The sequence below is a fragment of the Manihot esculenta genome, chromosome 12 (assembly GCF_001659605.2).
Source record: "Manihot esculenta cultivar AM560-2 chromosome 12, M.esculenta_v8, whole genome shotgun sequence".
Lineage (NCBI taxonomy): Eukaryota > Viridiplantae > Streptophyta > Magnoliopsida > Malpighiales > Euphorbiaceae > Manihot > Manihot esculenta.
In genome coordinates, this window is record NC_035172.2 from 35,688,990 (window position 1) to 35,761,078 (window position 72,089).

At 37.9% G+C, this 72,089-nt stretch overlaps 4 protein-coding genes across 4 annotated transcripts; 3 read left to right on the forward strand and 1 right to left on the reverse strand.

Moving 5' to 3' along the window:
* The first annotated feature begins 15,328 nt into the window (after positions 1-15,328).
* LOC110627890 (terpene synthase 10) lies at positions 15,329-17,840 on the forward strand. The gene is made up of 7 exons (XM_021774267.2): positions 15,329-15,557; positions 15,633-15,891; positions 15,983-16,358; positions 16,483-16,701; positions 16,821-16,959; positions 17,089-17,337; positions 17,422-17,840. The coding sequence occupies exons 1-7, from the start codon at positions 15,336-15,338 to the stop codon at positions 17,728-17,730; spliced, it is 1,773 nt and encodes a 590-aa protein (XP_021629959.1). The 5' UTR covers positions 15,329-15,335; the 3' UTR covers positions 17,731-17,840.
* Positions 17,841-24,087: 6,247 nt separating this feature from the next.
* On the forward strand, positions 24,088-50,471 carry LOC110627667 (ice-structuring glycoprotein-like). Its single transcript, XM_043948509.1, has 4 exons — positions 24,088-24,122; positions 26,544-26,902; positions 49,522-50,096; positions 50,202-50,471. The coding sequence occupies exons 1-4, from the start codon at positions 24,088-24,090 to the stop codon at positions 50,469-50,471; spliced, it is 1,239 nt and encodes a 412-aa protein (XP_043804444.1).
* A 9,420-nt stretch (positions 50,472-59,891) lies between these two features.
* LOC110627421 (terpene synthase 10) lies at positions 59,892-62,826 on the forward strand. Its single transcript, XM_021773721.2, has 7 exons — positions 59,892-60,147; positions 60,223-60,481; positions 60,558-60,933; positions 61,069-61,287; positions 61,749-61,887; positions 61,999-62,247; positions 62,344-62,826. The coding sequence occupies exons 1-7, from the start codon at positions 59,926-59,928 to the stop codon at positions 62,650-62,652; spliced, it is 1,773 nt and encodes a 590-aa protein (XP_021629413.1). The 5' UTR covers positions 59,892-59,925; the 3' UTR covers positions 62,653-62,826.
* A 42-nt stretch (positions 62,827-62,868) lies between these two features.
* LOC110627422 (WAT1-related protein At5g64700) lies at positions 62,869-65,530 on the reverse strand. The gene is made up of 7 exons (XM_021773722.2): positions 65,290-65,530; positions 65,139-65,201; positions 64,938-65,054; positions 64,058-64,310; positions 63,731-63,889; positions 63,465-63,616; positions 62,869-63,267 (listed from the first exon to the last, which is right to left on the reverse strand). Exons 1-7 carry the CDS (start codon positions 65,460-65,462, stop codon positions 63,099-63,101), a joined length of 1,086 nt encoding a protein of 361 aa, XP_021629414.1. The 5' UTR covers positions 65,463-65,530; the 3' UTR covers positions 62,869-63,098.
* Between the last annotated feature and the right edge of the window lie 6,559 nt (positions 65,531-72,089).

Below are 72,089 nucleotides of genomic sequence, written 5' to 3' on the forward strand. Positions count from 1 at the left end.
GGCCTAATCGCCCCTGGCATAGTTGGACATATTATGATATGAGCTATGTAAGAAAAGACCAGGCGAGGCCTTATCGCCCCTGGCACAGTTGGACATGTTACGATAGGTAGAGGGCTATTGGTGACAAGTTCATCCTTGATGTGATATGTTTGTGATGTGATGCATTTCATGAAAGCATATGTTTAAATGATTTTATTATTGTTCTGCTCACTGGGCTTTATAGCTCACCCCTCTCCCCTAACCCCAGATTTGCAGGGTCAGAGATAGTTCAGGAAGTCAACAGGATATGGCTATGGTTATGATATGTAATAGAATAGTAGTGGATATGATGTAATGTAAGGTTATGTAATGATGTAAAAGAGTTGTATTATAAAATGATATTATGTAATGTGTTCAGAGTTATAGTATTGTGCTTGGCCCGAGTTGGATAATCACTTTGTACATGAGTTTTACGTTATGTTGATATATGTGTTGGACCGAGTTTGACATAGGGTATGCTGACCCTAGGGGTTCTATGAGTTCAGTCATAGTGCATACACAGGTCAAGCTTGGTAAAGGTAAAGTTTTAAATGTTTTATGGAAATGTTTGATCATGTATGGGATTATACCAGCTGTACAGGATGCATAGTAGGCTTGCTACGGGTCCCGGCGGCCTTAAGCCGATCTGGATCCTAGCGCTGGTAGCAGTCCGGTTTTCGGGTCGTTACAGCTATTATAGGATTGTTTGGTAATGGAAGAATTTCGTAAACTTCCTGAACAACCTCCCAAAGATTATTCGCATCTAGGTAAGCCTCCATTATTATAGCCCAAACGTGATAATTTTCACCATCAAACACAGGTGGTGCAATGGCAGTGAAAGATGTAACGACCCGAAAATCGGACCGCTACCGGCGCTAGGATCCGGGTCGACTTAAGGCCGCCGGGACCCGTAGTAAGCCTGACATATAACCTGTAAACCTGTATAATCCCATACATGATCAACAACATGCATAAAAATTTAAACTTTCCTTTCAAACATCCAACTCAACCTGAACATATACTGTGCATAGTCATAATCATAAACATGATCCCTCTGTGGGATCTCATCAATGCCCCAATGGGCAATACATCATGAGATGAGTTGGCTTTCATAAACATTATAAAACATAACTACAGATCATGTATCAAAAGGGATAACAATACTCATAGGGTCAAGCACATCTATAACCTCAAAATATCTCATTACATACATACTGTAATCTCTTACATCACATCATAGTACAAATGTCATGTCCACAATCTAACTATTACATAAACATACTTCAAAACTCTGGCTAACCTCCTGGTCTACCCTGTACCTGCACATCTGGGGTTAGGGGAGAGGGGTGAGCTACAAAGCCCAGTGAGCAGAATAGTGAAATCATATATTTAAAAATCTCATGCCATTATGTAATGCAACACATCACAACTAATCACATCTCGGATGATATTGTCACCAATAGTCCTCTACATAGTCCAACTGTGCCGGGACGTAGAATGGGTACAACCGGTCTTTCTCTTACATAACATATCATAACATACCAATGTGCCAGGGACGTAGAATGGGTACAACCTGGACTTTCTCTTACATCGTGCCAGGGACGTAGAATGGGTACAACCTGGACTTCCATACCATCTCATGCCATAACATCATCATGCCATATGAGGACTAAAGGATCATCCAATAACCAATCCACATCAACATTATAATGCAATGCAACATATTCGTGAATACTAATGCAAACAACCTACTACATCTCATGGCATTCATGATGCATGGATCATGCTCAAAATTCATACTTCAATCATTTTAAAACTTAAGGTTTATTCCACTCACCTCTGGCTAGCTCTGACAAACTCTGTAGCAGCTGGCTCACTGCTGGGGTCCTCGGTTCCTCGGGTCCGAACCTACACAGGTGGACTCCAATGAGGGACCAAATATACATAAACATAACTCTAATATACTCCCCAAAAACCCCTTAAAACATTATAAAACAACTACATAAAAACATGCAAGAAATGGCTGGACAGGGCACTTTCGGCGGCAGGTTCGGCGGCCGAAAGTCCCTCCAGAGCCGAAAGTCAGGCAGGTTCGGCGGCACCTTCGGCGGCCGAAACTCCCAGACAGAGGCGAAACTCATGCATGTTCGGCGGCACCTTCGGCGTCCGAAAGTCCCAGACAGAGACGAAAGTCTCTTTTCGGGGGCAACTTCGGCAGCCGAAAGGCCTGCCTCCCCAGCCACGTTCGGCGGCCGAAAGTGCCTTCGGCTGCCGAACCTGGTTTCTGCCAAAGGGCAGAAACTTGGCTCCTTTATGCACATTTGCCTCCTAACTCTCAAATCATGCATAAACTTGTTCTAAAACATGCAAAAATACATACAATGGTTCCTAGGGGCCTCAAACTAACTTAAACCCCAACTACAACACACAACAACAACACAATCCAACATACTTTGTTCATCAAAACATCAAAACCCATAAACTCATCAACAATCCTAAACATGCATCTATACCCATAAAACGACTTAATGCTTGTTTAAAACACATAACAAGGGTGGATCCGAGCTTACCTCTTGAAGAAACGAGAGGAAAGGCGATCCTAGCTTGGAGATGGAGAGATTGAGCTCTTTGAACCTCCAAGTACTCAAAACTTGCTCTTTACTCACAGATCTTCAAAACAGAAGTTAAAACCAGTGAAAAACATAGAAGATCGAAGGAAAACACTCAAGATCGAGGGAGGGGTGGCGGAGACTCACCTTGGCCGACAACGGGGGAGAAAAAGCTCGCCCGTGCGGACCTAAGGGACCCTTTTTATAGTGGCTGGCCAGGCCATGTTAGGGGGCCGAATGTGCCTCCGCATGCATGCCATGTTCGGCGGCCGAACTTGACTTTCGGCGGCCGAACCTGGACTGCCCTCACTCATGCTTTCGGGGGCCTAACGTGCCTCCAAAACGCATGCATGTTCGGCGGCCGAACTTGACTTTCTGCGGCCGAACCTGGGCTTTCCTCCAAAGACTTTTCATGCAAAAACTCATTAAATTTTCATACTTAAAACCATGAAATACCTTAAAACATTTTATGAAAACATGTTTCTACCCTATTAGAGGCTTTCGACATCCGAGATTCCACCGGACGGTAGGAATTCCGATACCGGAGTCTAGCCGGGTATTACATTCTCCCCCCCTTAAGAACATTCGTCCCCGAATGTACCTCAACTAGCACACATAGCATGGCATAAAACATAACATACCTAGCACATAAACACAAAGAGATCTAACCTTAAAAGAGATGAGGGTACTGCTGGAGCATAGACTCCCGTGTCTCCCAAGTGCACTCTTCCATATTGTGGTGGTTCCATAGGACTTTCACCATCGGGATTTCCTTGTTTCTTAGCTTTCTGATCTGGGTGTCTATGATCCGTACTGGCTGTTCATCATAGGTGAGATCCTCTTGGATCTCCACATCAGGCTCACTAAGAACCTTGCTCGGATCTGACACAAATTTCCTCAACATTGAAACATGTAAAACCGGATGGATTCTTTCCATTGAAGCAGGTAAATCCAGCTTGTACGACACATTCCCAATCTTTTGCAAGATTTCGAAGGGTCCGATGTATCGTGGGGCTAGTCTACCTTTCTTCCCGAAGCGAACCACTCCCTTCATTGGAGACACCTTGAGCAATACCAGATCCCCCTCCTGAAATTCTAACTGTCTTCTGCGGACGTCTGCATAGCTCTTCTGCCTGCTTGCAGCAGTCTTGATCCTTTCTCTGATTATGGGTACCACCCTGCTGGTGATCTCTACTAACTCAGGCCCTGCTAAGGCCTTTTCTCCAACTTCCTCCCAGCAAACAGGTGATCTGCACTTCCTTCCGTACAAAGCTTCATATGGAGCCATCCCGATGCTAGCATGATGGCTGTTGTTGTAGGCAAACTCCACCAAAGGTAGATGCTGCCTCCAAGAACCGCCAAAGTCCAGCACACACATTCTAAGCATATCCTCGATAGTCTGGATGGTCCTTTCTGATTGTCCGTCCGTCTGTGGGTGGAAGGCAGTACTGAAATCCAACCTGGTACCCATGGCATTCTGCAGACTCCGCCAAAACCTGGAGGTGAACTGGGGCCCTCTATCTGACACTATCGAAACAGGAACCCCATACAGCCTGACGATCTCATCTACATACACCTGCGCCAACTTGTCCACAGAGTAGCCACTCCTGACAGGGATGAAGTGAGCAGATTTGGTGAGTCTGTCCACAATCACCCATATGGAGTCCACTCTGTTGGACGCCGCCGGTAACCCCACTACGAAGTCCATAGCTATATTCTCCCATTTCCACTCTGGAATAGGTAGCGGGTTAAGCATTCCAGCCGGCTTCTGATGTTCCAGCTTCACCCTCTGACACACTTCGCAGGCTGACACGAACTGTGCCACTTCTTTCTTCATAGCTGGCCACCAATAAACCTTCTTTAGATCTTGATACATCTTGGTGGCTCCGGGGTGAATGTTGTATCTTGCATTATGAGCCTCTCTCATAATGTCTCCTTTTAGCCCAATGTCATCTGGTACACATAGTCTGCTCCCATAGCGGAGGATCCCCTTGCTGTCGAATATGAACTCGCTATCATTGCCTGACTGAACAGTCCTGGCAATCTTCACTAACTCCGGGTCCTCATGCTGTTTCTGAGCCACCTGCTCCAGAAACACAGGTGTCACTTTCATCTGGGCCACCAAGGCACCTGTACCAGATAACTCCATCTGTAGACCTTCCTCAATAAGCTTGTAGAACTCCTTCACCACTGGCCTCCTCTCTGCCGATATGTGGGATAAACTGCCTAGTGACTTCCGGCTTAGGGCGTCTGCCACGACATTCGCCTTACCCGGATGATACTGAATCTTGCAATCATAGTCACTCAGCAGCTCCACCCATCTCCTCTGTCTCAAGTTCAAATCTCTTTGACTCAGGATGTACTGCAGGCTTTTATGATCTGTGAAGATCTCACATTTTACCCCGTAGAGGTAGTGCCTCCACATCTTGAGTGCAAAGATTACTGCTGCCATCTCTAGGTCATGTGTGGGGTAATTCAACTCGTGCTTCTTCAGCTGCCTAGAAGCATAAGCGATGACCCTCTCCTTCTGCATCAGTACACAACCCAGTCCCACACGGGATGCATCACAAAAGACCGTAAAGTCCTCATCACTAGATGGCAGAGCTAAAACTGGTGCTGAAGTCAACCTCTTCTTAAGCTCTTCAAAACTCTCCTCGCACTGGTCGGTCCACAGAAACTTCTGATTCTTCCTGGTTAACCTGGTCAGAGGAGCTGCTATCTTTGAGAAGTCCTGAACGAACCTCCTGTAGTAACCTGCCATACCCAAGAAACTTCTAATCTCTGTCACTGAAGTGGGTCTAGGCCAGTTAACCACAGTTTCTGTCTTCTTGGGGTCTACCTCTATCCCATTCTCTGACACTACATGCCCCAAGAACGAAATGCTCCTCAGCCAGAACTCACACTTAGAGAACTTGGCATACAAGCCATGTTCCCTCAAAGTCTGCAAGACCAACCGCAGATGATGGGCATGCTCCTCTGCATTCCTGGAATACACTAAGATATCATCTATGAAGACAATAACGAAGTGATCTAGGTATTGGCTAAACACTCTGTTCATGAGATCCATGAATGCTGCAGGGGCGTTGGTCAACCCGAACGGCATTACAAGGAACTCAAAATGCCCATATCTGGTCCTGAAAGCTGTCTTTGGCACGTCTTCTTCTCTTATCCTTAGCTGATGGTACCCCGATCTCAGATCTATTTTGGAGAAACAACCTGCTCCGGCTAGCTGGTCGAATAGATCATCGATCCTTGGCAAAGGGTACCTATTCTTGGTAGTGACTTTGTTCAACTGCCTGTAGTCGATACAAAGTCTAAGGGATCCATCCTTCTTTCTGACAAACAAGACTGGAGCACCCCAGGGTGAGGTACTCGGTCGGATGAAACCCTTGTCTACCAGCTCTTGCAACTGTTCTTTCAACTCTTTCAACTCCGCTAGAGCCATCCTGTAGGGAGGGATAGAGATCGGTCTAGTTCCAGGCACCAACTCTAACTCGAACTCTATCTCCCTAACAGGTGGTAAACCTGGAAGCTCATCCGAAAAAACATCCTGAAACTCTCTGACAACTGGCACCGAGGCCGGCTCCCTGACCTGACTGTCTAGCTCTCTCACATGAGCTAAGTACCCCTGACATCTCTTCCTAAGCAACCTACGAGCCTGAAGAGCTGATATCAGACCTCTAGGCGTGCCCCTCTTGTCTCCTCTGAAGACGACCTCTGACCCGTTCTGATCTCTGAACCTGACTACCTTGTCCCTGCAGTCCAAGGTAGCACCATGGGTAGATAGCCAATCCATCCCTAGAATGACGTCAAAGTCTGTCAAATCTAGAACCACAAGGTTGGCGGAGAGGCATCTTCCCTCAACAAAAACTGGACTGTACTGGCAGACTGACACTGCCACTGACGGGTCACACTTGGGTCCACTGACCCATAGGGGACACTCTAACCCAGAGACTATCAGACCCAACCTCTCAACGGCTCTCGGAGCAATAAAAGAATGAGATGCACCCGGGTCCATTAATGCATACACATCAGAACACCCAATGACGAGATTACCTGACACCACGGTGTTGGATGTGTTAGCCTCCTGCTGAGTCATGGTGAAGATCCTGGCTAGAGCTGATGGACCTTCACCTCGGGAACCAGAAGAAGAGGCTGCCCCTCTCCCTCTACCTCTGCCACTGCCCTGAGTTGTGGCTGGAACTGCTGGCTGTGCCACACTACCAGAAGCTGTCTGCTGGGGCTGGCCCATAAAAGGCGCTCTAGGACACTCCCGAGCTATGTGTCCCTCCTGTCCACATCTGAAACATGTATTAGTCCCAGCTCGACACACTCCCCTGTGCGGTCTTCCACATCTCTGGCATTCTGTACCATCTGAGCCTGAGCTCGAGCCACCGCCAAATCCCAGACCGGATTTCAACTTGTTCCAAAACTTATTCTTCTTCGGCTTCCTGGTGGTGTTATCCCACCTCTTCTTACCTGAGCTCTGAGAAGAGAACCCTGGTCCTCCTCTGCCTGGGGTCTTAACCCCTGAAGACTGGGTCACTGACTGCTTCACTGACCCCTCAACTATAACACTTGCTTCCATTCTTCGAGCCATATCCACCACAGTGTGGAAACTTTCTCTCTCCGCTGACTGAATCAACGAGGAGTACCTGGAATGCAGCTTCATAACATACCTCTTGGCTTTCTTCGTATCTGTATCTAGAGCTTGCCCTGAAAAAGGCAATAGCTCTAAGAATTTATCCGTGAACTCCTCTACACCATGTACTCTGACTGCCTCAGTTGCTCAAACTCAATCATCTTCAGTTCTCTGGAACTGTCTGGAAAAGCCCATCCAGCGAACTCATTCGCAAATTCTTCCCATGTCATACCGTCTAGTCTCGGGTCCACATAACACTTGAACCATTCACGTGCCTTCTTGCACTTTAAAGTGAACCCTGCCATCTGAATGGCCCTGCTGTCACTTGCCCCTAGCTCATCAGTTATTGTCTTCACCACTCTCAGATACTCAAAGGGGTCATCCCCTGACTTGTATTTGGGAGCATCTAGCTTGAGGTAATATGTCATCTTTACCTTGCTCCCATCAGCTGAGCTAGGTCTAGGAGGTTGAGTAACTGGGGCTGCTGGTTCTGTAGGTGGTGGAGGTGGAGGTGCAGCATTCCCCGAGGTGGGGTTTGCCGGGTTTGGATAGAAGGGTGAGGGTGGATAAGCTGGGTACTGTGTGTAAGGTGGATAGAAAGGTGGATAAGGCATGTAGGTAGGGTAGGGGTTAAAGCTGGAGTAATCCGACGTGCCCCCCTTCGGGTACCCTGAACCCTGTGGGAAGGGTGGATAGTGGGGTGGAAAACCATACCCCGAGGCCTGAACGCCTCCCTGAGACTCCCCTGTCCCTTCTTCCTCCATGCTCATATCCAGGTTCCCATCCCTCCTCTGATCCTCTTCCATAACCTCCCTCACATCTGAAGAACTTTCTCCTCTATCTGTCCCCCTTCTGCTAGCATCAAAAGACCTTCTAGGGTCCCTTGACACTCTCTCTCTGTTGGCTCTACAAGACATTGCCCTAGGCAATGTAGGAGGACGGGCGCTCGTGCCCTCATCCTCAGGTGGCACTCCAGTCAATCGTGCAGATCGACGAGTTCCTCTCATCCTGTTTTCTGAAAAACAGTACACATCATACAAACATTAGCATCATATGGTTCATGTGGGCACACATGAACCCTCATCACATACATCACATAGCATAGCATATCATTAATGCACATGCACAAAGTCATGGCATTTCACATCATCATGCAAGACAGGACTCCACATCCTATCCTAGTGGACATGATCTTCCTATTGTGCTTGACCTTCTATAACATCTATGAGCCCGACACTCTAGGTCCGACCATATGAACCTAGGGCTCTGATACCATTCTGTAACGACCCGAAAATCGGACCGCTACCGGCGCTAGGATCCGGGTCGACTTAAGGCCGCCGGGACCCGTAGCAAGCCTGACATATAACCTGTAAACCTGTATAATCCCATACATGATCAACAACATGCATAAAAATTTAAACTTTCCTTTCAAACATCCAACTCAACCTGAACATATACTGTGCATAGTCATAATCATAAACATGATCCCTCTGTGGGATCTCATCAATGCCCCAATGGGCAATACATCATGAGATGAGTTGGCTTTCATAAACATTATAAAACATAACTACAGATCATGTATCAAAAGGGATAACAATACTCATAGGGTCAAGCACATCTATAACCTCAAAATATCTCATTACATACATACTGTAATCTCTTACATCACATCATAGTACAAATGTCATGTCCACAATCTAACTATTACATAAACATACTTCAAAACTCTGGCTAACCTCCTGGTCTACCCTGTACCTGCACATCTGGGGTTAGGGGAGAGGGGTGAGCTACAAAGCCCAGTGAGCAGAATAGTGAAATCATATATTTAAAAATCTCATGCCATTATGTAATGCAACACATCACAACTAATCACATCTCGGATGGTATTGTCACCAATAGTCCTCTACATAGTCCAACTGTGTCGGAACGTAGAATGGGTACAACCGGTCTTTCTCTTACATAACATATCATAACATACCAATGTGCCAGGGACGTAGAATGGGTACAACCTGGACTTTCTCTTACATCGTGCCAGGGACGTAGAATGGGTACAACCTGGACTTCCATACCATCTCATGCCATAACATCATCATGCCATATGAGGACTAAAGGATCATCCAATAACCAATCCACATCAACATTATAATGCAATGCAACATATTCGTGAATACTAATGCAAACAACCTACTACATCTCATGGTATACATGATGCATGGATCATGCTCAAAATTCATACTTCAATCATTTTAAAACTTAAGGTTTATTCCACTCACCTCTGGCTAGCTCTGACAAACTCTGTAGCAGCTGGCTCACTGCTGGGGTCCTCGGTTCCTCGGGTCTGAACCTACACAGGTGGACTCCAATGAGGGACCAAACATACATAAACATAACTCTAATATACTCCCCAAAAACCCCCTAAAACATTATAAAACAACTACATAAAAACATGCAAGAAATGGCTGGACAGGGCACTTTCGGCGGCAGGTTCGGCGGCCGAAAGTCCCTCCAGAGCCGTAAGTCAGGCAGGTTCGGCGGCACCTTCGGCGGCCGAAACTCCCAGACAGAGGCGAAACTCATGCATGTTTGGCGGCACCTTCAGCGGCCGAAAGTCCCAGACAGAGACGAAAGTCTCTTTTCGGGGGCAACTTCGGTAGCCGAAAGGCCTGCCTCCCCAGCCACGTTCGGCGGCCGAAAGTGCCTTCGGCTGCCGAACCTGGTTTCTGCCAAAGGGCAGAAACTTGGCTCCTTTATGCACATTTGCCTCCTAACTCTCAAATCATGCATAAACTTGTTCTAAAACATGCAAAAATACATACAATGGTTCCTAGGGGCCTCAAACTAACTTAAACCCCAACTACAACACACAACAACAACACAATCCAACATACTTTGTTCATCAAAACATCAAAACCCATAAACTCATCAACAATCCTAAACATGCATCTCTACCCATAAAACGACTTAATGCTTGTTTAAAACACATAACAATGGTGGATCCGAGCTTACCTCTTGAAGAAACGAGAGGAAAGGCGATCCTAGCTTGGAGATGGAGAGATTGAGCTCTTTGAACCTCCAAGTACTCAAAACTTGCTCTTTACTCACAGATCTTCAAAACAGAAGTTAAAACCCGTGAAAAACATAGAAGATCGAAGGAAAACACTCAAGATCGAGGGAGGGGTGGCGGAGACTCACCTTGGCCGACAACGGGGGAGAAAAAGCTCGCCCGTGCGGACCTAAGGGACCCTTTTTATAGTGGCTGGCCAGGCCACGTTCGGGGGCCGAATGTGCCTCTGCATGCATGCCATGTTCGGCGGCCGAACTTGACTTTCGGCGGCCGAACCTGGACTGCCCTCACTCATGCTTTCGGGGGCCTAACGTGCATCCAAAACGCATGCATGTTCGGCGGCCGAACTTGACTTTCGGCGGCCGAACCTGGGCTTTCCTCCAAAGGCTTTTCATGCAAAAACTCATTAAATTTTCATACTTAAAACCATGAAATACCTTAAAACATTTTATGAAAACATGTTTCTACCCTATTAGAGGCTTCCGACATCCGAGATTCCACCGGACGGTAGGAATTCCGATACCGGAGTCTAGCCGGGTATTACAAAAGAAGTTTCTAAACTTGGTAATCCAGTTTCCATCTCTTTTAGTGAGTTCTCACAAATTTCTCACAAGTCCCTTTAGAAGAAATTTCTGATACCAATTGTTAGAACTCTCAAAGTCTAATTTATGCTTGAAGAACAATAAACAAATAGAGATGAAAAGTAAAAATAGCAAAAACAAATCTGCGGTGGAAATTCATATTTTTATTAAATTGAATGCTGCTTATATACATAAAAAATTTAGTTAATACATCAAGAAATTAAACAACATAATGGAGCATGTTTACATGATTAATAAATTTCTAAAACCCAGCCACTAACAGTATGAATCTATAATCAGCTAAAAAACTGAAACAAACAAAAAAAAAATTCCAGTAGAAATATTTGATCAGGTCCTATTTCAACAATTAAGTAATTCTTCAACGGCCTGTCTTGTGCCCATTAATCAGGATGGAATACGAAATTGAAGTTATACACAACATAACCCATATGATTCAATGTTTATCGAAACCAAAACATCTCATCATATATTCTAAAAGGTCTCATTCTACACATTTATATGCGTCACTAATGTTCAAATTAAGAGCAACCATGAAATTTTTCTCCTGCTTTCACAATTTCATAATATGCTTACCTCATGGTTTAAGAGAATATTGTTCAATATCAACCTATATTTGGTAAAAACATTGTTGCCAATAATATCATCCATGTAAGGTTATAGACACCCAATAAAAATTTTTAAAATGATTTTATACACAACATTGTGTGTAGCCAATCGGTATAAAATTCTTCATGCTCTGCACTCTGAGATCAAGGAGATTTAGCCATAATCCCTATAAGAAAGAAGTTTTGAGTTTTTTATTACCAAGAATATAAGAATAATTTAGTATAAATTAATTATTTATTTTCTGAAGAGAAATGAAATAGTATAAATTTTTTTCTTTTTAATTAGAGATTTCGAATTAGAAATATTTTTAAAACTTAAAAGTGATCATTTTATTCTTTTAATAGATTTATGTGAATTTAAATTAATAAAGACGATAAATTGAGAAACACCTATTGTTTTGATGATTTAAAATTAATTTTTATCCATAATTTTGATGATTTAAATTTAAATATATATATAAAAACTTTAATGTGATCTCAATAGAATCAGTGTTTTCAATTAATTTATTGTTGAAAAATCTTAATTGAATTATTGTTTGCTTTATAGAAAAATAATTAACAAGTGAAAAGAATCATAAGCAATCTTTGGTTAAATAAAAATTGCGGAGCCGGCCGGGGCTATTGGGAAAACAATGGCAAAGAAGCAAACAGTACCCACGATTCTTAATTAGTTTGGCCTCAGAATTTTTAATGAATCCTGTTTTGACATGTCTTTGCTTCAGCAATAATGAAGCCTGATACTGAAGTCGGTGGATATCCTTTACTTAAGGGTGTGTGATTGAAAATTAGCCACTTTCTTGCAATTTTGTACATTAAATTTTTAAGGTAAATTATATTGGAATCTCTAAATTTAAAATAATTAATAAATTGATATTGTATTTTTAAAAGTGAATATTTAAATTTTTTTATAATCCGTATGTTCAAATTTCAATTCTTCCATTTACTTTTCCTTGTTAAAAGTATGGACATGTCTTTATTACTCCTTTCTAAATTATAAATGTTAAAACATTAGAAGGTCATTCATTTTTTGTTATCTATTAAAATTTCAACACTTGATATTTCACTTTTCATTTAAAAAAATACTTAAATTCCTAATAATTTCAATTAATTTTTAGTATTTTTATTTTTTAATTTCAATTCACTAAAATATTTCAATATTTGATAATTTAAAAACTTCGAGAAATAGCTTTTTATTCAATTTTTAAAAATAAATTTCCACGTTAGTTATTTTTAAGCGGTATCAAATAGTTTTAAATATGTTATGTACTGCAATACAATTTAAAAAAAAAAAAAACTATAGAGTATTTTAAAAAAAAATTATATTTTTTTATTAACTTTTTAATTATATTTATTTTAAATACATTAAAATTTATTAAATATTAAAAAATATTTTGAAAAATTTTTAAAAATAAAATAAAATTATAATTGTTAATTTATATATTATTATAATCTAAAAAAATAAATAATAAAAATTATGCAACTATGAGAATACCGTATAATTTACACTTATCATTATGCTTCTTCTTTACATGCAGGGCCCTCTAGACTGTCCTTATATCTATATAATCTTCCGTGTCTCATGGTAGTAGTAGAAGAAAATTATTGAATTTCATTTTCATTGATGAGATATTTCATTTTTCTTTTGAATTTGACCTGAAATTAAATTAGAGTGCTCCTTTTGGACCACTGGGATGACATTCGAGCCATAATTCAGCTTTCGTAGGACAATGTCGACAAAGGTCAATTTACTAATAACAGTAATTGACGATGTATATGATGTGTATGGCACCTTGGATGAGCTTCATTTGTGGTTGGTTGTGCTGACATCACATCCTACAAATTTTTTTTATATGGACTTACTGTATCAATTAACTCTTAAATATTTATTAATTAATATCTTATAAATCTGTATGATAAAGCTTTTAAATCAATAATTGACATGCATAATTTAGCGTCGTAGTATTTCGTTCACTTAATTAATTGATTTGAACACTCAATTAATTGATTTGTATATATTTAAATTAATTAAATTAATAAATTTTAGATATATCGATTGTTTTAATAAATTTTATTAATTATTTATACAACTTAAATGTAAATATAAAGAGATTTAATTTGATGTGAATCGAATCAGGGTTTTTAAATGTGTTGTTGGAAATTTTATTGAATTACTGTTTGCTTGATAGAGAAATAATTAACACGTGAAAGAAATTATAAGGAATTTGTGGTCGACAAAAATTGCAGGTAGGGAAAACAAATGGCAAACAAACAACTTGTACCCACAAATCTCGATGAATTCTGTTACTTGTCTTTGCTTCAACAATAATAGTCTGATTGAAGTCGGTTGTGGACATTGCAATGTGTGCCATTTTAATTATTATTATTTTTACAAAATAAAAAATGGAATGGAATTAAATTATTTTTTTATTTAATTTAATTTTTTAATAAATTTAATTTTATTAAATTTAATATTTTTAATTTTTAATTTTTTCTATTTGATTCAATTTTAAATAGAATTGATCAAATACTCAACTTTAATTATATAGCCTAAAATAAAATTATAAATGATGATAAAATAAAAAAAAAAATTATGTTCAGAAAATAAAATTTACGGTGTGTAAATTTCTCATCTTTCTCCTACAGTGTGGTCGAACAAAAATTGCGGGTAGGGAAAACAAATGACAAACAAACAACTTGTACCCACAAATCTTGATGAAAAATTAGCCACTTTGTTGTTATTTGGTAAATTTCATTATCATTATGTGCTGTCGTTGTATCATCTCATGGACAAGAACTGAAGAAAATTTGTAATTTCATTTTGATTGTGGCCTCATAATTAATTGACACGTGCCTATAAAAATGTAAAGGCAATTCCTATTTTAAATAATATTAAAACATATTTAATTAGATCAAAAATTTAATATTGTTTTCAAAATAGTGGTTTATAATAATTAACAGTATTAAAAAATATTTTTTGCATAATTATTACCATTTAATTAATATTTAATTTTTAAATTAAATAAAAATACGTGGATAATATGAAGTAATTATACTTGAACTTTACAATAAATTTAGACCGGACCTAACTTTTACTGTCGACGTCCAATAGAGATACACAATAATTTTTCGGAAAGAAAATTTCAAGATATACGACTTTCAAAAGTATGATGAGGGCCACAGATCTGGTCACAAAGTTCAATATGAAAATCCTATCATTTAGGACTCAATTTTACATTTTAATTACTTTTTTAGATATTTTGAATATTTTCATAATTTTACTTATTAAGATTTTGTTTTTATTATAAATAACCTTTCTTATCTATTAGAAACTCACTTTTTAATTTTTCAGGAATTTCATTCAGACTTTTAGCTTTTTAACCTATTTTTTCTCGTATTTCGTTTTAACCAAATGGTATTGATTAAAATTTCTGACGAATTCTAAATAGTACTTTATCAATAAATACTAAAAAAAATAATAAATTAATAATTAAAGTTTTTAATATATACAATAATTAAAATATAAATAACAAAAAAGAAATTTATATTAAAAGGATGAGGAGGATAAAAATATTTTTTTTTCATTTATATTTATTTAAAACATGACTACTTTAATGACCCTCGAATTAAAATTGAAGTAATTTTAATTTCAAAAAAAAAAAAAAACTTAAGTGGTCAAATTATTAATTTACTAAAATCAAGAATTTTTAAGGGTAATATCCTCTTTGGAGTTTGCACATCTATATAAGGACTTGAAGTTTTTGGAAAACTAAGCACACACACCAAATAGATCCTCTAATGGCCCTTCATTTATTTGCTTCATATCCTATTTGCTCTTTCACTAAACAGCCATCAAGAACTTGTTCCTTTAGATTACTCAAAATTGGCAATATTTTCAGTCCTCTTGGATGCTTGGTGTCTCCAAAACTTGCCAAGAAAACTATTGTGAGAAGATCTGCAAATTACCAACCTCCCATTTGGGATTTTAATTTTGTGCAGTCACTGAAGAGTGAATATGGGGTACATATATGTTTATAATTATTCCAAATTACTTGTTTTCCTTTTATTTTTATGCTCATGATTACTGTGATATAGGGAGAGGTTTACACTAACCGAATCAGTAAGCTGAAGGAAGAGGTGAGGCTGATATTGCTTAAGCAAGCTGTGGATCCTCTGGATCAGCTCCAACTAATTGACACCTTGCAAAGACTTGGATTAGCTTATCACTTTGAAGATGAAATAAAGAGTATCTTGATGAGCATTTACAGCCATAATAATGCAAGAAGGGAGGATTTATATGCTACAGCTCTTGAATTTAGACTCCTAAGAGAACATGGATATAAAATACCTCAAGGTAAAATCCTAACACTTTTCACCCTTTTTCAGACATGCAATTCTTTATCAAAAGTTGGTAATAATATTTAACTAGAAAAAGTGAAATGCAGAGATCTTCAATAGTTTCCAAGATGAGGTGGGAAACTTCAAAAAGTGCCTATGTGAGGATTGGGAGGGAATGCTATCCTTGTACGAGGCATCATTCCTTTCAGACGAAAATGAAGATATCTTGCAAAATGCAAGAGATTTTACAACCACTTGTCTAAGGAAGTTTGTTCAACAGAGCCAAGACCAAAACCTATCCAATTTAGTAAGTCATGCACTGGAGATCCCACTGCATTGGAGGATGCTGAGGTTGGAGACCAGATGGTTTATTGATGTATATGAAAGAAAACAGGGCATGAATCCTCTTCTGCTAGAACTTGCTAAATTGGACTTCAACAACGTGCAGATGATACACCAAAACGATCTAAAACACGTGTCAAGGTATGTATAATTTATGGTTGAGTGAGCAAATAATTTCTCATTCATGTCAATAGTTTACAGCTTCTGTTTAATTATCTTCAAGTATGAGGCTGCTCCTTATTAGCTTGTTTTGGTCTGAATAAAGGTGGTGGAGGAGTACAGGTTTAGGGGAAAAGTTGAGCTTTGCGAGAGATAGGCTAATGGAGAACTTCTTTTGGAGCATTGGGGTGATATTCAAGCCACAGTTCAGCTATTGTAGGAGAATGTTGACAAAGGTTGGAGCACTACTAACAACCATTGATGATATATATGATGTGTATGGAACATTGGATGAGCTTGAGCTTTTCACTGATGCTGTTCAAAGGTTGGTGTTGGTGATATCTTATCCTCAAATTTTTATATGGACATACTACGTATCAATTCTTAAATGTATTTTATTTGATATAGGAATAAATTGCATCATTTTTTTTTTTTCAATTTTAGATGGGATGTCAATGCAGTGGAGCAACTTCCAGACTACATGAAGATATGTTACCTTTCTCTCCATAACACCATAAATGAAATAGCTTTTGATTTCCTTAGGGAACAAGGAATTCACATCGTCCCCTACTTGAAAAGAGCTGTAAGTTTCAATGATGGTTTTGAATTTTTCATAATATCAATTTGTCTATTCACTTACATGTTAATTAAAAATGAAATTATATTAATAACAATTCATATAATTTGCTGATTCTATTTTAAATTATTCCAGTGGGCAGATCAGTGCAAATCATATTTATTGGAAGCGAGATGGTATTACAATGGATATACACCAAGTTTGCAAGAATATATTGATAATGCATGGATCTCTATAGCAGGTCCTGTGATCCTAGTCCATGCTTTCTTTCTCGTAAATTCTCCAATTTCAAATGATGCCTTAAAATGCTTGGAAGAGTATTCCAGCATAATTCGATGTTCATCGATGATTTTTAGATTTGCAGATGATCTTGGAACATCATCGGTATGCTATCCTTTATCTTTACCCTAAAATGTCTCATTCACTTATTTATGGATCTTTATTTTTTTTTATCTCATTCTTATGTAGGATGAATTAAAGAGAGGTGATGTTCCAAAATCAATTCAATGCTACATGCATGAAACTGGAGCTTCAGAAAAAGAAGCTCGTGATCACATACGATTTCTAATTAGCGAGACATGGAAGGAAATGAATGAAGAAAAATCCACATATTCTCCATTTTCAGAAACTTTTATTAGTATAGCATTTAACTTAGCTAGAATGGCGCAATGCATGTACCAACATGGAGACGGTCATGGAATCGAAGACCGTGAGACTAAGGACCGAGTTGTATCACTACTTGTTCAACCTATTCCCTGTCTAAACAAGGTTGTCTAGATGGAAATGTTTTCTTTCTTGTAACTTTAACTACAATGTATTTGTCACTGTCATAAAGGAATTGGCTGTTGTTCTTTAGTTATCTCTATTTCTATTTGGGAATTTTTGTTTTTTGCTAGAAGGGTAAATCATAATTGTATATTATTCTCATAAATTCTTAATTAATGGATTTAATAGCAAGAAAAATACTTATGATTCAAATAGAGAAAAAATAATTAAAAATAGTCTCTTTTATTTGATCAAAAAATATTTATAATGTAAATCACTAATTATTATTTGGTGATTAAATTTACAATGAATGGAGAAATTTTAAGATTTAATATCATTTTAATAGCAATTGGGGCAGGACTTGAGCCACAAATTTTTTTTACTATAAGTATCACTTTTTAAATGAGTAGGCAGAAACTGGTTTTGCTTCATTTGATAAATCATTGCCATACAGCGCACCAATGAAAATTGAAAGCCGAGAATTACCAAGATGTTTTGTCCTCCCAAGATTTAAAGGAATTGCCAAGATGTTTTTAATCTCCTTCTCTTGAAAATTTTTTTTAGAACACAAATATGTTTTAATCTCCTTCTCATGGTTTTTTTTTTTTTTCAGAACATGAAACATTTCAGGAACTACACAAACATCTATAAGCTAAGAAATACAATAAATATTGGCCCATGATATCTGTTGGTGGCCTTCACCAATCACGTCTTCAAATGGGTAATTCGGTTCTGGTCCTCCAAAATTTAATGGAAGTAATTATCTAATTATCATGTATGGGCTTTCAAGATGCAAGCCTATCTCGAAGCTCTAGGTTTGTGGGAAGTAACTGAGGAAAATATGGATCCTCCTCCTCTACCTGCAAATCCTACACTCAATCAAATTAAAATTCATCAAGAAGCAAAGCAAAAGAAGCCTAAAGCCTTAACCTCTATTCACCAAGTTGTCACGAAAGCTGTCTTCTCCAGGATTATCAATATCAAGTCTCCAAAAGAGGTGTGGGACAAATTAAAGCTGGAATTTGAAGGCAACAATAAGGTCAAGTCAGTAAATTTAAGAACTCTAAAAAGAGAGTTTGATCTCATGAAGATGAAGGATGGATAAAGTGTCAAAGACTACACTTCGAGACTTCTAGATGTGGATAATAAGAATTTTCTGATGAAAATATTATTGAGAAGCTCTTTACTAGTCTACCTTCAAAGTATGAATAAAAAATTTCAGCCATTGAAGAGTCTGTTGATCTCAAGACTCTTGAAATTTCAGAATTGACTAGTAGGCTTTATTCATTGAAAAAAAGGCTCAACATTAGAGATGAAGAAGATATTGAAGGAGCATTTCATGCAAGACATAAGAATAAGAAGAACAACAGAGGTGGAAAGAAGGCTACAAAGGAAGACTCGACCAAAGGAAAAGTTGTGCAATTTTTTAAAAATTCTGGACAGAAATAAACTTTTTCACCCTGCAAACATTGCACCAGAACAAACCACAAGGAAGATGATTGTAGATATAAAAATAAGCCTCCCATTTAATGCAGATTCTGTAAAAATATGGGCCATTTTGAAAGAAATTACAGGCAGAAAAATGCTCAAGAGAACGGTAAAAATATTCAACAAGCAAATATCATTGAAGAAGAGAAAGAAGAGGATCCCGAAGAAAGAGTATTTCTTGCCTATCATTTGCCTGAAAATGATTCACATTTGTGGCTGATTGATAGTAGATGCACTTGTCATATAGCTAAGGAAATTCATATTTCATGTATGATAATAGAAGAAATTTAACAACAAAGGTACCTATGCATAATAACTCCTTTGTGTTAAAGGTTAATCTAAAAATGAAAATGTTTTTGTTGCAACTCTTAATGAATCTAAATTGTGACATTTTATATTTGGTCATTATCACTCTAATGCCTTGTCTAAACTATGTAAGAAAGATATGGCAAGAAATATGCCCGAAATGATGATTCCAAATGAAGTATGTGGGGTATGTCAAATCGGGAAGCAACACTGACTTTCATTTCCTTCTAAAGCATCATGGAGAGCTAAAAGCAGGCTTGATCTCATTCATAGTGATTTATGTGGACCTATGAAGGAAGAATCTTTAAACAAGAATAAATATTTTGTTGTGTTTGTAGATGATCATACAAGAATGATTTGGATCTATTTCATCAAAAGTAAGTCATAAGTTTTCTCTATTTTTAAGAGTTTTAAAAATATGATTGAAGCTCAAACAAGAAGCAGAATCAAGAGTCTTAGGACGGATAATGGTTTGAGTTCAATTCTATAGAATTCAAAGTTTTTTGTGACAAGCATGAAATTTTTCATTGTTACAGGTTATATATGAAGTAAATATGTTAATATAGGAAATAAATATTGATAGATAGATTAGTTAATCTTAGGGATTGTATAATCATAGACTTGATTTTCCTTCCTGTTTAGATACCGTCTCTCATATATAAATAGATTGTAATCTCTATTGTGAACGAAAACAAAATTTTATATTTCTACATGGTATTAGAACCATTCTCGTACTTTTTTTTTCTCTCGTCAAGTTCTAAAATTTTTGGAGACTTAGGACTTCTATTTTTTTGTGTTACCCATCTAGGGTAATATTTGTCTCTCATTGTCTACCTAGAGAGGACGCCAAAGTTGCCTTGTAACCCACTTGTCAGATCTGTGATTCATTTGCCATTTGGGTGTTGGGTGGAGGCGTTTAGTTGCCTTGCAACCCGTTTGTCAGATCTGTAGTTCATTTGCCATTTGAGTGTTGGGTTATCTTCCTTTAATTTATTTGAAGGTAAAGGAGTATAGAGTTCTGGTTGAAATCATTTTTGACAGCAAGACCCATATTATTAAAATTATCCCAACGTTTTCAGTAGCGACTAAGACAGGTAAAACATGTCTTATTTCCTCTTCATATAAATGGGTCATTGATTCTGGTGCCACAGATCACATGACAGGTAATCTTCATATTTTTACTAGCTTTCGATCTCATAAAGCGCCTTCTCTTATTAACATAGCTGATGAATCAACCTATAATGTTGAGGGTTCTGGGACTGTTAAACCTACTTTTTCTATTACCCTATCATATGTGCTAAGTTTACTTAATCTTGCTGTAATACCCGGCTAAATCCGGCATCGGCATTTCTACCATCCGGTGGAATTCAGGAATGTCAGAGATTTCTAGACGGGTATTAGCATAAGTTTCTAAAATGTTTTAAGAATATTTTGATGTTTTAAATCAAACTGGAAGTATCACTGGTGTGTTATGTTATAGATAGCCCTGAGGGCTAGTTCAAATTAGTATGTCTGAGCATTTGGTTCATATGATTGGACCTACAGAGAGTGTTTTCAAGGTTAAGTCTGGTTGTTTTAAATAAACGTTTTAACAGTTCATAGTCCAGTCGGATCATGTATGGGATTTTAACAGGTACACAGAGTTCATAGCAGGCTTACTACGGGTCCCGGCGGCCTTAAGCCGATCTGGATCCTAATGCCGAGCACTTTGGGCCGTTACAGAGAGGTACCGGTTTCCGGGGTGTTACACTTGCCTTTAGTTTAATCTCTGTGAGTAAACTTACCAAAGACCTAAATTGTTGTGTTTCCTTTTTTCCTGATCATTGTCTCATTCAGAATTTTGTGACGAAGCAGATTATTAGTAAAGGACATGTATCTGGGGGTCTCTATATTTTGGATGCATGGGTGCCCCAGCATGTTGCCTGCTCCAGTGTCGTGTCTCCATTTGAGGCACATTGTCGGTTGGGACACCCTTCTTTACCGGATTTGAAGAAGTTATGCCCTCAATTTCATGAGGTATATTTACTAGAATATGAGTCATGTCATTTTGCAAAACATCATCGAATCTCTTTAAGATGTGAGTCATGTCATTTTGAATTAGTTCATTAAGATGTTTGGGGCCCATGTCCAATTGGATCTAAGACTAGATTTAGATATTTTATCACTTTTGTGGATGATTACTCTAGAATGACTTGGATTTATTTTATAAAGCATCGTTCAGAAGTGTTTTCTCATTTTTCTGCCTTTTGTGCTGAAATCAAGACTCAATTTAATGTTTCTGTGAAAATTTTGCTGAGCGACAATGCTAAAGAATATATGTCAGAATTATTCCAGACTTATATGACTCAACATGATATTCTTCACCAATCGCCATGTGTTGATACACTCGCTCAAAATGGGGTAACTGAAAGAAAGAATAGACATCTTTTTTAGACTACTAGAGCTCTATTGTTTCAAATGCAAGTTCCTAAACAATTTTGGGCTGATGTTATCTCTATTGCATGCTTTCTCATTAATCACATGCCCTCCTCTGTACTAAATGGTAATACTCCTTATAATGTCCTCTTTCCTAAGAAGCTATTATTTCCTCTCGAATCACGACTATTTGGCAGTACTTGCTATGTTCGGGATGTTAGACCTCATGTAACTAAATTTGATCCTAAAGCTTTGAAGTGTGTTTTCTTGGGATATTCTCGCCTTCAAAAGGGGTATCGGTGTTACTCCCCAGACCTCAACAAGTATCTAGTCTCAACAGATGTAGTCTTTTCCAAGAAAGTTCCTTTTTATCCTGTTGCACAAATCTCTCCTGATCAAGAGGATGATGATGAGTGGCTCATCTATAGAATCATATCTGATGGTGGGACCTTTTCAAGTATGCCTTCTACTATACAATCTAATGATAACATTCCTCCTAATACTCAGCCTCCTATTAACCCGTCAGTTGTTCAAGTTTACTCTCGAAGACTAGTACCTGATTATACATGTCTTGTACCAAAATCTTCTTCGCCATTAGATCCACCACCGACTGACTTTGACCTCCCCATTTATCTTCGTAAAGGTAAACGATAGTGTAAATCTATCTATTCTGTTGCTAATTTTCTGTCTTATGATCACATGTCTCCTTCTTCTACCTCCTTAACTGTCTCTCTAGATTCCATTTCCTTGTCTAAGACAGTTAAAGAGGCCCTGACTCATTCTAGTTAGCGTGATGCAATATTTGAGGAGATTAAGGCTCTAGATGAAAATCATACTTGGGAACTAGTTGATTTACCCTCTAGCAAGAAGGTTGTGGGTTGTAAATGGGTTTTTGCCGTCAAAGTCAATCCAGATGGCTCCATAGTGTGGCTTAAGGCCTGTCTTGTCGCCAAAGGTTATGCCCAAAGCTATGGCGTTGACTATTCTGACACTTTTTCTCCTGTGGTAAAAATGACCTCAGTTCGCTTGTTCATGTCCCTAGCTGCTTCTCAGCATTGGTCTTTACACCAATTAGATATCAAGAATGCATTTTTACATGGTGACCTCCAAGAAGAGGTGTATATGGAGCAATCACCAGGGATTTTTGCTCAAGAGGAGTATGGAAAAGTCTGCCATTTGAAAAAATCTTTGTATGGTTTGAAGTAGAGTCCTCGTGCATGGTTTGGAAAGTTCAGTGAAGTTGTTCAAAAAATTGGGTTGAAAAAAAGCAAATGTGACCATTCAGTCTTTTATAGAAATTCAAATACTGGTATTATTCTCCTTGTTGTATATGTTAATGATATAGTCATTACAGGGAATGATAGTATAGGAATCTCTTATCTCAAAAACTACTTGCATGTGAGTTTTCATACCAAAGACTTGGGTCAGCTTAAATATTTCTTAGGAGTCGAAGTCTTGAGGAGTAAAAAGGGAATTTTTCTGTCTCAAAGGAAGTATGTCCTTGACTTACTTGCAGAAACTAGGAAGATGGAAGTTAAACCATATAGCACACCAATGATTCCTAATATATGTCTTATAAAAGATGGAGACCCTTATGATGATCCAGAGACGTACAGGAAGTTGGTTAAAAAGCTGAACTACCTTATGGTGATGACTCGGCCAGATATTACTTTTGCAGTAAGTGTTGTAAGCTAGTTCATGTCTGCACCTACGGTGAAACATTGGGTCGCTCTAGAACAAATTCTATGTTATCTAAAAGGGACTCCTGGACTCGGTATACTCTATAGAGATCATGGATATACTGCACTTGAGTGTTTTTGTAATACCCGGCTCGTTCAGGCATCGGAATTATTACCGTCCGGTGGAATTTCGGATGTCGGGCTCTTTGTCAAGGGTTAAGTAAGGGGTTAGCCAAGATTTTCAAAAGGCTTTTTACATGTTTTATGGTTTTGAACGGAAAGGGAATGAGTTTTGAAGCAAAGAGACCAAGGAGGCAAAATGCAGGTTCGGCCGCTGAAGGTAATGTTCGGCCGCCGAAAGTGCCTTAGGTTTGGCTTCCGAAAGCCAAGAGCGGCCGCCGAACGTTGCATGGTTTTGCATGCAGTTTCGGCAGCCGAAGGAAAGGCGGTTGGCCACCTATTTTAGCCCCTTTGACCGGCCATGGAGGGTGTGGGAAGCCCTCTTGGTGATCAAAGGTGGGGTTTATGCTCTCCTTGGGATGTTTTCATGTGTTTCCTCAAATCTTGTAAGGTTTTCATAAGTTTTAACCTGGTGTTGAAGGTTTTGAGCAACAAAGAGCAAGTTGTGGAGTTTGAAGCTTTAGGAGCTTGGTTTCTCCATAGCTTGAAGTTTGGGATCACACCAGCCTTTGTTCTTCAAAAGGTAAGTGTAGATCCTTAGGTTTTATGATGTTTTAAGTGAGTTTTATGGAGGGAAAAGGGTAGAAGTTGCATGGTTTGCATGGTTGTGAATGTGAGGGTTTATGGACTCTTTATGCCTTTGTGTGTTATATATGATTGTTTGTTGGGGTTTTAGGTAGTTTTAGACCCCTTTTGGCATATATTGGAGTATATGTTGGGTGATGAGAAGTGTTTTGCATGTTTGAGCAAGTTTGGGGGAAGTTGTGCAAGAGGTGAGCTAGGTTCTGCCTAACTGGAGAACCCAGGTTCGGCCGCCGAATGTGTTGAGGAGGTGGTTTCGGCTGCCTAAATCTGCCCCTGAAGGATTGGACTTTCGTCTCTGGAGGGGAGGTTCGGCCGCCGAAGGTGCCATCGAAGGTTGGAGACTTTCGTCTCTGGAGTGTGTTTTAGCCCCTGAACCTTGCCCCCGAAAGGGTTCGGCTGCCGAAGGAAGGAGTTCGGCCGCTGAAGGTGCTTGAGTTTCGTCTCTGGAGGGGACTTTCGGCCGCCGAACCTGTCGCCGAAAGTGTCCTGTCCAGCCTTCTTTTGCATGCTTTATGTGATTGTTCTAGGAGGTTTTAGGGGTTCTTTGGGGAGTTGTTTTAGAGTTGTTTATGAGATGTATAGAGTGTGTTTGGCACCTCATTCGAGTCCACCTGTGTAGGATCGGACCCGAGAGATCGAGGAGGCCATCAGGGGTAGCCGTTGCAGAGTCAGTCAGCGTCTGCCAGGTGAGTGGAACTAAACTTGATGTTTTCTACAAGAAATGATATAAATGTTTAAGCATGTTTCATGCATCATGAATACTATGAGTATGCAATAGGTTGATTGCATTAGTAGACACGAATATGCTGCATTGCATTATTTGCTGTGATAGGGATTGGACCCAGGCGACTTCAATAGCCATAATCTTTTATGTATAGGTAAGACCTATGGGAGCTCCGTAGTAGGGGCCGGGCGCTAGGACATGTAGTGACGAGCTCCGTAGGGGGCCGTGCACCGACAGAAGGAGTTTTGAGGTCATGTGCAGTCCGTGATGTGAAATGTTTGTGCAGTGACGCATTTCATGAGAGCATGTATGGAATGAATTGTTTTCTATAGTTTCTGCTCACTGGGCTGTTTAGCTCATCCCTCTCCCTTAACCCCAGTTTTGCAGGTTTCGAGATAGCTATGGGAAGTCAGAGTCAGCAAGAGTAAGGCATGAAGTCATAGTACAGGTTGTGATTATGTAATAGAATAGTGGACATGATGTAAAGTAAAGAGATATATGTTAAATGATGTAATAGATTGTACGTTGTGTTTAGATTGTACATTAGTGTGTTTATGGTTTAGTATGTGCTTTGCCCGGTGTTTGCTTAATCCCTAGTATATGCATGTATCCTGTTTTACGTTTCTTGATGAGAAATGTGTCAAACTAGGCTTAACGTATGATGTGTTTATAAAACTCCAGTGATTAGGGAAGAAAGGGTATAAAACCCCTTGACCCATTTGATAGGGAAGAAAGGGGTCCAATCCCTTGACCCAAGAGCAGACCGTGAGGGAAGAAAGGGTTTCAATCCCTTGACCCAAAGCGGAAATCAAGGCTAACCTGTGACATGCTGACCCTAAGGGAGTGGGTTCTATGTTTTCAGACATAGGGCATAGAGGTTGAGCTTGGTAGTGGATCACTGGTGTATGCCCTGGAGGCTATGTCAGACTGATATGTCTGAGTGTTTTTAATGTTAAGCCTGGTAGTTTTTCAGAAAAGGTTTTAAAAGCTAGTGTTGTAGTTGGATCATGTATGGGATTGATCAGTTACACAGAGTTCAGTTTAGGCTTGCTACGGGTCCCGGCGGCCTTAAGCCGATCTGGATCCTAGCGCCGAGCAGTTTGGGACCGTTACAGAGGGGTATCGGTTTCCGGGCTGTTACAGATGGTATCAGAGCATAGGGCCTCACAAGTACGGTGTGTTGAGCATTTTTGTTCACGGATTAGAGCTATCCCACATCGGAAAGAGGTTGGTTTAGAGGTTTTAGGAGGGCAAGCACAATAGGCAGAATCATGTCCATTAGGATAAGGATGTAAAGTCCAGTTTTGAGGATGATGTGATATGCCATGACTATACGCATGTGTATAAATGTTCTGCTATGTATGCATGTATATATGGTAGGTTCATGTGTTCTTTTCATATGAACTATATGTGTGCTAATGTTTGTTTGCTTGTGTGTTGTTCTTCAGGAGAGTTAAGATGAGTGGAGCTAGTCGATCTGTGGAATCAGATCCATCTGAAGGATCGTTTGAGAAAAGTAGAGAAGGAATGGATCTAAGGAGAATGTCTGGAGTTAGGAGAGAAGTAGAGGTAGCATTAGAGGTGCAGAGAAGGGATGTAGGTCTACAGGTGAATATGGATAAAGAGTTTTCAGAAGATGCCCAAACGAAGGAGTCCAAAATTTCTGGTTCAGGAGAGAATGATCCCTCCACTTGGAGTACAGCTGCCACAAGAGGCAAAACGTGGGGGAGAAGCATGACGAAAAAAGTTCGAGGCTTGAGAAGATCAAAGAAGAATAAGGTTGGAGTTGGTTCAAGTTCTGGTAGAGGTAGAGTAAAATGTGTGAGGTGTGGAAGGCCACATAAGGGAGTTTGTCGGATTGGAACAATAACATGTTTCAGGTGCGGACAGGAAGGGCACATGGCACGTGAGTGTCCTACTGCGCCTTGGACAGGCAGAGCTGCTCAGCCGGAGGCAGCCATATCAGACCCAGTGGTGCCAGGTATGTTTCTTTTGAGCGTTTTGATATATATGTTCTGATAGATATTAGAGAGAATGTCATCTGATGTGAGAGTAGCAGAGTGTAGTAAAGTTAGATGTTCAGCTAGAGGTTTAGAGAGAATAAGAGACAGAGGAAGGAGAGATAGAGGGAGTAGAGTAAGTAAGATAAAGAGCAGAGTAAGAAATAGAAGAGGAAGAATAGAGTAAGAGCATGTAAGAAAGAGCAGAAGAGTAAGTGAGAAAGAGAAGAAGAAGTAAGACTCAGCTCAGGAAGAGGTTAGAGCCGGTCTGGGATTAGGTGGTGGTTGAGGCAGAGGAAGAGGGTAAACCTTTTCTTCAATAGGTTTTCGAGAGAAGTTCCGTCAGCTTTAGCTCGGATCTTCGCCCTGACTCAGTAGGAGGCTAACACATCGAACACGGTGACGTCAGGTACGTTCACTTGAGGATGTTCGGATGTGTGTGCTGTTGTGGACCCCGATGTTTTGCTTTCCCTGTTGTTAGTGAGCCATAGAAGATGGGTTTGATGACTTCTGGGCTTAGAGTGTTTTCTCTGGGTTAGTGGACCCGAGTATGATCCATCAGAGGCAGAATGAGTCTGCCAGTTTCGTTTAGAGCATGTAGTGAGTAGATGCCTTCCAACTGACCTTATGGTTCTAGATTTGACGGTGATGTCATGCTAGGGCGGATTGGCTAGCTACTCGTACTGCTACCTGCGTGGTAGTCATGTTCAGACTGTCGAGTGGATCAGGAGTTGTCCTTGTCTAGGTGCCTAGAAGTTAATGTCAGCCCAGCAGGCGCATGTTTACACAGGAAAGGTTGTCAGAGGGTTCTAGCTCTTGTGAGCGAGTTTAGTAGTCAGGTCAGGAAATTCGCCTCAGTACTCGTTGCTAGTGAGTTCTAGATGTTCCCAGACGAGCTGTCAGGTTTTCCATCTAATAGGGAGTTAGAGTGTGGAATAGGGGTGGTGTCTGGACACGGAACCATTTCTTTCCTTCTACCCTATAGGATGGTACCTGCCGAAGTGAGAGAATAGTCAGAGTAGTGTAGAAGCTTAGTAGTGGAAGGTTTTGTCCGACCTAGTACCTCACCCGGGAATGTTCCAGTGTTGGTGTGGGAACCGAAGGATGAAGCCTGGAGACTTTGTTGTGACTGCAAACAGTTAACAAGGTCACTACAAGGCTAGGTTTTCTTAGTTAGGATTGGTGATCGCTTGGAACAGCTAATAGGAGTTGGGTAGTTCCTGTTGACAGTTAGGGAAGAAACCAGTTTAGGAAAGATGAAGAGAGAAGGGCAAGAATCAGAGTAGCGCAGCGGAAGCTTATGGAGTTTAGAAGTAGTGTTAGGCTTTGCTAGTTGCTTGTTTGTTGTTTTAACATTCGGGGACGAATGTTTTTGTAAGGGGGGTAGATTGTAATACCCGGCTCGTTCAGGCATCGGAATTCTTACCGTCCGGTGGAATTTCGGATGTCGGGCTCTTTGTCAAGGGTTAAGCAAGGGGTTAGCCAAGATTTTCAAAAGGCTTTTTACATGTTTTATGGTTTTGAACGGAAAGGGAATGAGTTTTGAAGCAAAGAGACCAAGGAGGCAAAATGCAGGTTCGGCCGCCGAAGGTAATGTTCGGCCGCCGAAAGTGCCTTAGGTTTGGCTTCCAAAAGCCAAGAGCGGCCGCCGAACGTTGCATGGTTTTGCATGCAGTTTCGGCAGCCGAAGGAAAGGCGGTTGGCCACCTATTTTAGCCCCTTTGACCGGCCATGGAGGGTGTGGGAAGCCCTCTTGGTGATCAAAGGTGGGGTTTATGCTCTCCTTGGGATGTTTTCATGTGTTTCCTCAAATCTTGTAAGGTTTTCATAAGTTTTAACTTGGTGTTGAAGGTTTTGAGCAACAAAGAGCAAGTTGTGGAGTTTGAAGCTTTAGGAGCTTGGTTTCTCCATAGCTTGAAGTTTGGGATCACACCAGCCTTTGTTCTTCAAAAGGTAAGTGTAGATCCTTAGGTTTTATGATGTTTTAAGTGAGTTTTATGGAGGGAAAAGGGTAGAAGTTGCATGGTTTGCATGGTTGTGCATGTGAGGGTTTATGGACTCTTTATGCCTTTGTGTGTTATATGTGGTTGTTTGTTGGGGTTTTAGGTAGTTTTAGACCCCTTTTGGCATATATTGGAGTATATAATGGGTGATGAGAAGTGTTTTGCATGTTTGAGCAAGTTTGGGGGAAGTTGTGCATGAGGTGAGCTAGGTTCTGCCTAACTGGAGAACCCAGGTTCGGCCGCCGAAGAAGGGTTCGGCCGCCGAACATGTTGAGGAGGTGGTTTCAGCTGCCTAAACCTGCCCCCGAAGGATTGGACTTTCGTCTCTGGAGGGGAGGTTCGGCCGCCGAAGGTGCCACCGAAGGTTGGAGACTTTTGTCTCTGGAGTGTGTTTTAGCCCCCGAACCTTGCCCCCGAAAGGGTTCGGCTGCCGAAGGAAGGAGTTCGGCCGCCGAAGGTGCTTGAGTTTCGTCTCTGAAGGGGACTTTCGGCCGCCGAATCTGCCGCCGAAAGTGTCCTGTCCAGCCTTCTTTTGCATGCTTTATGTGATTGTTCTAGGAGGTTTTAGGGGTTCTTTGGGGAGTTGTTTTAGAGTTGTTTATGAGATGTATAGAGTGTGTTTGGCACCTCATTCGAGTCCACCTGTGTAGGATCGGACCCGAGAGATCGAGGAGGCCATCAGGGGTAGCCGTTGCAGAGTCAGTCAGCGTCTGCCAGGTGAGTGGAACTAAACTTGATGTTTTCTACAAGAAATGATATAAATGTTTAAGCATGTTTCATACATCATGAATACTATGAGTATGCAATAGGTTGATTGCATTAGTAGACACGAATATGCTGCATAGCATTATTTGCTGTGATAGGGATTGGACCCAGGCGACTTCAATAGCCATAATCTGTTATGTATAGGTAAGACCTATGGAAGCTCCGTAGTAGGGGCCGGGCGCTAGGACATGTAGTGATGAGCTCCGTAGGGGGCCGTGCACCGACAGAAGGAGTTTTGAGGTCATGTCTAGTCCGTGATGTGAAATGTTTGTGCAGTGACGCATTTCATGAGAGCATGTATGGAATGAACTGTTTTCTATAGTTTCTGCTCACTGGGCTGTTTAGCTCATCCCTCTCCCTTAACCCCAGTTTTGCAGGTTTCGAGATAGCTATGGGAAGTCAGAGTCAGCAAGAGTAAGGCATGAAGTCATAGTACAGGTTGTGATTATGTAATAGAATAGTGGACATGATGTAAAGTAAAGAGATATATGTTAAATGATGTAATAGATTGTACGTTGTGTTTAGATTGTACATTAGTGTGTTTATGGTTTAGTATGTGCTTTGCCCGGTGTTTGCTTAATCCCTAGTATATGCATGTATCCTGTTTTACGTTTCTTGATGAGAAATGTGTCAAACTAGGCTTAACGTATGATGTGTTTATAAAACTCCAGTGATTAGGGAAGAAAGGGTATAAAACCCCTTGACCCATTTGATAGGGAAGAAAGGGGTCCAATCCCTTGACCCAAGAGCAGACCGTGAGGGAAGAAAGGGTTTCAATCCCTTGACCCAAAGCGGAAATCAAGGCTAACCTGTGACATGCTAACCCTAAGGGAGTGGGTTCTATGTTTTCAGACATAGGGCATAGAGGTTGAGCTTGGTAGTGGATCACTGGTGTATGCCCTGGAGGCTATGTCAGACTGATATGTCTGAGTGTTTTTAAGGTTAAGCCTGGTAGTTTTTCAGAAAAGGTTTTAAAAGCTAGTGTTGTAGTTGGATCATGTATGGGATTGATCAGTTACACAGAGTTCAGTTTAGGCTTGCTACGGGTCCCGGCGGCCTTAAGCCGATTTGGATCCTAGCGCCGAGCAGTTTGGGACCGTTACAGAGGGGTATCGGTTTCCGGGCTATTACAGTTTTTCTGATGCTGATTGGGCAGGATCTAAAAGTGATAGAAGGTCGACTACAAGCTATTATGTATTTGTTGGAGGAAACCTAGTGTCTTGAAAAAGTAAGAAGCAAAATGTGGTATTCAGATCTAGTGCCGAGTCAGAATATAGGGCCATGGCTCAATTAACTTGTGAGATTTTGTGGATAAATCATCTACTGAAGGAAGTTGGTATGGATGTTGCATCATCCGTGAAACTTTGATGTGATAATCAGACTGCTCTTAACATTACTTCCAATCCAGTATACCATGAACGGACTAAGCATATTGAAGTTGACTGTTATTTCATTCGTGAGAAGATTCAAGAGAATTTAATCTCCACCAGTTATGTGAAGACATGAGAGCAATTGGGTGATCTATTCACCAAAGCTTTAAATGGGCCTTGAATAGAATATTTTTCTAACAAGTTGGGCATGATAAATATCTATGATCCAACTTAAGAGGGAGTGTTACAGGTTATATAGAAAGTAAATATGTTAATATAGGAGATAAATATTGATAGATGGGTTAGTTACTTAATCTCAGGGATTGTATAATCATAGGCTTGATTTTCCTTCCTGTTTAGATATTGTAATACCCGGCTAGACTCCGGTATCGGAATTCCTACCGTCCGGTGGAATCTCGGATGTCGAAAACCTCTAGAAGGGCAAAATCATGTTTTTATAGAATGTTTTCATGTATTTTATGGTTTTAAGTAGGAAAGAAATTGAGTTTTGAATGAAAAAGACCATGGAGACATTTTCAGGTTCGGCCGCCGAACCTCAAGTTCGGCCGCCGAACATGGAATAGTTTAGGGGGGCAAGTTAGGCTTCCGAAAATGGCTTGGGTTCGGCCGCCGAACCTCATGTTCAGCCGCCGAACCTCATGTTCGGCCGCCGAACCTCATGTTCGGCCGCCGAACCTCATGTTCGGCCGCTGAACTTGCATAAGTTTTGGAGGCACTTTAGGCTTCCGAAGGTGGTCTGGCCAGCCCCTATAAAAGGGCTCCATGGCTTAAACAGGCGAGCTTTCTCCCCTATTTTCGGCCAGCGGTGAGTCCATGCTCTCCCATGGTTAGTTTTGATATTCTTCCTCAAATCCTTTAAGTTTTAACGAGTTCTAACTTGGTTTTGAAGAGTTTTGGAGCTTGGAGACCCAAGGAGCTAGATTTCTCCCATCTCCAAGTTTAGATCGCCTCCCCTCTCGATCTCCAAGAGGTAAGAGTAGATCATTAGCTCATTTCATGTTTTAAACAAGTTTTATGAAAGTTTATGGGGTAGAAATGCATGTTTAGGTTTATATTGAGTTTTTGGTTAATGTTGAGTATATGGACAATGTGTGTTGTTGATCAAGCATAATTTAGCCACATTTTTAGTATATTTATTACTGTTTAATTATACATTTTTCTAGCTTAATTTATGTTTTTGTTATGTTTTTGTAGAAAAAGAAGAAAATGGAAAGTTGGAGAAAAAGTGAAGAAAAAGCTGGAAAAGTGATTGGGTCAAAGTGATTTGGCCAAAACACTGCCCAGATCAAGCTGAAGCAGAAACCTAGAGGAACCGGAAGAAGTGATTTGGGCAAACGATCTGCCCAAATCACTCGCAGAGACAGAAAGCCAAAAACTGGACTGACTCATGGAAAAGCGATTGGCGCAAGTGATCTGCCCAAATCACTGCCCCAATCACACTGACAGCAGAAACAGACAGCAGAGGTGGGAAAAGTGCAGGGAACCGAAATTCAAATTTTGAGAAGCCCAAATCCAACTCAATCACTACCAACACAATTCCAAGAGCCACGAAAGAGTTTCTCACCTAAGGAATTCCATTTGCAATTAAATTCAACATCAAAAGAGAAATCAAAAACCAAATCAAAAAGGGATTTCAAAACCCTAGATGGATGGGATTCTTTAGCTATAAAAGAGCAGCCTCCAAACCAGCAAGGGGACATGATCTCAGCATCCTCTCCTACTCGGGAATTCTGCAGAAATACAGCAGAACTTACTTTCTTCTTTTCTTCTCTTCTTTTGTGTATTTTTGTCCACCATGAGTGGCTAAAACAATTTCTTTCCAGTTGAAGTTGGAAAATTCAGATTTGTGATTAATTGGGAGATTTAAATCTCCATTGTTAAACTTCTATTTATTTTCAATATTTATGCAATTTGATCTTTCTATAATTGTTGCTTTGCTTTTAGAATCAATTTAGGCATATTGCTTTTAATTGCTTGAGTAACAATTGTTTGAATAATTTAGGTCCGTAATTGCTTAGATTATTTAAACACACATTTAATCAAGTTGCATAATCTAAACTTGACTACGCGGTTGGCAATGTTAGAATTAGGTTTCTCTAAGTCTTAATGCAGATAACAGTTGTTCGATGCTAAAAGCCCCAAGGACGTTCCTTGGCAACTTGTTAACTAGTGTTTGATTAGCGAACGTTTCCTAATCAAACTAGAACTAAGGAGGAAATTGGATTGTGAGAAGCGTCTTCCACATCCTAAACTAATTTATTGAAATAAATAGGAGTGTTAAAGAATCAATGATCAATTCTAAACAGTCTGAAATAGATCCATACTTCAACTAGAAGCTTTTCTCTTATTGATTTACTCATCTTTAAATTATTTGCTTTCTATTGTTAATTAGCTTTAGTACATCTTCAAAACAAAACCCCCTTTTTATTTTTTTACTATTTACTTGCCTTAGTCATTATTAGGAAGATATTTGGTGTCAAATCCATGTGGTTCGACCCTATTGCCACTATATGTAAATTTATTTGTTGATTGATAATAGGTTTATTTTTGACGGCTTCGACAACCGCTATCAATTGTATATGTATGTTTGATGTGTTTTGGTTGCGGTTTAGGATAGTTTGAAGCCCCTATGAGCTTATGTATGTGTGTATGCATGTTGTAGAATAGCTAAATGCATGTTTTGGAAGTGTTGGTTTTGAGTTGAATGGTTTGGGAGGCAAATGTGCATTGAAGAGGCTAGGTTCTGCCATTTGGAAGAACTCAGGTTCGGCAGCCGAAGGGACTTTCGGCCGCCGAACCTGCCTGTAGAGGCAAGCCTTTGGCTGCCGAACCCTGCCCCGAAAGCTGGACTTTCGGCTCTGGAAGGGAGTTTCGGCCGCCGAAGGTGCCGCCGAACATGCATGAGTTTCGTCTTTGGAAGGAACCTTCAGCCGCCGAAAGTGCCACCGAAGGTGCATGACTTTCGGCTCTGGAGGGACTTTCGGCCGCCGAACCTGCCGCCGAAAGTGCCCTGTTCAGCCTTCCTTTGCATGTTCTCTATGATTGTTTTAAGGTGTTTTAGGGGGTTTTTGGGGAGTATTTTAGAGTCATGTTCATGTATGTTTGGTCCCTCATTAGAGTCCACCTGTGTAGGTTCGGACCCGAGGAACCGAGCACCCCAGCAGTGAGTTAGCTGCTTCCGAGTCTTTTCAGAGCTAGCCTGAGGTGAGTAGAATAATTCTTATATTTCAAAGTAAATAAATCAGTTTTGAGCATGTTCATGCATCACGAATGCCATGAGACATATTAGGTTGTTTGCATTAGAATTCACGAAAATTTTGCATTGCATAAAATGATGTTGATGCGGATGATCATTGAATGATCCGTTAGCCCTCGTGTAATACCCGGCTAGACTCCGGTATCGGAATTCCTACCGTCCGGTGGAATCTCGGATGTCGGAGACCTCTAGAAGGGTAAAATCATGTTTTCACAAATGTTTTCATGTTTTAATGATTTTTAAGTAAGAAAGAATTTGAGTTTTTAAATGAAAAAGACCATGGAACCTTTACCAGGTTCGGCCGCTGAAAGTCATGTTCGGCCGCCAAATGTGGGTAGGTTTTGGGAGCGCTTTTGGCCTCCGAAAGTCTTGTTTGAAAAAGCCAGGTTCGGCCGCCGAACCCCATGTTCGGCCGCCGAACATGCATGAGATGTGGGGGCACGTTCGGCCCCTGAATGTGAACTGGCCAGCCCCTATATAAGAGCTCCGTGGCCGAAACGGGAGAGTTTTCTCCCCATTTTCGACCACGGTGAGTTCTTGCTCCTCCATGGTTCGTTTTTGATGATTTTCCTTCGATCCTTCATGCTTTAACAAGGTTTATGTCGTTTTGAAGAGATTTGAGCAAGTTTTGAGCTTGGAGACCAAGGAAGTTAAATCTCTCCCAACTCCGAGTTTAGGTCGTCTCTCCCTCGATCTTCAAGAGGTAAGGGCCGATCTTAAATCCTTTTCGTGTTTTAAACTAGTTTTATGCAAGATCTATGGGGTAGAATGCATGTTTAGGTCATAGTTATGTTTATGGGTATATATGTGTGTTTATGAACAATGTGGCTTGGATTTGTGTTGTTTGATGTGTTGTAGTTGGGGTTTTAGGTAGTTTGAGACCCCTAGGAGCTTGTATGCATGTTTTGGTTGAGCTAAATGCATGATTGGAAGTTTTGGAGGAAATTATGCATGTCGGACCAAGTTTCTGCCATTCTGGGAGAAACCAGGTTCGGGCGCCGAAGGAATTTTCGGCCGCCGAACCCTCTTGTGGAGGCAGCATTCGGCTGCCGAAGCTTGCCCCCGAAAGAGGACTTTCGCCTCTGTCTGGGAGTTTCGGCCGCCGAAAGTGCCGCCGAACATGCATGAGTTTCGTCTCTGTCTGGGAGTTTCGGCCGCCGAAGGTGCCGCCGAACCTGCCTGACTTTCGGCTCTGGAGGGACTTTCGGCCGCCGAACCTGCCGCCGAAAGTGCCCTATTCAGCCTTTCTTTGCATGTTTTTGTATGAATGTTATGAGGTGTTTTAGAGGGTTTTTGGGGGATGTTTTTAGAGTCATGTTATAGTATGTTGGTCCCTCATTTGAGTCCACCTGTGTAGGTTCGGACCCGAGGAACCGAGGACCTCAGCAGTGAGTTCAGCTGCTTCTGAGTCAGTAGAGCTTCAGCCAGAGGTGAGTGGAATAACTCTTTATGTTTCAAGAAATAAATCAGTTTTGAGCATGTTCATGCATCACGGCTACCATGTGATATTTTAGGTTGTTTGCATTAGAAATCACGAATATGTTGCATTGCATAATATGTTGTTGATGTGGATGAATGTTGAATGATCCATTAACCCTCATATGTTATGTCGTGATGATATGATATGGAAGTCCAGGTGTGGCCTGCACTACGCCCCTGGCACTATGTAAGAGAAAGACCGGGTGTGGCCTGCACTATGCCCCCGGCACTATTGGTTATGTATGTTATGTTATGTATAAGAGAAACACCAGGTGTGGCCTGCACTACGCCCCTGGCATGATTGGATTATGTAGAGGGCTAAATGGTGACAAGTTCATCCTTGATATGATTAGTTGTGATGTGATGCATTTCATGATAGCATGTGTTTTAAATGCTTTAATATTCTGCTCACTGGGTTCTAGTAGCTCACCCCTCTCCCAAATTCCCCAGGTTTGCAGGTACAGGGTAGACCAGGTGGTCAGCAAGAGTACTGAAGTCTCTTTTTTATGTAATAGATAGAATGTGGACATGATAAAACTGTAAAGTTATGAATGGTTATGTAATGTAATGTTATCGAGGATTAGAGGTTGTGCTTGACCTATGTTTTAAAGTATCCCTCTAAATGCATGATCTTAGATCTTTTACGATGTTTATGTAAACCAACTCAACTTATGTTATAATTGCCTTTGGGGCATTAGAGAGATCCCACGGAGGGGGTCGATGTTTATGACTATGTCTATATTCAGCTCATGTACAGGTTGAGTTTGGTGTTTGAATAAAAGAAAAGTTTTAATTTTTTTGTGTATGTTGTTGATCATGTATGGGATTGAACAGGATTACAGGTTGCATGTCAGGCTTGCTACGGGTCCTAGCGGCCTTAAGCCGACCCGGATCCTAGCGCCGGTAGCGGTCCGATTTTCGGGTCGTTACAGAGTGGTATCAGAGCCCTAGGTTCACATGGTCGGACCTAGAGTGTCGGGCTCATAGATGTTATAGAAGGTCAAGCACAATAGGAAAAATCATGTCCACTAGGATAGGATGTGGAGTCCTGTCTTGTATGATGATGTGAAATGCCATGATTATGTGCATGTGCATTAATGCTATGATATGAATGACGTGTATGTGATGCGGGTTCATGTGTTGACACATGAACCATTTGATGCTAATGTTTGCTTGTTATGTGCTGTTTCTCAGAAAACAGGATGAGAGGAACTCGTCGATCTGCACGATTGACTGGAGTGCCACCTGAGGATGAGGGCATGAGCGCCCGTCCTCCAGCATTGCCTAGGGCAATGTCTAGTAGGTCTAACAGAGAAAGAGCTGTAAGAGACCCTAGAAGGTCTTTGGATCTGGGTTAAAGCAGGTCAGTAAGGGGAACAGTTCAGGGAGGAATGTCAGAGGACATGGGGGATGATATGGATGTAGAGCAGAGGAGGGATGGCAGTCTGGGAGTTAGCATGTCGGAAGAGGGAATGGGAGAGTCCCAAGGAGGCACTCAGGCCTCGGGATTTGTTCAGCCACCCCACTACCCACACTTCTCACAAAATCCCGGGTATTCGATGGGAGGTACATCGGATTACCCTAGCTTCACCCCTTATCCCACACAGATGCCATACCCACCCTACTACCCACCATATTCACAGTACCCGATGTATCCACCCCCACCTTACTACCCAAATCCAGCTAACCCTACCTCAGAAAATGTTGCACCTCCTCCATCATCAGCAGAACCCACAGTTCCAGCAACCCATGTACCTAAGCCTAGCTCAACTGGTGGGAGCAAGGTCAAGATGACCGACTATATGAAGCTGGGTGCTCCCCAGTTTGAAACCGGAGATGACCCGTTTGTGTACCTTGAGAGGGTCAAGACAATTACAGATGAGATAGGGGCAGATGACAGTAGAGCCATTCAGATGGCTGGGTTCACATTGAAATGTAAAAAGGCCCATGAGTGGTTTAAGAACTATGTGAGCCCGAGGTTGGGCAGCCTATCGTGGGAGGAGTTTGCAAATGAATTTGCAGGATGGGCTTTTCCTGACAGTTCAAGAGAGATGAAGATGATTGAGTTTGAACAGTTAAGGCAGACAGAGGAAATGAGTGTAGAGGAGTACACCGACAGATTCTTAGAGCTGTTGCCGTTTGCAGGGCAAACTCTTGACACAGACCAGAAGAAGTCAAGGAGGTATATCATGAAACTTCACTCCAGGTATTCCTCCTTGATTCAGTCCGCAGATAGGGAGAGCTTCCATGCCATAGTGGATATGGCTAGGAGGATGGAGGCTAGTGCTATCATCGAGGGGAAAGTCAAGCAGTCAGTAGCACAGCCTTCCGGTTCTAAGACCCCAGGCTCTTCTTCTCTGAGTGCAGCAGCTTCAGGTAGTAAAAAGTGGGACAGAGGCCACAGGAAGTCGAAGAAGAACAAGTTCTGGAACAAGGTTAAGTCCAGTCTGGGATTTGGAGGTGGCTCAAGCTTTGGTGCGGACAATGCAGTTTGTGCAAGGTGTGGTAAGCCACACAGAGGAGTATGTCGGTTTGGGACGACAGCCTGTTACCGATGTGGTCAGGAGGGGCATATGTCTCGAGAATGTCCAAGAGCAGTCCCGATGGCTCAGTCCCAGCAGACAGCCTCAGGTAGTGTAGCACAGCCAGCAGCTCCAGCCACGACTCAGGCCAGTGGCAGAGGCAGAGGGAGAGGGGCAGCCTCTTCTTCAGCGGGTTTCAGAGGTGAAGGTCCATCAGCTCCAGCACGGATCTTCACAATGACACAGCAGGAGGCAGATGCATCGAACACCGTGGTGGCAGGTAACTTAGTCATTGGTTGTTCAGATGTGTATGCCTTGATGGACCCTGGTGCATCTCATTCTTTTATTGCACCGAGAGCCGTTGAGAGGTTGGGGTTGATGATCTCTGGGTTGGAGTGTCCTCTCTGGGTCAGTGGACCCAAGTGTGATCCATCAGTGGCAGAGTCAGTCTGCTAGTGTAGTCCTGTGTTTGTTGAGGGAAGATGCTTGTCCGCCGACCTTATAACGACCCGAAAATCGGACCGCTACCGGAGGTAGGATCCAGATCGGCTTAAGGCCGCCGGGACCCGTAGCAAGCCTGACATATAACCTGAAAACCTGTTTAATCCCATACATGATCAACAACATACATAAAAATTAAAACTTTTCTTTCATTCATTTCCTCATACACCAACTCAACCTGTACATCTTGGGTTTGGCAGGTTACTACAGGAGGTTCGTTCAGGACTTCTCTAAGATTGCAGCTCCTATGACCAGGTTGACAAAAAAGAACCAGGAGTTTGTGTGGTCAGACCAGTGTGAAGAGAGTTTTGAAGAGCTGAAGAAGAGGTTGACGTCGGCATCGGTGTTAGCTGTGCCTACCAGTAACGAAGACTTCACGACTTTCTATGATGCATCCCGTGTGGGACTGGGTTGTGTGTTGATGCAGAATGAAAGGGTGATTGCTTATGCTTCTAGGCAGCTGAAGAAGCATGAGTTGAATTATCCTACACATGACCTAGAGATGGCAGCTGTAATCTTTGCACTCAAGATGTGGAGGCATTACCTTTATGGGGTAAAATGTGAGATCTTCACAGATCATAAAAGCCTACAGTACATCCTGAGTCAGAGAGAGTTGAACCTGAGACAAAGAAGATAGGTAGAACTGCTTAGTGACTATGATTGCAAGATTTAGTACCATCCGGGTAAGGCGAATGTTGTGGCAGACGCTCTAAGCCGAAAATCACTTGGCAGTTTGTCCCATATTACAGCAGAGAGGAGACCGGTGGTGAAAGAGTTTCATAAGCTCATCAATGAAGGTTTGCAGCTGGAGTTGTCTGGTACAGGTGCTTTGATAGCCCAGATGAGAGTGTCACCCGTGTTTCTGGAGCAAGTGGCTCAGAAACAGCATGAGGACCCAGAGTTAGTAAAGATTGCCAGGACTGTTCAGTCAGGCAAAAATGAAGACTTCAGATTTGACATCAAGGGGATCCTCCGCTATGGGAATAGATTGTGTGTACCAGATGACGTGAGTCTGAAGGGAGACATTATGAGAGAAGCTCATAATGCCAGATACAGTGTTCACCCTGGAGCCACCAAAATGTATCAAGATCTGAAGAGGGTTTATTAGTGGCCAGCTATGAAAAGAGAAGTGGCACAGTTCGTGTCAGCCTGCGAAGTATGTCAGAGGGAGAAGCTGGAACATTAGAAGCCGGCTGGGATGCTTAACCCACTGCCGATTCCAGAGTTGAAATGGGAGAATATAGCTATGGACTTCGTGGTAGGGTTACCGACAACGTCCAACAGATTGGACTCCATATGGGTGATTGTGGACAGATTGACCAAATTTGCTCACTTCATCCCTATCAAGAGTGGCTATTCTGTGGATAAATTGGCGCATGTATTTGTTGATGAAGTAGTCAAGTTGCATGGGGCTCCTGTTTCAATAGTGTCTGATAGAGGACCCCAATTCACCTCCAGGTTTTGGCGGAGTCTGCAGAGTGCTATGGGTACCAGGCTAGACTTCAGCACTGTAACAGCCTGGAACCGGTACCCCTCTGTAACGGCCCAAACTGCCCGGTGCTAGGATCCAAATCGACTTAAGGCCGCCGAGACCCGTAGCAAGCCTATCCTGATCTCTGTGTACCTGATCAAACCCATACATGATCCAACTGTACCATTAGTTTTTAAAACTTTTTCTTTAAAACCACTAGGCTTAACCTTAAAACACTCAGACATATCAGTCTGAAACAGCCCCCAGGGCCTACACCAGCGATCTACTACCAAGCTCAGCCCCCAGGGCCTACACCAGCGATCTACTACCAAGCTCAACCTCCATGCACTATGTCTGAAAACATAGAACCCACTCTCATAAGGTCAGCATATCACAGGTTAGCCTTGGTTCCCGCTTTGGGTTAAGGGACTCTAACCCTTGGTCAGGGGACTCTAACCCCTTCTTCCCTCACGGTCTGTTCTTGGGTCAAGGGATTGGATACCCTTTCTTCCCTCACAGTTTTCTGGGTTAAGGGACTCTAACCCTTTTTCCCCAATCACTGGAGTTTTATAAACACATCATACGTTAAGCCTAGTTTGACACATTTCTCATCAAGAAACGTAAAACAGGATACATGCATACACCAGGCAAAGCACATACTAAACCACAAACATACTAACTTACTATCTATTACATGACTTTACATACATCTCTTTAATTTACATCATGTCCACTATTCTATTACACAAGCAATACCATAGCTGACTCCCTGCTGATTCTGACTTCCCCAAAGCTATCTCTGGTCCTGCAAAACTGGGGTTAAGGGAAAGGGATGAGCTACTAGAGCCCAGTGAGTAGAAACAATGAAAACAATTCATTAATTACATGCTTTCATGAAATGCGTCACTGCACAAACATTTCACATCTCGAATTAGACATGACCTCAAAACTCCCTCTGTCGGTGCCCGGCCCCTACGGAGCTCGTCACTACATGTACTAGCTCTCGGCCCCTCCTGTGGAGCTCACACAGGTCTTATCTAGACATAACAGATCCATGGGCTATTGAAGTCGCCTGGGTCCAATCCACACCAACAATAAACAATGCAAAGTACCATAGTCTTGATTCTAATGCAATCACCCTAGTACATATCATGATATCCATGATGTATGCAATATGCTAAAAGCATTTAAGTTTTTATCATAAAAGAGTAAGTTTAGTTCTACTCACCTCTGGCAGACGCTGGACTGACTCTGCAACAATTAACACTGATGACCTCCTCGATCTCTCGGGTCCAATCCTACACAGGTGGACTCGAATGAGGTACCAAACACAACCTAAACAACTCATAAACAACTCTTAAAAAACTCCCCAAAAACCCCCTAAAACATCCTAGAACAATCATAGAAATCATGCAAAGGAAGGCTGAACAGGACACTTTCGGCGGCATCTTCGGCGGCCGAATGCTCCCTCCAGAGCTGAACCTCATGCATGTTCAGCGGCACCTTCGGCGGCCGAACCTCCCCTCCAGAGCCGAAAGTCCAAACTTTCGGGGGTAAGCTTAAGTAAGCTTAGGCAGCCGAAGCCACCTCCTCACATGTTCGGTGGCCGAACCTTCCTTCGGCTGCCGAACCTGAGTTCATCCAGAACTCAGTTTCGTGCACAACCAAGCCTCCCAAATCCTTCCAACATCCCCAAACATGCAAAACTCAACTTCTCAACACACATATACTCTAGTATATGCACAAAGGGGTCCAAAACTACCTAAAACCCCAACAAAAACATCACACAACACACATAACATATATAAACATGCTTGCACCCATAAACCATCAAAAACACACTTTTACACCTAATCATGCAACTCTACCCATAACCTCCATAAAACCTCAAAAGAAGTTCAGGATCTTCACTTACCTCTTGAAAACAAAAAGATGAACGATCCTAACTTAAAGATATGGAGCAACTCTTCTTCAAACTCTCCAAACCTCAAAACCTATCTTTTTAGCTCAAACCTTTAAAACAACATTAAAACCAATCAAAACTTTACAAGATTTGATGAAAACATGAAGAGTATCCATGGAGGCATGATATCAGCTCTGGAAGTGAAAAGGAAAGTTGTACTTATCCATTTCACCGACTGGGGGTGCTTTATAGGTGGCTGACCGACTCTCCTTCGGCGGCCAAACCTGCATGCAAAACCATGCAACGTTCGGAGGCCGAACTTGGAGTTTCGGAAGCCGAATCTAAGGCACTTTCGGCGGCCGAACATCACTTTCGACGGCCGAACTTGGCCAAAAGCCTCCTTGGTCTTTTCTCTTCAAAACTCAATCTTTTCCTATTCTAAACCTTTAAAATACTTAAAAACATTTAAGAAAACCTTTCTCTTACCCTTCTAGAAACCTCTGACATCCTCGAATTCCACCGGACGGTAGGAATTCCGATGCCTGATCTAGCCGGGTATTACAAGCACTGCTTTCCATCCTCAGACGGACAATCAGAGAGGACCATCCAGACAATAGAAGATAGGCTCAGAATGTGTGTGCTAGATTTTGGCGGTTCTTGGAGGCAGCATCTACCTTTGGTGGAGTTTGCCTACAATAATAGCTATCATGCTAGCATAGGGATGGCCCCATATGAAGCTTTGTATGGAAGGAAGTGCCGGTCACCTGTTTTCTGGGAGAAAGTTGGAGAAAGAGCCTTGGCAGGGCCTGAGCTAGTAGAGATCACCAGCAGAGTAGTGCCCATAATCAGAGAAAGGATCAGAACTGCTGTGAGCAGGCAAAAGTGTTATGCAGATGTCCGCAGAAGGCAAGTAGAGTTTCAGGAGGGGGATTTGGTATTGCTCAAGGTGTCTCCTATGAAAGGGGTGATTTGATTTGGGAAGAAAGGTAAGCTAGCTCCACAGTACATCGGACCCTTTGAGATCTTGCAGAAGATTGGGAATGTATCGTAGAAGTTGGACTTTCCTGCTTCTATGGAGAGAATCCATCTGGTTTTCCATGTTTCCATGTTACGGAAGTTCGTGTCAGATCCGGGCAAGGTTCTTAGTGAGCCTGATATGGAGATCCTTAGAGATCTCACCTATGTTGAGCAGCCAGTGCGGATCCTAGACACCCAGATCAAAAAGTTAAGGAATAAGGAAATCCCGATGGTGAAAGTCCTTTGGAATCACCACAACATCGAGGAATGTACCTGGGAGACACGGGAGTCTATGCTCCAGCAATATCCTCATCTCTTCTAAGGTTAGTGTTATGTGTTTTATGTGTATGTCTATGTTTTATGCTATGCATGTGCTAGTTAGGGAACATTCGGGGACGAATGTTCTTAAGGAGGGGAGAATGTAATACCCGGCTAGACTTCGGTATCGAAAATCCTACCGTCCGGTGGAATCTCGGATGTCGAAAACCTCTAAAAGGGTAAAATCATGTTTTCATAAAATCTTTTAATATATTTTATGATTTTAAGTAAGAAAGAAATTGAATTTTGAATGAAAAAGACCATGGAGGGAATTCCATGTTCGGCCGCCGAACCCCATGTTCGGCCACCGAACTTGCAGTGAGTTGTATTCATTTTTGGGAATTTCCTTTTGAATTGAATCTTTGAGCTTGCCATGGTGAAAAATATATTGATGACCCTCATTAGAGAGAATAAATTGAAAGTTGTGTGAATGAACTAAATATGACTTGTTTTGGCAATTGGTGTTGATTTGCCCCAATCATTGAGATAAAGAAAAAGAAAATTCAGCAAAGGCAAAGACCTCAAAAGCACAAATTAAAAACTGTTCCAATGGTCAAAAGACTATAAACAGAGCTAGTAGCCACTTGGACAAGTGACCAACTGAGTAACTGGGGGTGGGTATCACAAATATGTACCTTCACAACAAAAGGTTGGTGACTTTTTCAAGCAAGAATAAAAGTGCAAAAGCTGAATAAAAGAGTAAAGTGCTTCAATAAAAGGGCAAATCACTCCGAAAGCTAGAAAGAGTCTAAAAATAAAAAAATATGTGCATGATATCTCTCTTGAGGAAAATAAATACTAACCATGGTAGGTAAAGGGAGACAAGGAAAAGAAGAAAGTAACCTTTGTGCATACACTCTTCACTACAATGCTTCAAAGTAGGGGTCTAGGGTATAAGCTTAAGTGGAAATAAGGATCAAGTAGTAAAGAAAGCTTGTTTGACTAGGTCTATTTGCTTGAGGACAAGCAAAGGGTTAGGTGTGAGGGTATTTGATAGAGCCAAATTTAGACCCATTTTTCATATTGTTATTTATGTCAATTTACACATTTTCTACCTAATTTTGTGATTTTAATCTTATTTTGCAGAAAATGGAGTAAAATGGTAATTTGGCAAAAAAGGCCTTAAATCTGCCCAAAAGAGAGCAAAACTACACAAGCATGGTTCGCCCAAATTGTTTGCCCAAACCAAAGTTGAAGCTGAAATGGAAGAGGAATAATCTGCTGTTTGACCAGACTGTTTGCCCAAACAGACTGGGCAAACAGGACAGCAGGGCAGAAGCAGTGCGCAGATAACAGGGAAAACAGACTGTTTGCCCAAACAACCCGGGCAAACAGCACCATCAACCAGCAGACAGCGAATTGCGGGAAAAGCAAAATTCAAATGTTCAAGAAGATTTTTCCCTCCCAAACACGTGGGGACAACTCAGCAAATCCTCAAGACACCTCAGCACTCAATCCCACATATTTAGGAAGGCAAATCTCATCAAAATACAATTACCTTCCAAGAATTCAACTCCAATTGGAAAAGGAGTCCCATCTCAACAAGGAAACCTAGGGCAACCTCTTCAAGCTATAAAAAGGCATGCAAACCAGCAAAGAAAGGGGGATCTATCCTTCAATCAATATTGGGAATCAAGGCCAGCAGCCTCACGCACCTCCAGCCGCACCAGCCGGCCCTTTTTACATCTTTTCTTGCTTTCTTTCTTCTCTTTTATGTTTGTTTCAGCCATGAGTGGCTGAAACCCTTTTTCTAGTTGAAGAATAAGGTGAAACTTTAGTTGTTTATGGATTGGGAGATCTGAACATGTTATGTTAATCTTTTATTTATCAATATTTATGCAATTTGATGCTGAATTCTATTATTGCTTTGTTATTTAGATCAATAGGACCCATTGATTCTTGATTGCAAAGTGATAATTTGTTAGTTTGGATAGTTTGAAGTCCGTAATTGCTTGAATTATTCAAACACAAGTAACCCTTGGTGTAAAACCTAGGAAATTGCATAACCTAGCAATATCACCATACGTTTGGGTAGCTAGAATTAGGTCTCTCTATTTCTTAATGCAATTAACAATTGCTAGATGCCAAAGGTCCAAGGACGTTCCTTGGCAACTTGTTGATTAGTGGTTAATTGGAGGACGTTCCCTAATTAACCTATGCTTAAGGAGGGATATGGAGGTGAGAAGCGTCTTCCACCTCCATAACTAATTTATTGAGTCAAATAGAAGGATATAAGCATCAATGATCAATCCCAACAACTAAAGTGGATCCAACTCTTCAACTAGGCTTTTCTCATTATTGAATTCTCTTTATTTAATTATTTGCTTTAGTTTATTGCTTTTAATTCTAGTTTAGTCATCAAATCTCAAAACCCCCCAATTTACTTTTATTGTTCATTTATTTACTTGGTCTTGATAAGAAAAATAAGTAAGTATCAATTCCCTGTGGATTCAATCCTTTTGCCACTATCTACAGTTGTAAAATTGTTGATAAACAAAAAGGTTATTTTTGACCGGCCTCGACAACCGCGAGTCAGGTGGTTTTGGAGGCGGATTGCATGAGGTGGAAACGGGTTCTGCCTTGCTGGGGAACTCAGGTTCGGCCACTGAAAGTAGTTTCGGCTTCCCAACCTGCCTGTGGAAGCAATCTTTGGCCGCTTAAACTTGCCCCCGAAAATGGATTTTCGGCTTTGGCAGGGACTTTCGGCCGCCGAAGGTGCCGCCGAAAGTGCCTGGCTTTCGTCTCTGGAGGACACTTTCGGCCGCCGAAGGTGCCTCCGAAAGTGCCTGACTTTCGGATCTGTGGGAGCATTCGGCCGCCGAATGTGCCGCCGAAGGTGCCCTGTCCAGCCTTCCTTTGCCTGTTTTGCATGCATGTTTTGAGGTGTTTTAGGGGGATTTTTGGGGAGATGTTTAGAGTTATGTTAGAGTTGTTTGGTCTCTCATTTTAGTCCACCTGTGTAGGATCGGACCTGAGGAACCGAGGTGTTCAGCAGTGTTAGCTGCTTCAGAGTTAGTCCAGAGCTAACTAGAGGTGAGTAGAATTGAACTTTATTTTTTAAAATAAATCAAATGTTTTAAGCATGTTCATGCATCATGATTACCATGTTATGTAATAGGTTGTTTGCCTTAGAATTCATGACTATGATGCATTGCATAATATAATGAAATTGATGTGGATGAATATTGAATGATCCTCTAGCCCTCAGTACGATATGATATGATATGACATGATATGACATGAGATGGAAAGACCAGGTGTGGCCTAATCGCCCCTGGCAATATGTTATATGCAAGGGAAGACCAGATGTGGCCTAATCGCCCCTGGCATAGTTGGACATGTTATGATATGAGCTATGTAAGAAAAGACCAGGCGTGGCCTTATCGCCCCTGGCACAGTTGGACATGCGACGATATGTAGAGGGCTATTGGTGACAAGTTCATCCTTGATGTGATATGTTTGTGATGTGATGCATTTCATGAAAGCATATGTTTAAATGATTTTTATCATTGTTCTGCTCACTAGGCTTTATAGCTCACCCCTCTCTCCTAACCCCAGGCTTGCAGGGTCAGAGATAGTTCAGGAGGTCAGCAGGTTATGGCTATGGTTATGTTTTGTAATAGAATAGTAGTGGACAGGATGTAATGTAAAGTTATGTAATGATGTAAAAGGATGTATAGTAAAGTTGATCAAACATAAATTAGCCACATTTTTATTATCTTTATTATTGCTTATTTACACATTTTTTAGCTTAATTTATAGTTTTTATCTTGTTTTTACAGAAAAGGAAGAAATTGAAAAATTGGAGAAAAAGTGCAGAAAAAGCTGGAAAAGTGATTGGGTCAAAGTGATTTGGCCAAATCACTGCCCAGATCAAACTGAAGCAGAAACCTGGAGGCAACAGTCAGAAGTGATTTGGGCAAGCGATCTGCCCAAATCACCCGCCCAAATCACTCGCAGAGACAGACAGCTGAAAACTGAACTGACTCACGGAAAAGAGATTGGGGCAAGTGATCTGCCCAAATCACCCACCCCAATCACGTTGACAGCAGAAAATACAGCAGAAGCGGGAAAGTGCAGAAATTCAAGATTTAAAATAAAGAAGTCCTAACCCCTCTCAAACACTTCAAGATCAATCCTAGGGCATCTCAAAGAGTCACTCTCAAGATAGACCTCCTCAAGAAGAAGATTTATTCACAATTAAAGAAGAGATCAAAGACAAGGACCAATCCAATTTAGGATTCCAAAACCTAATTGGATTGGGATTCCTCACCTAGAAAAGGAGGCAGCCCAAACCAGCAAACAGATCCTCTCTCCAGCTTCGGTATCACTGCAGATTCTTGGCAGAAATTCTCCTTCTTTCTTTTCTTCTTTCTTTTGTGTATTTTAGACCATCATGAGTGGCTAAACATCCCTTTTCTAGTTGAAGTTGGAAAATTCAGATTTGTGATGAATTGGGAGATTTAAATCTCCATTGTTAAACTTCTATTTATTTTCAATATTTATGCAATTTGATCTTTCTATAATTGTTGCTTTGCTTTTAGAATCAATTTAGGCCTATTGCTTTTAATTGCTTGAGTAACAATTGTTTGAATAATTTAGGTCTGTAATTGCTTAGACTATTTAAACACACATTTAATTAAGTTGCATAATCTAAACTTGACCACGCGATTGTCAAGGTTAGAATTAGGTTTCTCTAAATCTTAATGCAGTTAACAGTTGTTCGATGCTAAAAGCTCCAAGGACGTTCCTTGGCAACTTGTTAACTAGTGTTTGATTAGCGAACGTTTCCTAATCAAACTAGAACTAAGGAGGAATTTGGATTGTGAGAAGCGTCTTCCACATCCTAAACTAATTTATTGAAATAAATAGGAGTGTTAAAGAATCAATGATCAATTCTAAACAATCTGAAATAGATCCATACTTCAACTAGAAGCTTTTCTCTTATTGATTTACTCATCTTTAAATTATTTGCTTTCTATTGTTAATTAGCTTTAGTACATCTTCAAAACAAAACCCCCTTTTTATTTTTGCTATTTACTTGCCTTAATCATTATTAGGAAGATATTTGGTGCCAAATCCCTGTGGTTCGACCCTATTGCCACTATCTGCAAATTTATTTATTTATTTGTTGATTGATAATAGGTTTATTTTTTACGGCTTCGACAACCGCTATCAAAAATTGGCGCCGTTGCCGGGGATTTGATCTAAACTAACGTATTTCCCTTTTATGACCAGGGCTGGTCGTAAAGAAGCTCTTCTTTACGATCCAGAAATTGAACGCACTGCCAAGACCTTACAAGCATGGCTACGGTAAGTATGTCTTTTCTCTCTTCTCAAATTTCTGAACTAACCGCTATTGTGAGAAATTATGGTATAGGTCAAGCTCAACAAGTTCAACAAGTTCAGCGAATCAGACCATGTGGGATTTGTGCATATGTATGACACCCAACTGATCGATGTCCTACACTTTATGAGGATTACCAGCAAGCACATGCCTTTGAAGGATTCAATAGCCAGCTAAGACATGATCCCTACCTTGATACCTACAATCCATGTTGGAGGGACCACCTGAATTATGGCTATGCAAGGGCTAACTACTACCAAAACTATCAAGCCCAAGCAACACCTAAAAACTCCAATATGCAACTTGAAGAGATGATGAGGACATTGAAAATTTCTGGGAAAATTCTCCAACAGCAAGTGGATCAAGCGGTCAACTCAGTGAACGCGCACATATTAAGAAGAGAGGAAGAGCTTCAAGATCTATGGGACGATGACGAAAGTTCCCAAGAAACAGAACGAGCTATTGAGTCTGCTGCACAAATCATCACTGCACTTGAAACTGAACCAGCTGCTGAATTTGCTTCATCTGTTACTTTATTTGGTGCACAAAACACTGCAGTACTTGCTACTATACCTAATGAATCTGTCGCAAGAACGAGCTGCAAAATTGTTGAACCAGCTGCTGTCCAAACAACACTTGTTGAAGCTTCTGCCACCCAAGAGACAGCAATACATACTGCTGCTGCTGAAAATATTGCAGCACCTACTGTAAAAAATTCAGACTTTGCTGCTGACCAAGCCGCTGAAGATAGAGACAGCAACTACTGTCCACCTGCTGAAACTGCCAAAATTACACCAGAAATTACAGAATTTGCTGTTGTGCAAAGTGCTGAAAACAGAGACAGCAACTGCTGTCAAACTGCCACAACCACTGTTGCCCGTAAATCAGCACCAGCCGAAGTATCTGTTACATCCCCTGCTGTTGTCCAAAAATCAGCAACCTCAGAACTTGCCCCAACTGAACCAGAACCTGCTGCTATCCAAAAATCAGCACCAACCGAAGCTCCTGCTGCAGAAACAACACCTGCTGTCCAAAAATCAGCAACCTCAGAAATTGCCCCAACTGAACCAGAAGTTGCTGCACTTGTTGAACCAGCAACATACATCACAGTACCAGCATCTGCCAAAGCACAGTTTGCAACCCCTGCTGCTGTCCAAAAACCAGCAACTGTTGTGTTTGCCCAAACAGCACAGCCCACTGCTGTGTTTACCCAAACAGCACAGTCCCCTATTGAAATTACTGAAACAGCACAGTCCCCTGCTGAAATTTCTGAAACAGAGCAGTCCCCTGCTGAACCAGCACAGCCCACTGCTGTGTTTGCCCAAACAGCTGCTAAAATGGCAGAATACAATATGCAAGCTGTTGCAACCAAACCAGCCCAAAAACCAGAAGTTTTTGCCTAAAAAATTCCAAAACCAGTTGATAGTTTAGATATCATCGATTTTATGAGTCAGGAAATTTTTGATATGGATCAAAATGATATGATAACCAATGATTTTTGTAGGGAGGACAACCAAGAAGATGAAAAGAGCCAAGGAGAGCTGAAGCAAACAACAAATGACTGCTGCGTGCAGAAGACAGATTGCTGTTTGCCCCAACAAACTGGGCAAACAAGCAGACAGAAGGCAAAACAAGCCCCCAAACAACTAGTTGAGACAGATGACAGTCTGCCCAAATCACCAGAATAGGCAATTCCCGATCTGCCCAAATCACTGGAGCAGACAGACATGACAAAGGGTGATTTGCCCAAATCACTAGACCCAGCATCAGGCAATCTGCCCAAATCAGTGAGCAGACAGCAAGCAGCAGACCAGACAGCAATTGCACCAGATCTGAAATCTCTACCAGGGCACCTCAAATACACCTACTTGGGAGCTGAAGAAACACTACCAGTCATAGTTTTCAATCAGTTAAGCCAACAAGATGGAGAAAGCCTCCCCCAAGTATTGAGAAAGCACAAGAAAACCATAGGATGGACCTTGGAGGACATAAAAGGCACCTTAAGACCATTCAGTGGAGGCTCGTCTCAGCAGAATAGAAGACAGAATGCAGCACATGGAACACCTGCTGCAACTACTGGTAGACTACTTCTTGCCCACAGACCAGCATAGACAGTGATTTGGCCGAGTGATTTGCCCAAATCACCTGGCCAAATCACCCACAGGCCAGGAAGTCCCTTTCCCTCTCCTTCTTAATTTTTTATATATGTGCTTACACATTGAGGACAATGTTTGCAATAGGTGTGGGGGCACTGGAGATTATTTATTCATTGATTACACTATCTTTTACTTTCTTTTTGTTTCTTTTTGTTTCTTTTTGTATCTTTTTGCCCCATAACATACACCAAACATTTTGTCTTAGCTTTTGCTCTACTCAACATAGATAACAAGGTTAAAAGAGTTTCCTTATCTCATGACCCCATTGATTTGCCACCCCTTTAAGCCTAAATTGAATCATTTACAGTAGGTTACCTTCACTTAGGGAGTCTTTTCTTGAATTAAATCCTTAAATTTGATGTGGTCAAGGGAAATAAAAATATAAATACATGCAAATAAAAAGTTGGTGTAACTCCCTAAAAGTTGATTTGCCAAAACTGTTATGAAAAGAAAAGAAAAAGAAAAACCAGCACAAAGCACAAATCATAAACCTGTTCCAATGGTCAAATGAGCTATGAACAGAACTAGTAGCCACTTGAACAAGTGACTAACTTAGTAACCGGGGGTGAGTATCACCAATATGCACCTTCGCGTAAAAAGGTTGGTGACTTTTTCAGGCAAGAATAAATAAGTGCTGCTGAATAGAAAGTGTGATTAAAAAGGGCAAATCACTCTTAGATGTTGCATTGAGCTTATACAAAGAGAATAAGCATGATTGAACCAAAAACCTTTCTCTTGGCCATGGAAGGTGAAAGGAAACAAGGAAAAGGGAGAACAACCTTAGTGCATGTACTCTATACTGTAATACTTCAATTTGGAAGTCTAGGGGGGAGCTGATTAAGTGGTACTTAGGCTCAAAAGAAAAAGGAGCTTGATTGACTAAGTTGTTTGTTGCTTGAGGACAAGCAAAAAGCTAGGTGTGAGGGTATTTGATCAAACATAAATTAGCCACATTTTTATTATCTTTATTATTGCTTATTTATACATTTTTTAGCTTAATTTATGGTTTTTATCTTGTTTTTACAGAAAAGGAAGAAATTAGAAAATTGGAGAAAAAGTGCAAAAAAAGCTGAAAAAGTGATTGGGTCAAAGTGATTTGGCCAAATCATTGCCTAGATCAAACTGAAGCAGAAACCTGAAGGCAACAGTCAGAAGTAATTTGGGCAAGCGATCTGCCCAAATCACCCGCCCAAATCACTCGCAGAGACAGAAAGCTGAAAACTGAACTGACTCACGGAAAAGCGATTGGGGCAAGTGATCTGCCTAAATCACCCGCCCCAATCACGTTGACAGCAGAAGCGGAAAAGTGCAGAAATTCAAGATTTAAAATAAAGAAGTCCTAACCCTTCTCAAACACTTAAAGATCAATCCTAGGGCATCTCAAAAAGTCACTCTCAAGATAGACCTCCTCAAGAAGAAGATTTATTCACAATTAAAGAAGAGATCAAAGACAAGGACCAATCCAATTTAGGATTCCAAAACCTAATTGGATTGGGATTCCTCACCTATAAAAGGAGGCAGCCCAAACCAACAAACAGATCCTCTCTCCAGCTTCGGGATCACTGCTGTAATACCCAAATAGACTCTGGTATCAGAATTTCTACCGTCCGGTGGAATCTCAGGTGTCGGAGACTTCTAGAAGAGTAAAACCATGTTTTTATAAAATGTTTTAATGCATTTTATATTTTTTAAGAAAGAAAATGAGTTTTTGCATGAATTTCTTGATTATTTTGAGGTATTTTAGGGGGTTTTTGGGGGGGTATTTTAGAGTCATGTTCTAGTATGTTTGGTCCCTCATTTGAGTCCACCTGTGTAGGTTCGGACCCGAGGAACCGAGGACCCCAGCAGTGAGTCAGCTGCTTCAGTTCATTGTCAGAGTTACCCTGAGGTGAGTAGAATAAACCTTTATGTTTTAAAGCAAATGGATTATAAAGTTTGAGCATGTTCATGCATCATGAATGCCATATGATATCCTAGGTTGTTTGCATTAGAATCCACGAATATGTTGCATTGCATAATTCTATGTTGATGTGGATGGATGTTGGATGATCCTTAGTCCTTGATATGATACGATGAGATGTGGTACGGTATGATATGGTATGGAAGTCCGATTGACCCATTCTACGTCCCGGCACTTTGGAATGTTATGATATGTTATGTTTAAGAGAAAGTTCGGTTGACCCATTCTACGTCCCGGCATCTTGGAATGTAGAGGACTATTGGTGACAATACCATCATTGATGTGATTTGTTTGTGATGTGTTGCATTTCATGAAAGCATGAAATTTTAATATATGATTTAAATGTTTTATTATTCTGCTCACTGGGCTCTAGTAGCTCACCCCTTTCCCTATTTCCCCCAGGGTTGCAGGTACAGGCTAGACCAGGAAGTCAACCAGTGTAAAGTCATGTGTTGTGTAATAGTTAGATGTGGACATGATAATTTGTAAAATGATGTAAGGATATGAACAGTCATGTTATGTAATATTGATATTGAGGATTAGAATTGTGCTTGACCATAGTATGTTTGGTTAATCCCGTGTATATACATGATCTATATTTTATGATGTTTATGTTCAACCAAGCTTGATGTATGATGAGATACCCCATTGGAGCATTTGATGAGAGCTCCAGTGTATGGTTTATGTATATGTTTATGTGCATGCACAGGTTGAGCTCGGTAAAAGAAAAGAAAAGAAAAAGTTTTCATGTTCATGTATATGTATGATCATGTATGGGATTTGACAGGTATTCAGGATGTATGTTTGGCTTGCTAGGGGTCCCGGCGACCATAAGTCGATCTGGATCCTAGCGCCGGTAGCGGTCCGGTTTCCGGGTCGTTACAACTGCAGATTCTTGGCAGAAATTCTCCTTCTTTCTTTTCTTCTTTCTTTTGTGTATTTTAGCCCACCATGAGTGGCTAAACATCCCTTTTCTAGTTGAAGTTGGAAAATTCAGATTTGTGATGAATTGAGAGATTTAAATCTCCATTGTTAAACTTCTATTTACTTTCAATATTTATGCAATTTGATCTTTCGATAATTGTTGCTTTGCTTTTAGAATCAATTTAGGCCTATTGCTTTTAATTGCTTGAGTAACAATTGTTTGAATAATTTAGGTCTGTAATTGCTTAGATTATTTAAACACACATTTAATCAAGTTGCATAATCTAAACATGACCACGCGGTTGGCAAGGTTAGAATTAGGTTTCTCTAAATCTTAATGCAGTTAACAGTTGTTCGATGCTAAAAGCTCCAAGGACGTTTCTTGGCAACTTGTTAACTAGTGTTTGATTAGCGAACGTTTCCTAATCAAACTAGAACTAAGGAGGAATTTGGATTGTGAGAAGCGTCTTCCACATCCTAAACTAATTTATTGAAATAAATAGGAGTGTTAAAGAATCAATGATCAATTCTAAACAATCTGAAATAGATCCATACTTCAACTAGAAGCTTTTCTCTTATTGATTTACTCATCTTTAAATTATTTGCTTTCTATTGTTAATTAGCTTTAATACATCTTCAAAACAAAACCCCCTTTTTATTTTTGCTATTTACTTGCCTTAGTCATTATTAGGAAGATATTTGGTGTCAAATTCCGGTGGTTCGACCCTATTGCCACTATCTGCAAATTTATTTATTTATTTATTTGTTGATTGATAATAGGTTTATTTTTTACGGCTTCGACAACCGCTATCAAAAGTAATGTAATGAGGTTTAGTATTGTGCTTAGCCCTAATGTTTATGGTTTATCCCTATTACACATGATCTTTATGTATGTTTTATGATAAGACATGGTGAACCAAGCTTGACGTATGATATGTTGACCCAACTGGAGCATTTGATGAGGGCTCCAGTAAGGGGTTTTATTTTTTCAGTTATTATGCATGCTCAAGTCAAACTTGGTATATGTGAAAAGTTAATGTTTTATGTTTATGTTTGATCATGTATGGGATTATACCAGTTGTACAGGATGTATGTTAGGCTTGCTACGGGTCCCGGCGACATTAAGTCGATTTAGATCCTAGCGCCGGTAGCGGTCCGGTTTCTGGGTCGTTACATTGATAGTTTTAGATTCCTTCATCTTCTACATTTCAAATTCTCTGACTAAGTTCATCACTTGCATTCCTTTGATTTTAAAATTTCTTTCATACTCCTCTTTAAAAAAATTTCTAGATCTCAAAGACTGTCTTCAAGGTCATGATTCTAGTAAAAATTGTAGGTGAAACTATAGCAAACAAATAGGCCTTTGCCTTGGACTTTCTTGCCTTTTGCTCCTTGTGACTTTTCATCTGAGCTATTGTAGGATTGTTTGGTAATGAAAGAATTTCGTAAACTTCCTGAACAACCTCCCAAAGATTATTCCCATCTAGGTAAGCCTCCATTCTTATAGCCCAAACGTGATAATTTTCACCATCAAACACAGGTGGTGCAATGGCAGTGAAAGAAGTTTCTAAACTTGGTAATCCAGTTTCCATCTCTTTTAGTGGGTTCTCACAAATGTCTCACAAGTCCCTCAAGATGAAATTTCTGATACCAATTGTTAGAACTCTCAAACACTAATTTATGCTTGAAAAGTAAAAATAGCAAAAACAAATCTGTGGTGGAAATTCATATTTTTATTAAATTGAATGCTGCTTATATATATAAAAAAATTTAGTTAATGCATCAAGAAATTAAACAACATAATGGAGCATGTTTACATGTTTAACAAATTCCTAAAACCCAGCCACTAACAATATGAATCCATAATCAGCTAAAAACCTGAAACAAAAAAAAAATTCCAATAGAAATATTTGATTAGGTCCTATTTTAACAATTAAGTAATTCTTCAACGGCCTGTCTTGTGCCCATTAATCAGGATGGAGTACGAAATTGAAGTTATACACAACATAACACATATGATTCAATGTTTATGGAAACCAAAATATCTCATCATGTACTCTAAAAGGTCTCATTCTACACATTTATATGCATCACTAATGTACAAATTAAGAGCAATTATGAAATTTTTCTCCAGCTTTTGCAATTTCATAATATACTTACCTCATGGTTTAAGAGAATATTGTTCAATATCAACCTATATTTGATAAAAACATTGTTGCCAATAATATCATCCATGTAAGGTTATAGACGCCCAATGAGAATTTTTAAAATGATCTTATACACAATATTGTATGTAGCTAATCGGTTTAAAATCCTTCATACTCTGCACTCTTTTATATTTAGGGATCAAGGAGATTTAGCCATAATCTCTATAAGAAAGAAGTTTCTGAGTTTTTTATTATCAAGAATACAAGAATAGTTTAATATAAAATAATTATTTACTTTACTTTCAGAGTAGAAATGAAATAGTATAATTTTTTTTAACTAGAGATTTCGAGTTGGAAGTATTTCTAAAACTTAAAAGTAATCATTTTATTCTTTTAATAGATCTATGTGAATTTAAAATTAATCAAAACAATAAATTGAAATACATCTATTGTTTTGATGATTTAAAATTAATTTTTATCCATCGTTTTGATAATTTAAATTAAAATATATATATAAAAAACTTTAATGTGATCTCAATAGAATCAATATTTTCAATTAATTTACTGTTGAAAAATCTTAATTGAATTATTGTTTGCTTAAAAGAATCATAAGCAATCTTTGGTTAGACAAAAATTGCGGAGCCGGCCGGGGCTATTGGGAAAACAATGGCAAAGAAGCAAACAGTACCCACGATTCTTAATTAGTTTGGCCTCAGAATTTTTAATGAATCCTGTTTTGACATGTCTTTGCTTCAGCAATAATGAAGCCTGATACTGAAGTCGGTGGATATCCTTTACTTAAGGGTATGTGATTGAAAATTAGCCACTTTCTTGCAATTTTGTACATTAAATTTTTAAGGTAAATTATATTGAAATCTCTAAATTTAATATAATTAATAAATTGATATTATATTTTTAAAAGTGAATACTTAAATTTTTTTTATAATCGATCTGTTCAAATTCCAATTCTTTCATTTACTTTTCCTTGTTAAAAGTATGGACATGTCTTATTACTCCTTTCTAAATTATAAATGTTAAAAAATTAAGGGTCATTCATTTTTTGTTATCTATTAAAATTTCAACACTTGATATTTCACTTTTCATTTAAAAAAACACTTAAATTCCTAGTAATTTCAATTAATTTTTAATATTTTTATTTTTTAATTTCTATTCACTAAAATATTTCAATATTTGATAATTTAAAAACTTCGAGGAATAGCTTTCTATTCAATTTTTAAAAATAAATTTCCACATTAGTTATTTTTAAGCGGTATTAAATAGTTTTAAATATGTTATGTACTGCAATACAATTTAAAAAAAAAATTATAGAGTATTTTAAAAAAAAAATTATATTTTTTTATTAACTTTTTAATTATATTCATTTTAAATACATTAAAATTTATTAAATATTAAAAAATATTTTGAAAAATTTTTAAAAATAAAATAAAATTATAATTATTAATTTATATGTTATTATAATCTAAAAAAATAAATAATAAAAATTATGCAACTATGAGAATACCATATAATTTACACTTATCATTATGCTTCTTCTTTACATGCAGGGCCCTCTAGGCTGTCCTTATATGTATATAATCTTCCGTGTCTCACGGTAGTAGTAGAAGAAAATTATTGAATTTCATTTTCATTTTTCTTTTGAATTTGACCTGAAATTAAATTGGAGTGCTTCGTTTGGACCACTGAGATTCAGCTAGTGTAGGAGAATGTCGACAAAGGTCAATTCACTGATAACAGTAATTGACGATGTATATGATGTGTATGGCACCTTGGATGAGCTTCAGTTGTTCACTGATGCTGTCCAAAGCTTGGTTGTGCTGATATCACATCCTACAAGGTTTTTTTACATGGACTTACCGCATCAATTAACTCTTAAATATTTAGTAATTAATATCTTACAAATTTGTATGATAAAGCTTTTAAATCAATAACTGACATGCATAATTTTGTATCGTAGTGTTTCGTTCACTTAATTAATTGATTTGAATACTCAATTAATTGATTTAAATATATTTAAATTAATTAAATTAATAAATTTTAGATATATCGATTGTTTTAATAAATTTTATTAATTATTTATGCAACTTAAATGTAACTATAAAGAGATTTAATTTGATGTGAATCGAATCAGGGTTTTTAATAATGTATTGTTGGAAATTTTATTGAATTACTGTTTGGTTGATAGAGAAATAATTAACACGTGAAAGAAATTATAAGGAATTTGTGGTCGACAAAAATTGCAGATAGGGAAAACAAATGGCAAACAAACAACTTGTATCATCTCATGGACAAGAACTGAAGAAAATTTGTGAATTTCATTTTGATTGTGGCCTCATAATTAATTGACACGTGCCTATAAAAATGTAAAGGCAATTCCTAATTTAAATAATATTAAAACATATTTAATTAGATAAAAAAATTTAATATTGTTTTCAAAATAGTGGTTTATAATAATTAATAGTATTAAAAAATATTTTTTGTAACAGCCCGGACGTGATTCCCGGCACTGTTACCGTTCACGGCCCAGGGTTATTCCTCGCCTGGCCTCTTTGCCACCTCGGGCTTTTCACTGGCCCCGTGAATAGCTCTTAACATCCATTCACCCTCACGAGTTCCTGGCAGGATTTATCCCCTTGGGTTCTTGCATCGAATGCATCCTTCCCCAAGTGGATTTGGCCCAAATTTCCCTTTGTAAATTAGGTCGCCTCCCCCACTACTCGAACCCTTGACCTCCCACTTTAAGGGAATAGTCTGATGAGAATGAGTACCAATTGTTCCATTTTTTATGTAACAGTCCGGACGTAAACGGTAACAGTGCCGGGGTTCACGTCCGGGCTGTTACATTTTTTGCATAATTATTACCATTCAATTAATATTTAATTTTTAAATTATATAAAAATACGTAATGATATGACGCAATTATATTTAAACTTTACAATAAATTTAGACCGGACCTAACTTTTACGGTCGACGTCTAATAAAAATCCACGATAATTTTTCAGAAATAAAATTTCAAGATACACGACTTTTAAAAGTGTGACGAGGGCCACAAGTCTGATGACAAAGTTTAATATGAAAATTCTATCATTTAGGACTCAATTTTACATTTTAATTACTTTTTAGATATTTTAAATATTTTTATAATTTTACTTATTAGAATTTTGTTTTTATTATAAATAGCTTTCTTTATTTATTAGAAACTCACTTTTTAATTTTTAAGAAATTTCAATAAAACTTTTAGTTTTTTAATCTATCTTTTCTTTTATTTCGTTTTAACCAAATCATATTAATTAAAATTTCCGGCGGAGTCTAAATAATACTTTATCAGTGAATGCCAAAAAAATAATAAATTAATAACTAAAGTTTTTGATATATACAATTAATTATAAATAACAGAAAAGAATTTTATATTAAAAGGAGGAGGATAAAATTATATTTTTTTCATTTATATTTATTTAAAACATGACTACTTTAATGACCCTCGAATTAAAATTGAAGTAATTTTAATTAAAAAAAAAAACTTAAGTGGTCAAATCATTAATTTACTAAAATCAATAATTTTTAAGGGTAATATCCTCTTTGGATTTTGCACATCTATATAAGGACTCGAAGTTTTTGGAAAACTAAGCGCACACACCAAATAGCTCCTCTAATGGCCCTTCAATTATTTGCTTCATATCCTATTTGCTCTTTCACTAAACAGCCATCAAGAACTTGTTCCTTTAGATTACTCAAACTCGGCAATATTTTCAGTCCTCGTGGATGCTTGGTGTCTCCAAAACTTGCCAAGAAAACTATTGTGAGAAGATCAGCAAATTACCAACCTCCCATTTGGGATTTTTATTTTGTGCAGTCACTGAAGAGTGAATATGAGGTACATATATGTTTATAATTATTCCTAATTACTTGTTTTCCTTTTATTTTCATGCTCATGATTACTGTGATATAGGGAGAGGTTTACACAAACCGAACCAGTAAGCTGAAGGAAGAGGTGAGGCTGATGCTTAAGCAAGCCATGGATCCTCTAGATCAGCTCCAACTAATTGACACCTTGCAAAGACTTGGATTATCTTATCACTTTGAAGATGAAATAAAGAGAATCTTACTGAGCATTAGCAGCCATAATAATACAGGGATGAGGGAGGATTTATATGCTACAGCTCTTGAATTTAGACTCCTTAGACAACATGGATATAAAATACCTCAAGGTAATCACCCTTTGCCATATATAACATTTTTATTCAAGGTCGATAACAATATTTAACTCGAGAAAGTGAAATGCAGAGATCTTCAATAGTTTTCTAGATGAGATGGGAAGCTTCAAAGAGTGCCTATGTGAGGATTGGGAGGCAATTCTCTCTTTGTATGAGGCATCATTCCTTTCGGAGGAAGGTGAAAATATCTTGCAAAATGCAAGAGATTTTACAGCCACTTGTCTGAGGAAGTTTGTTCAACAGAGCCAAGACCAAAACCTATCCAAGTTAATAAGTCATGCACTGGAGATCCCATTGCATTGGAGAATGCAAAGGTTGGATACCAGATGGTTTATAGATGCATATGAAAGAAAACAAGGCATGAATCCTCTTCTGCTAGAACTTGCTAAATTGGACTTCAACAACGTGCAGATAACTCATCAGAATGATCTAAAACACATGTCAAGGTATGTGTAATTGTGGATGATATGGTAGACTAAGCAAATAATTTTTTATTCATGATCAAAGTTTATAACTTTTCTTTAATTATCTTCTAGTATAAAGCTGCTCCTGATATTAGCTTGTCTCGGTCTCAAGTAAAGGTGGTGGAGGAGTACAGGTTTAGGAGAAAAGTTGAGCTTTGCCAGAGATAGATTAATGGAGAACTTCTTTTGGACAATTGGGATGATATTCAAGCCACAATTCAGCAATTTTAGGAGAATGATGACAAAGGTCAATGTATTAATAACAACAATTGATGATATATATGATGTGTATGGTACCTTGGATGAGCTTGATTTGTTCACTGATGCTGTTCAAAGGTTGGTGGTGGTGATATCTCATCCTACAACTTTTTTATTTTGACATACTATGTAAATCAGTTCTTAATTATATATTGGCTAGATCGATCTGGCTGTTGCTACCCTCCTGAGCATCCATATCTGCGTCAAATTTACAAGCTAACTTCTCAGAGGGTTTATTTTTCTGTTAAAGACTCCCCCATGAGTGGTAATTCTATTTTATTGACATTTGATAACAACGATCTAATGAATGAGTTTCTACCTGGTGAGCAAACTTGTCTTAGTCAATGGTTTGAAGATATCAAGCCATGGCTACAGTGGCCTCTTCACCTGAACTTGTTTTAGTTTTAGATTTTTGCTATTTCTCGGTTGTTTTACTGATGATCTAATTTTTAAATCTCCTTTTTTGCTGATAAAAAAAAAATTATTCCATGTATCCTGAGCAATAATTAACATGCATAATTTTTATGTTGCGATTTCAGATGGGATGTCAATGCAATGGAGCAGCTTCCACACTACATGAAGATATGTTATCTTTGTCTCCATAATTCCATAAATGAAATAGCTTTTGATGTCCTTAGAGAACAAGGATTTTACATTATCCCCTACTTGAACAAAGCTGTAAGTTTTGAGGATAGTTCTAAATTTTCCACAATATCAATCTTGTCTACTCACTTCCATGTTAATCAAACTTATTCATATAATTGCTGATAGCATTTTAAAATTTTTCAGTGGGCAGATCTATGCAAATCGTACTTATTGGAAGCTAAATGGTATCATACTGGATATACACCAAGTTTACAAGAATATATTAACAATGCATGGATCTCTTCATCAGGTCCTGTAATCCTAATCCATACTTATTTTCTTATAAACTCTGCAATCACTAATGACGCCTTGACATGCTTGGAAGAATATTCCAATATAATTGGATGTTCATCCGTGATTGTTAGACTTGCAGATGATCTTGCAACATCATCAGTATGCACCCCCTTCCTCTTTATCCTCCTTTTTTCTTTTGAAATGTCTCATTCACTTATTTATTGATCTTATTGTTGTCATCATTTTATTACTCAGAATGAATTAAAGAGAGGTGATGTTCCAAAATCAATTCAATGCTACATGCATGAGACTGGAGTTTCAGAAGCAAAAGCTCGTGATCACATTCGATTTTTAATCAGCGAGACATGGAATGAAATGAATAAAGAAAGAGCCTTAGATTCTCCATTCTCAGAAAATTTTATCAGTGCAGCATTTGATTTAGCTAGAATAGCACAATGCATATACCAGCATGGAGATGGACATGGGATTGGAAACTGTGAAACTAAGGAAAGAGTTGTATCATTACTTATTCAACCAATTCCTTGTAAGATATCAGCTGTGTAGCAGATTGCTAAATTTACTGGCTAAATAAACTTGAACTATAACGTTTGTCTATTTATAAAGGAGTGGTTATTGTTCTTTAATTCTCCCTATTTAATCTGTTTTTGGGGGGAAGGGCATAAATTAAATTTAATCTGTTTTGGTGACTGGTGTCGGAATGGAATCCATGGACGATAGGCTAGCTTCGATCCCAAATTTTGGGCCTGGCCTGCAGCTATGTGGAATAATTATTACTAATTTATAAATAAATAATAAAAATTGAGGTGTACAACATTCTGATAATTTAAATTCCCAAACAAATTTTTTGTGGGCAACCGTAACCTTGCCTGCCTTAATTTCTATTATCTTTCTCCTTCCTTCTAATCTCCATTGAAAAATGAGGGGTGAACTAGACAGCCATGAAAAGATGCCACTTGCAAAACCATATCAATCCATTGAAAGCAGTAATACTACACAGGCGATTCTCCCTTATTGGCCACTGGAATCACTTGTTTCATCTCTGAGCATTCTTTCTCAGCTTCCCCTCTTATGCAAGTTTTTTCATTCATTTTCTCTTCTTTGCTTTTCCCCCATAATACACTGTAGAGGCCTCCAACCAACAAAGCCCCACCCATAAGGCTGCATCAATAATTCAATGACATTAAATTTGTTTCAAAAATTATTTTATAAAATGAACCGAGTTTAACTCTAACGAGACATTTAAACTATTTATATTTTATATGAAATCGATATATGCTATAATAAATATGAAACTTTAAGCTCAAGATTAGATAGAAGCCAATAAAGAAAAGCACTAGAGATTGTATATTGAATACCTTCCCAAACTGATGATTTCGCAGAGGAGAATTGCAGAACAGAAAATTGTGAAGATCAAATTTAATGGTGTAGACATGGCCAAGAAGACTGGCCCTTTCTTCTCTATAACCCATGCTTGAACATAGAAGGTAACGCCCGTGACCATAATTCCCTGTAACAAAGACAAGAACTCTCAATTGTTGACTATATTATTCCGGAATTAAGAACTAATTATTACAAAAAGGAGGCCTATAATTTAACATCTGAAGTTGCTAAGATGGCTTACACAATAAATTACAGCCAAAAGACTGACGTTCCAACCAAGCATCCATTCTTGAGGATCTCTTACAAAAGCAATGGCAATAACAAATGATTGGATAGAGCTTAGAAAGCACAGAAATGCAGTGAAGAGAAGCTTTGATGGATAGCTCTTCAAAACTCCACCCTGCATCTCAGACAAGTCAAGTATACAAAATCAATTAATAAATAAAAAGTTCCAGCCAAAATGAATTTATTTCATTGATATTGAAGTTATCTCTGAAACTAAGAGGTTTTGAGTTTGAACGTCAGTGAGAGTCAATTGTACTGTGAGCATGAGAAAGCTATAAGTTACCTGCAATACAAGCCACAAGCCCCACAAGGTGTTGGACATGAGCATGAGGAAGCAACCTTTTATCCATGTTTTGCCTGAAGAAACATGTTGGGCAACCTCTTGGCTGTGATAGGATCCAAAAATTTGATGGTGGCACAAGACTTTGAAATGGGGACCTTTGAAAAATGCAAGGGTTGCTGCTCCACCTATGCATGCTGCTATGCCTATAAGCTTTGCTATTCCTGAGGATGTCTTCAACTTCAACACCTCCATCCTGTAACCCACAATTTATTGCAAACTATCTATGAGTACCTTTTTTTTTTCTTTTCATCTTCAAACTGAGACTCAAATTCGATAATTTAATTAAACAAATTTTTGGAAATAAAAGTTATAAATTTGCAAATGCTAATCCGACAAGTTAATCTAATTTCATGCACGTTGCTTAGATGATATTCGATGTCTGAAGCTCGCAGCAGCTGCATCCAAAGTAAAATTAGAATTTGAGAAGGACCACAAGCAGAACATTTATTGTGTGGGGGACATTGATTGAATGCACATTTAACATTTTTATTTTTATATATTGAGTGAGTCGGTGGTTCCAGTTCCCGCTTGTCATTGGAAATATCGAAGATTTTTCTTAGTAGTTATGAAAAAAAATTAACGATATACTATATATGAATCTTAACTTATAATATTATTATAATTATAATCTATTAAATTGGTGACACTAACTTTAAAAAATAATTAATTAATTAAATGCTTATCGGAGACTTTAGGTTAACACTTAGCAATATATATATATATTTTTTTTGTTAGGAGTATGTAAATTATAGATCATTTATTTCAATTATTTTTTTTTTTTTCAATTTTCAAGTTTAAAATAAAAGAAATAAATTTTCACCTGAGCAAAAGGGCCAAGAAGAAAGTAATGACAGGAAGGCAGTTTGAAGTTGCAGCAGCCAAAGTTGCAGAAGTGTAAACAAGTGCGATTCCATAGATATCCAAACTCAAAGTAATCCTAAAAAGTGAATTTCATTATCATTCAAATAAAAAACTTTGATCTTTAAACTATTCAAAGAAATTGAATCAAAACTATACGTACCCACATAAAGATAGCAGAAAAATCTTGCAGAAGATCATGAATGATAGAGGCGGTCGATTTTTCCTACAAATTTGAATCAAGAGAAAAGGTGATGAACCCATTAAAGAATCAAGAATCTAAGCACAGAAAGTTAAAAAAATATCATCAGTACCATTCTAAGAAGAGAGCCAAAGGAACCAAGAAAAGAGTTGCAGCAGCCTGTCTATAGAAGACGAACACAAAATTGTTCATTCCGCCATTGAAGGCAGCTTTTGAAACTAAAAACATACCAGCATAGATTGCTTGCACTAATATCACTGCTAAATAAGGCTTCTTTTCACCCATAGTTAATTATTTTCTTCGTTTCTCTGCAGATTCAACAACTTGAATATTTGGTCAAGTGTATTTTAAGCTGAAAGTTCACTAAGGTTTATATAAGTGAGCATGGAAGGGCAATTAAGAGAATTCACAAAATGAGAAAGCACAAGAGCAGCTTCTATTGGGACGTGTGTGGTGTGGCCAAAGATACATGGCATAAGCTTTGCTTTTTACGTGAGGACCACCAAAAGCTAATGGTGATGGCTCTATTCAAGACTCGTGTTCTAATTTTATTTTATTTTTTAATTTTATTTCTGGGTTTGGTGTATGGCCACCTGATAGCAGCTAGGGGGGTGCCTCTTTATTAATTAGAGGGTATATACTAGAGATTTTTTTTTTTTTTTTTTTTTTTGGTGATGAAAAGGTGGCTCACATCAATCATGCACATGATATTACAACAGTGTTACGCGTGCTGTTTCAGATTATTAATTAAAAAAACTTAAGGAAAATAAAATATAAAAAAAAATGCATTTTGTTCACTAATAAATTAAAATTCATATGTTTTTCATAAGTATATTAGGAGAAGAAAAAAAAAAAGATTGCAGCTACTCGGCTTCCTACATGCTTCATCACTAAGGATATACACACACGTTGAGGAATAGTTATTTTATGCAATCTTAGTTGTTTAATTGTTTATTACATATGAATTTAAAAAGATAAATCAAGATAAAACATTCACTAAAAATATAATTATAAATTTTTCTTTTATAATTTTATTATTGATATTTTAAATTATTGATAAATAGTTAATAATTTATTTTAACTATTATTTTTTTAATAATTTAATCGATAAATTTCATTTTTCGATTTATCAATATCACAATTTATTTCATGTGTTTTTCAAAATTTAGTGACGAATAAAGTACTAATAGAAATAATAATGTAAGGTGATTTCTATATATTAAACACAGGGTCATTTAGCCATAAAATAAGAACCACATGTCACAGTAGCAACCTTGTTTTAAATATCTAAACGAATATTTTATATGATTTATGGCATTTGAGAGTTGGCCATATATCTAAGAAGAAATTATCACATGTTTTTTATTTAGATGTTTCTTATTCTATGAAATTTACCCCTTGCCAAACAATAAAGACTTTGTTTTTTTAATTAATACATATTGATCTATAGCACCCATATTCAACAAAAATAATTACTGGTGCTGCATATGTTTGACTATAGTAGAGGATAATTCAAAGAGTCACATGGACTTTTTTACTAAAAGATAAAACTAACATTCATTTGATTTTGAATGATTTTTTTAAAAATGATATCTAACAATGCCACTAAGTTTGTAAACAAAGAATGCATTGATTTCTTCAAAAATAAAAGTATAATGCACTAAAAGTCTTGTTCTTACTCTCCATAATAAAATGAAATTGTAGAGAGAAAATCACTTGTTGCAAGTTGCACGAATCTTAATGTTTCAATTAGGATTATCAAAGAATTTTTGAGGTGAATCTATACTCATATATCATTAATTTTTTATCAAGTTTAATGTTAAATTGAAAATGCCCTTTTAAAATCTTATATGGTAAAAACCTTATTACAGTATTTTAAAAGTTTTTAGATGTCTTTATTTTGCTATCAATTTAAAACCTTATAAATTAAAGTTTGAAAAAAGAGTCATTAAAAGTGTTTTTATTGGGTATATATCTAATATTAAAGAGTACAAATTATATCATTTGAAAAATAAATCAATTTTTATATCTAGAGATTTTTTTCATATATTACAAGGTAAATTACAAGATACGATGAGTTTGCAGTATCTCTACCTTATTAATCCAAAATTTCAAGTCTACACATAGCATACCAAACACTGATACACAACTAATTAACACAGCAGATATACCATGTCCAGAACCAGAAAATTCACCAAAAACAAATTCTCAAGAGGACATTCAGCCAAGCCCATAAATAAGAAGAAGTACAAGAATGTCACATAGACTACAATGGCTAAATGATTTTGTAACACAGACAGATATAAGAGAATCACCTATGCACTCTTGCTAAGCATTTAAATTCTTTCATATTATCTATCCATAATCACCTATGCACTCTTATCAAAAGGTAAAGAAAGATAGTAATTGAGTTATGGCAATGCAAACTGAACTGGAAGTATTTGAAAACAATAATACTTGTATACTGACAAATTTACTTGCAGGGAAAGAGCCATAAACTCAAAATGGATGTACAAACTGAAATACAATTCAAATAGATTACTAGATAGGTACAAAGTCAGATTAATAGCCAAGGGCTACAATTAGTTACCAAAGGGGCAAGTATCTGAGTTAATTAGAAGTTTGTATGGTCCCACTCAAGCTGGATGACTGTGGAATAAAGAATTAATCGGTAAATTGCAGAGTTTTGGATTTCAAAAAACATGAGATGGGATAAAATGCAGCGTTCATGAAGCAAATAAAACTCTACGTACAAGGGGGCTACACTGCCGTTCTATTCACATACGGATATTTTTTTTTTCTCTTCTTATTCTCACCTTTTTCTCTCTTTTCTTGACGCCTATTGTACAGCTGTAATTCTGTTATGAGCTAGAAACAATTCTAGAAAATTCTTTGTATGTGTATAAATATATGAGGAGAAATAAATAAAATACATCAATTCTTTCTCTCATACAGAATCCTTTCGTTTCTTTTTGCAGAGTTACACTAATCGTTAATCTATTATTGAATAATTTAAATAATTACAAATTAGAGCTAAAGTATTAAACTAACAATATATATTATTTTGCTAATGTGAATCACATACTCTATTAATCAATCAATATAATAATAATAATAATAATAATAATAATAATAATAACTGAAATTACAAAAATATTAAAAGAATAAAAATAAACAATAAAATTTAAATTTTATAATTTTTAAAAAAATTGAAATTTCAATCTATATTCAACTAGAATTAAAGAAATTATTCATATATAATTGTAAAGAAATATAAAAAAATTAAAAAATTCAGCCAAAAAAGAGAAGATAGATGTACTATTATTGTAAAAAAAGGTGTCTAAATAGTAAAATTTTAGAGAAATTTTTTGAAATTCTTTTAAAAAAACTTGATTTGAGTATTTTTTTTAGTGAAATAATTTTTTTAATTTATTTTTTAAAGATGTCTAAGGTTTTATAATTTATTGGAGAGAAATTTTGCGAGATTTAGACTAATTTAAGTATTTTAAATAGAAAAATCTCGATTGTTACACATTAAATATATTTTTATATTATTCAAAAATTTATTCAGAGACTTAAACAAGCTTTCAGTGTTTGATTAAAATATATGTTAAATATATACATCATTATTAATAGATTTTTTATAAAATTAAATAAATAAAATATTTAATAAATAAAACTAATAAAAAAGTAAGTGATTAAATTTTTAAAATTTTAAAAATATTTTAATATATTTAAAAAAATTAAAAGATGAAATAATAAATTTTCTTTTAAATAAAGTAATCATGAAAAGACTTGTTGCACTAATTAATTAATTAATTAGAAAAGTGATAAGATCGATAATTGTGCTTTATAATTGCACATACATGTTGATTTCTTTTCCTCTAGTTAAAAAAAAATAAAAATTCTAAATTTATTATTAAATCCATATCTCAATCTCCAATTTTTTTTATTTAAATTTTATTAATTTAAACTCATATTATTATAGTGAGAGATACGGAAGAGATAAGATAGATGTAATTCTAAGTTAATTATCAGGATAAATATCTGTAGCGTGTTGCAGGATTTAATTTAAATTAAAAATATCAATTGAATTGAATTAATTTAAAATTTTAATTTAATTTTTTATTTATTTTAATTTAATTTTTTATTTTAAAAATTTTAATTATTTTAATTAAATTTAATTTTAATAAAAAAATTAAAAAAATCAAACTGAATCTATCAATAATAATGATATATTATTTTCAATAATATAGAGATATTAAATCATATTAAAGTTAAAATATTTTAATTAAATTTTAAAATATTAAAAATAAAATATAAAATATAAAATATAAAAAATTTATAAAAAATTTAAATTTGATCAAATCTAATTAAATTTGATTAATTCGATTATATTTAATTTTTTATTAAAATTGAATTTAATTTTAAATCAAATCTAGTAAATGAGCATCGAATGTATTTTTAATAAATTATTTTATTAATATAGTAGTGAATTTTATCTTGTTTATATTTGGGTGTGGATACCTTTGGCTTTCTGCATAAAATATTAATATGATGAGATGATTCTTCCACCAACAATACATTATTTAAATCATAAAATAGAAAATCTCCTTGAAAAGGTTCTGCTTTACTGGATATTAATACCCTAATTAATTCTGCACGATCTTCATAAAAGCAAAAATTAAAATTCTTTGGTTCTCCTTTTCATGGCTATTCCCTTCTTTAATCCACCTCATCCATCAGTTTACAGCTTTAATTACTCAATTATTAATTTCATAATCATATAAACACTAATTTCTCATTAAAAAATATAAAAATTAATTTTTTTATTCATTAATTTTACATAAAAAGCCAAAAACATGATCATCATACCTATCCATTTGACTATGCATCTACAGCTTCAATAAATAATTGAGGTTCACATATACCTATATTCAATTTCTCAATAAAAAAATTCAAGCTATATATAATTAAATCTATTTTTTTGACTAATTTTTTAAAATTTCAAGCTATATATAATTAAATCATATTATTTTTATTGTAAATTTATAATATTATCTGCACTTTTGTATTAATAAAATATTCTCTAGTACTATATATTATCATAAGTGCTATAATGTTTTCAAGAATTTAAACTCATATGATTATTGATATACAATGTTAAATTTGAGAGTTTATTTTAAATTATAAAATTTTTTTAAATTATATGATTTTTTTTTCAAAGGGCGAGGCTAATTCTGGAGCAAGATAAGGATTCAAAATTTATCGAGCTATATACAAATAGGTCAGTCCAGTAATGCGCGATCCAATCTTATAATTAGAAGTGGACTGAATTGACTATGTACACGGATTTACTTATGAAAAACTTAGTCTAGTGATATAATAAAATATAAGAAAAGCGAGACCAGTCAATTTGCAGTCCTACCAATATGCATGTCGAAAAAATTAAATAACCGTATGATGTAGAGAGGGGCTCTGATTCATTCATACGTATAGTCCCAGTGACAAAGACAGATAATACTGTAGTAGAAATACGGTTATAGATTACTATAATAAAATAAAAAAAATAAAAGGAAGGATCATGATCATTTCTAACTAAATTTTATAAACTCTATTTTATAAATATCAAAATATATATATATATATATAAAATCATAGGTTTTAAGAAATACAAAGAAACAACAAAGTCTAATGTAAAAAGAATAAAACTTTATTTTTCTACCGTATATAATATTAATAAATTATTAAAGAATCTCATAAAAAAGGAGAAAGTAAAGAAATTACAAAAAGAAGTATCCTATCTTTTACTACTATTGGTGGCAACTCTAAAAGATTTAGTTGAAAGGGGCAACAAAATACCAAAAAATATATATTATTTTTTATTATAAATGAATTATAGGGAATATGTCCTTCTATTAATGGTAAAAAAATTTTTTTTTTAAATAGCGGAAACCATTTCAAAATGTTCTTCAAGTCTTAATTAAATTTGAAAAAAAAAACTAACTTTCTAGTTTTATATTTGATAATTAAGAAATTAAAATATATAAACATAAAACTCTATTTTCATTTTTTTAAAAAAATTTTTTATTTCTAAATATAAATATTATATTTATTAATTTTACTATTAAATTTAATGATACAATAAAAATAATATTATAATAAAATAAAAAATAATTAAGTAATTTTAATATATTTTTTCATTAAAATAAGTGGATATATATATACGGATTATAAGATTTTATTAAGATAACTCTTAATAATCATCTATTAATCAATTAGAATATAATTATATAATTTCTTACAATCATGTACAAATTAAGTTCATATTGTATGACATGAAAATGCATCAAAATCTCTTATTTTATTTAGTAAAAGCATTAAAATCTCTTATTTTATTTGATAAAAATCTTCAAAGTGTTTTTCATATGATATTTGGAAGTAAAAAACCATGATTCATGTGGTTAATGCCATTTAGGGATGAACATGTTAATAATATCAAAATCGTCAATATTATTATTCTTCAAAAATATTCATTAGCCTTTGAGATTTGCTACCTTTTTTAATTAATTCATATTTTTTACATGGCATATTTTTATTGTTTAACATACAGAATCAACATGCTTCAAAAATCAAATTTACGCTTTATTTAATTAATATTAATTGGGGATAATAAGCAATAAGATTCTTTTAAAAAGATCAATTATTTTTTTATTCATAAAATATTAATTTAGACTCACCTGGTGGCCGCAATATGCATATTGCCTCAAGAATTATATATCGGTTTCCACTTTATATCAGTTTTGATATGAAAGATTCTAAATAAAGATTTCCCCTTAACATGCATTTTCGTTCTTCTTCTATTTAAAATTAACACTTTTACATTATGTATATTTTAATTATCTATGAGAG

Bases quoted from the DNA above. Each gene is read 5' to 3' on its own strand.
- LOC110627890 (XM_021774267.2), top strand. From the start codon at position 15,336: ATGGCCCTTCATTTATTTGCTTCATATCCTATTTGCTCTTTCACTAAA. The intron at 15,892-15,982 runs GTAAAATCCTAA...AGTGAAATGCAG, and splicing joins TGGATATAAAATACCTCAAG to AGATCTTCAATAGTTTCCAA. The intron at 16,702-16,820 runs GTTGGTGTTGGT...TTTCAATTTTAG, and splicing joins TTCACTGATGCTGTTCAAAG to ATGGGATGTCAATGCAGTGG.
- LOC110627667 (XM_043948509.1), top strand. From the start codon at position 24,088: ATGGAGGGTGTGGGAAGCCCTCTTGGTGATCAAAG. The intron at 24,123-26,543 runs GTGGGGTTTATG...GTTGTTCTTCAG, and splicing joins AGCCCTCTTGGTGATCAAAG to GAGAGTTAAGATGAGTGGAG. The intron at 26,903-49,521 runs GTAGAGTAAAAT...CCCAAGAAACAG, and splicing joins TGGTTCAAGTTCTGGTAGAG to AACGAGCTATTGAGTCTGCT.
- LOC110627421 (XM_021773721.2), top strand. From the start codon at position 59,926: ATGGCCCTTCAATTATTTGCTTCATATCCTATTTGCTCTTTCACTAAA. The intron at 60,482-60,557 runs GTAATCACCCTT...AGTGAAATGCAG, and splicing joins TGGATATAAAATACCTCAAG to AGATCTTCAATAGTTTTCTA. The intron at 61,888-61,998 runs GTAAGTTTTGAG...AAAATTTTTCAG, and splicing joins TCCCCTACTTGAACAAAGCT to TGGGCAGATCTATGCAAATC.
- LOC110627422 (XM_021773722.2), bottom strand. From the start codon at position 65,462: ATGGGTGAAAAGAAGCCTTATTTAGCAGTGATATTAGTGCAAGCAATC. The intron at 65,202-65,289 runs GTACTGATGATA...TCAAATTTGTAG, and splicing joins TTGGCTCTCTTCTTAGAATG to GAAAAATCGACCGCCTCTAT. The intron at 63,890-64,057 runs GTAACTTATAGC...TCTGAGATGCAG, and splicing joins GCTTGTGGCTTGTATTGCAG to GGTGGAGTTTTGAAGAGCTA.